This window comes from Trachurus trachurus (assembly GCF_905171665.1).
Source record: "Trachurus trachurus genome assembly, chromosome: 4".
Lineage (NCBI taxonomy): Eukaryota > Metazoa > Chordata > Actinopteri > Carangiformes > Carangidae > Trachurus > Trachurus trachurus.
The window spans coordinates 24,558,211-24,629,795 of NC_139898.1; the positions used below are offsets into that span (position 1 = coordinate 24,558,211).

At 41.7% G+C, this 71,585-nt stretch overlaps 2 protein-coding genes across 2 annotated transcripts; both read left to right on the forward strand.

Moving 5' to 3' along the window:
• Positions 1 to 2,260: 2,260 nt before the first annotated feature.
• Positions 2,261 to 44,109, forward strand: anos1b (anosmin 1b; the record flags this gene model as incomplete). Its single annotated transcript, XM_083969608.1, has 15 exons — positions 2,261 to 2,437; positions 12,673 to 12,720; positions 26,147 to 26,209; positions 26,916 to 27,123; positions 28,196 to 28,380; positions 30,448 to 30,577; positions 33,559 to 33,652; positions 34,155 to 34,395; positions 37,749 to 37,887; positions 39,877 to 40,086; positions 41,023 to 41,120; positions 42,150 to 42,312; positions 42,669 to 42,901; positions 43,719 to 43,860; positions 44,001 to 44,109. 14 exons carry the CDS (start codon positions 2,261 to 2,263, stop codon positions 43,857 to 43,859), a joined length of 2,130 nt encoding a protein of 709 aa, XP_083825734.1. The 3' UTR covers position 43,860; positions 44,001 to 44,109.
• A 1,789-nt stretch (positions 44,110 to 45,898) lies between these two features.
• Positions 45,899 to 56,393, forward strand: LOC310984409 (uncharacterized protein). The gene is made up of 10 exons (XM_083969604.1): positions 45,899 to 45,950; positions 47,051 to 48,747; positions 49,885 to 49,990; positions 51,072 to 51,219; positions 51,407 to 51,454; positions 51,597 to 51,674; positions 52,937 to 53,074; positions 54,138 to 54,221; positions 54,517 to 54,567; positions 54,900 to 56,393. The coding sequence occupies exons 2-10, from the start codon at positions 47,295 to 47,297 to the stop codon at positions 55,008 to 55,010; spliced, it is 2,217 nt and encodes a 738-aa protein (XP_083825730.1). The 5' UTR covers positions 45,899 to 45,950; positions 47,051 to 47,294; the 3' UTR covers positions 55,011 to 56,393.
• Positions 56,394 to 71,585: the final 15,192 nt, after the last annotated feature.

The following is a 71,585-nucleotide window of genomic DNA, read 5'->3' on the forward strand; positions in this document are numbered from 1 at the left end:
ATGATGATAATGATGATGACAATGATGAAGTTGCGGTCTCTACAGTAACAATGATGACATTTAGAATGATGACGAAGATGACGATGAAAAGGGGGGAGGATAGGGATGAAAATGATGGAGATGAACATAATGATGGTCATTATGTTGGAGGTGATGGTGTTGAATAAAAAAAGAGGGCAAAACTGACAGTGATGATAATGATGATGACGGAGGGATGATAAAAATAGAAATAATGATGTCAAAGAAGGTGAATGATGAATAACTGCACAAGTAAAATAAACACAGAGATGATGGGGCTGGAGGTGAGAGTGTGGGACTTGAAAAAAAAAACTATCATGATGGAGATATGAATTAGGATTGTCACTGAGGAAGTTAAAGTCAATGAAGGTGATTAAGTCATTTTGCGCAGCAGAAATTTGGACTTGTTGGAAAAGCACAGGTGTTGTTACTGGCATTAACAATGTCCCAGTAAGTCTCTGAAGTATGATGGTTCGCCAGCATCCACAACACCTGCATCCTGAAACTGAAACACATGTTTTTCCTTATAAGACATGACATACACACACAAAAAGCTCCATCTTGCAGGCAGGGCTGTTGCTAGTGATTCTGGGCCCCTTGAAAAAAGAAAATACTGAATACAATTCATTGTGATCACAGAAAATACTTCTCACATCTATTCATGGTAAGAAAACAAGCTCTTCGTCTACATCGATCAAACAGCATGGTGCCCTGAGTGGGATTTGGACCCCTGCCTCCCTCACATTACACCTCCTGTCAGTCAATTACCTGAAATGTTCTGCTATTACAGCAAACACTTTTCATATCTATTAATTATAAGAAAGTAAGCTCATTTTCTGCAAATCATGGTGACCCAGGCAAACATTAGCTGTGACTGGGATTCAAACCCCCCAGCCTCCCAATCCAAAGTCAATGCCATTACCCACTGAGCTATTTGGCTGAATGTGTTGATCAGGGACTCCTCTGACTATCCACACTCACTCACATAAACCCACACAGACAGGTTCACAGCCCCTTCATGTCAGTGGTCAGAGAGAGAGAGAGAGAGAGAGAGAGAGAGAGAGAGAGAGAGAGAGAGAGAGAGAGAGAATCATCTCTCTCTCTCTCTCTCTTGAAATCTTACTTTGTAATTCAGTCCTGCATTTGGAGGATGAAAGCAACAGTAGTATAAATTAACCTGCAGTCTTTGTTTTATTTTTTATTTAAAAAACAAAACAAAAACTTTGATAGAATCTATCAACATTTTTTTTTTTTTTTTTTTTACAACTACACATTAATAATGGCCAACATTTGCGAAGATGATGCTGAGAATGATGGTGAACACCTTGTGCACCTGTAGAGTGATGATGTGAATGTGCAAAATAATATGATGCTGATGAGGGCCAGTTGCATGCTGGGGTGTATGGAGAGTAACCTTCCTTTTAAAAGCCAGGAATAGGATTTAGAGAGGAAGGGAGGAGAAAAGGGATTAAGACCATGAAAGTAAATTAGGCTATTACTGCTGGCTGATACACCGTTTGATTATCAGATTTAAAACAACAATACATTTTCAGAGACGCCCTTCCCCTGTCTGAAAGCTGCACTCCTGTATTAGGGTTGACAAAAATGGATTTCCAGATCAGGCAACTGACAGTAGGGACTTCATATGATTGCCATTAAAAAAACAACAACAACATTAGGAGGATGTCAGACAGGGAGAATTCAAAATGTGTCCACTAAAAATCATTTTAAACAGTCATGTGCAGCATTTACACTTTTGCTTATATTATGACAATGAATGTAGCCTACTGAGCATTTGCATGGGCTCTGAACATTATTGTAGTTGGTTCAGGAGATAAGGATCATGAAAATGATTATAGAGTAAAGGTGAAAGAAGTCATGGTGATATGATGAGGATGACACAGTGAAGTGATGCTGCTGTTGCTTAGTGGGATGATGATGATGAGAGCTGCTCGTGCTCAGGTGCTGGGAGTGGCACGGATGATAATACTGGCGTTGACTCCACGTGGCCTCGCTTGTACCGGTGGTGGGAGTGTCCGCGAGGAGGGTAGAGCCGCTGCTGCTGCTGCTGCCTGCTCGCCTCGCGCTCAGCCAGTTAGATATTTTTAATTCAGAGCTGACACTGTGCGCGAGAGCGGGACGCTGACGAGCCGCCGGACACGAGGAGGACGAACAAGTCTTTACCTTGTTTTATATTCACGCTTGTGTTGTATTTTCGCTCCGTGTCGCTTCCCCCCCCGTCATGTCAGTTCGCCGGGCCGGTGTGTTGCTCCTGTGCGCGGTGCTGTCGGTGAGCCGCGGCCGCAGGAGTTCACCGGAGCAGGAGGATGTTCAGGAGAAAATCAACAGCGCCAGATGCACGTCCAGGTGCCTCACCCTGCACATGACGCAGCTAACCGCCGCCTTCAGACACCTCCAGGTACTGGCTACCGTTTTATTTAGCAACCTTAGGTCAAATTAAGTTGTGACCCCCCCTCTGACTGCGGCCAACCGGTGTAAACAAAATTAATTTACAGTCATAAACCGCTGTTTACACTTACTTTGACATTTACATGACTCTCAGAGGTGGAAAAAAGTCTAAATTCACCTGGAAACCTTTATTTAAAGTGATGTATTTTTGCCTGTGTTGACAACTAAGTGCAGTTTTATCATTCTTGACCAATACTATTTGGCCTGTGTAATAATTTAACCAATATAGCCTAAATTAGCTTTTACATCCACAACAGCCAGCCCCTTCACTGCTGAGTTTACAGGAGAATACTGGAGGGTGAAATTAAAAGTGAAAATGTGGGAGCATCTTGAATCAATCAAGTGCAGTCAGTTGTCAAATAGGTAAATAAAAGTTAAAAATGACTTTCTCACAATACACTGACATAATGAGCTCACAGCTGTGTTTGCAAGTTGAGCAGCATATGCACAACGGGCTGAATCTGCACCCAATTATGCATGTAAACACCGGCATTATCACTAAGATTAAAGCTAAATGGTGTCATTAAACTTAATTAAAAAACAGTTAATGCTCTTTATTTGGATTGGCTTAAAAAAGAAAGGGGAAAAAAAAGAAAAGCCACAGCTGATATATTTACACCTCCACCCCATCAAAAAATTTAGTTTTGTCACTCCTGTCAAGAAGTGTGTTGTTGCCTTTTGGAGAAATGTGGTATGTAGTAATTAAAATTTATAGTTTTCAGCCAAAACCTTTTAGAAAATCTCTCTGTGCTTTTCGTTTTAACTCAAAAGGGTGTTTTTGCATGCACAAAACAGCAAATAATGGTCACTCAGTATCATGTTAGGCATCAGCTTAGAGGTTTGTATACTGTTTGTACAGTGGAGCTATTTATTGCTTAAATTATCAATCAGATGAAACTGTGATCTGGATTTAAACAGTGTGTTGTTTCCAATGTGGTTTTTGGACACGTTTTATTTTGATGTTGCTCAGACTGAGGTAGCCCTGGGTTCGTACTCAGATGGGCAAAAGGTAGGCTGGAAAAAAAGAAGAAGAAAAGTTGGGTTTTCTGGTTTGTAAGAGTTGCCAAAATTGCTCATCTCAGTGAAATCGCTGGCCCACGTACTGTGGCCTTTGTAGTGAGGAATGTGAGATTAACGGGGACATTAGGACGTTACCAAGTTCGAAAAGCCACTTACTTTAACGGCTTCAACATGTGCATGCTGTGTAGTGGGTGGGAAAGTCATTAACCACAGAGTTCAGCCCCAATGGCTCTGAGGTGTGTAGAAGAAAGTGTGTGTGTGCATGCTGTCTGTGGGTGTGTGTGGGGGTTTGCATATGTTCATGTATAAAATAAAGGTTTGGTCTGGTCCTCGTCCATCCAGAGTAGACCCCTGTCACCTGTGCATTGGGTAATGAGCGTGGCCCCTGGATGACTTCCTAGCAGTGTGTGTGTGTGTGTGTGTGTGTGTGTGTGTGTGTGTGTGTGTGTGTGTGTGTGTGTGTGTGTGTGTGTGTGTGTGTGTGTGTGTGTGTGTGTGTGTGTGTGTGTGGTTTCTGGAGTGGAGGTGTGAGAAAGGGAACATTTGGTTTAAACTTTATGAAGTGGAGTGCAGTAGTCAGATGTTGAGCATCAAACAGCAGCGATCTAAATGAAACCAACTGAGTGGGAGGTAGCAAACAGGCCAGAGATTAAAAAAAATTTCACTTGGGTTTAATTTTGAAAAGTTGAAATGTTTCATTACAATCAGTTATCACATGTTAATTTCAGTCTTCTGTTAGACTATTGGTATTTCACCACCTTCGTGCAAAACACAGTTATCCATCTCATGTTTAATGCTACATTCCCTCCCGAGCTCAAACTTAGAGTTGCCCTTTGCTTTTTGTTTTGATAATTCCACTTAGTTTCCAACATGTAAATGTGACTGGTTTAAGAACGTTTTTGAGATCGTCAACTTTTTAAAACAAGGCCAAATAAAAATGAATCTTCAGCAGAGGAGTTGTTGACTTATGAGAACTCTTGAAATTTGTAATTTTCTCTTGGTCAATCCACAAGAATCATGAGGGTTGATCATCTGTTTTGCTGCTGAAATGATTAATCAACTACTCAGTTAGTCAGTTATTTAATCCCTCTGTCAAGCATCACTTGTTCATTCCAGTGTCTCTGATTTCATTTCAACATTTTCTCAGTTTTATGCCACTGTGAAGTGAAACCATTTGGATTTTTGGTCTTTGGGATCTGGAAAACTGTGAAGATCATTTTAAGTGATTTTCATATTCTTTTTGAGGTGAGAAAATTAATTAATTTAGAATTTATAATCATCAGATTGATCAATAATTAAGATAACTGCTAATTACAAAAAAACGTTCCACATTGGCTAGTTGTATCCTCTCAAATATGAGAATGTCCTTCTGGACAAAACAAACAATTTAAAGACATGTTCTTACATTTGGAAACTTTAATGGGCATGTTGTACTGTTTTGTGAAGCTTTATTTAGTAAATGATTAATTGTGTGACCAAAAAGTATTATTATATTAATCAATGATAAATATAATAGTAAACAATCTTCGCTTTAAGACGTGGGAGAAAGAGAAGCTAGCATTGACTTAATTACTGAGTGGCAGGATGGTGACGAACAGGAAAAGATGGTGTTGATGTGTGACTCATAAACTCATTTAAGGATATAAAGTAGGTACTGAAAATGTTGTGTGTTGTGCCAAAGTGAAAGGAGCCTCTAAACTCTGAGCAAACAAGGAAACAAGTTTCCTCTCGGCCACATCCTGGGGAACAGCATCGTCCTCTGAACTTATAATAGGACAGTGTCGAGAGTCACAGGATGATTGATGGCTGGTAGAGAGTGTGTGTGTGTGTCAGAGCGCTCATTCATTTAGAGAACGTAATGTTTAAAAGAAGAAGGAAAAAACATTTGATAACAGCTCCAGTAAACGTAACATCAGTAAAGACAGAAAGAGCTTTACTCATCCTGCTCTGTCACCACACTCAGAGACAAACACACACACACACACACACACACACACACACACACACATTACTTCCTCTGGCTTCATGTGGGTGAACCCTGTGTTTTTGGCTCTTTCTCTCCCAGTGTGTGTGCGGCTAGTGTGTAGCCACTAGAATGTGAGTCACCAGTTTTCTATTTACACCTCTCTCTTTCTGCTGCGTCTCTGGGTTTTCCACTACTTTCCCTTGTATGGTGTAATAGCGTAATTATAGATCTTTGTGTGTGTGTGTGTGTGTGTGTGTGTGTGTGTGTGTGTGTGTGCACTTGAGCATATATATGTTGGTATGTTGTCATATTCCTAAATTCCTCTTTGATGTAAACTCCCAAAAATAAGGAGGAAATTCCAGCCTCCGCCTGCTGCAAGAGCTGGATCTTTTTGCACATACGTAGTAGATCAGATTAGACGGCGCGTCTTAAACACTCACAGGTCTGTGGTGCTGATGAGCGGTTGGTTAGCGGTACGAGCCAAGGCTGAGGGCCAGCGCGAGGCTGAATAAGCCGCCTGTGCATTCATGTTTATGTGTGTGTGTGTGTGTGTGTGTTTCCCAGTTGCTCTGCGGTAGGTAACTCTAATCAGCCCAGAGGTCGGTCAGCCAACTAGTCACGCTCTGAAAAAGACCAGAGACAATGGTCAGGTCAGGTTGCACGGAGACAGACGGGGAGGTAAAGGCAGGTAGACAGACGTGGCCAAGCACAAAGGCGATGGAGAGACGGGTCAGCGGGCAGGTAGACGCGCAGACAAATTGATACACTGGTGAAAAAGTGGACTGCTATATGAAGCCAGACAGGTGACAGCAGGAGACAGAGGCTTGTTTTGATTCGCCACCGGAGATAAAAAACCTGGAGCTTTTGTGCCCGCTCTGTCATTTGATCAGTAGAACCGGGGGACAGACGGACGGCGATCAAGTTGTGGATTCTCTCCTGAAACCAGGACAAGAAATTCCAAGACAGTAAATCACAGCTGGGATGTCACGGCATTGAGAGGCCTTTTGTTCTTTCAGCAACAGAAAGAGAGACAGGACAGAGAGAAAGAGAGAGAGGCAGTTTTTTTTTTACCACATCAAAACTGTGACGGCCACATTATATCTGATACTTCAGCAATTAAACCCATCCCTCCTCTCGCTGCTGACAGTTTCCCCTCAGCTGAATCGTATTTGCTTTCTTGCCGAGAGGGTAGTTGAGAAGATTGATACCACTCTCATGTCTGTAAATATGAAGCCGTGCAACAAGGAGGCAGTTAGCTTAGCATCAAGCCTGGAAACATGAGGGAAGTAGTCAGTCAACCTCTGCTAGAAGAGGACAGTCTCACCAAAATCTGTGTGTTTTGTATGGAGTCAAAGGATAAGACACAACATGTTAATAAATTCACTTTACAGGTGTTTTTAAAGGGATAGTTCAACATTTTGGCAAATTGGCCCATTGCCATAATCCCTATAGTCATAGCAGTAGGTTTGTTACCTTTAATTGTCGGTGCAAGCTATTTTTACAACGGCGGAGTAGAGCCGTGAGCTGCTCAGAGCTACGCTACGGAGGCTAATGGGATTTCTTGGTTTCCCTCATCAAACTCATCAAATACACAATCCAACAACTCCAAAACGCTCTTGCGGACAAGTTGTGACCTGCACATTCACCACGCTATGAGATAATAACAGAACGTTATGAGATGGAGTTGTTTTAGAGGTAAATTCATGCAAAACAGCTGATGCGCATTCCTGTCAGGGGCAGTTTTTCGGCAAGCAGTCTCTGCATTTGCCACAACAATTAAAGGTAACGAACCCACTGCTATGACTATAGGGATTATGGCAATGGGCCAATTTGCCAAAAATGTTGAACTATCTTTCAGTTCGTCCCCGTTTCCAGTCTGTGCTGTGCTATGTTTGCTGTCTGCTAGCCAGGGTCGGTGGTTAGATAAATCATCTCATCTACCTGGATGAGTAAAAATGTTGAAAGTGAAGAAGAGTGCTTCCAGAAACGGTGAATTTTTTCCATTAATTATGAATGTTTGAAGTATTTCAGTCACTGATGGAGTTTCATTGTTGTTTCATTGCTAATGGAAGTGAAGGTAAACAGACGGACAGAGGCCGATGTTGCAGTTGGATGAGGCAAAGTTCAGCACCGTGTAACAACCACTTTGTTGGGACGCTTGTTGTTTACAGGATGTGGAGCACCACAAACACTAAGGTTGACACACGTGCACAGAAACACACACACATAGGGACACACACACACACACAGGGACACACAAAGACTAATTAGGAGCTTCTGTCGGGAAAGTTTAGACCTCAACACTGGCTTTTTGGGAAGAGAGTTATATTGTGTTGAGTCGGAGTTAGTCATGATACACATGATCACACAGACGACACATAGGCTACACACACACACACACATGCACGCATACACACACACAAGCACACACCGTAGCTGTTTGCTTCTGGTCATCTGGGGATGATTAGCAGAGTTAATGCCTCGTGTTAAATAGACTTTCTACTGTGCCTCACCGCAAACACTGACCACAACACACACACACACAGACACACACACTCTTAACATGCACTCTCTCCTACTCTCCCTCTCACATACATTCACTTTTTATCGCCGCATCTGGCAGAAGTGTGATTTATATCTCTCTCTCTCTTTCAAACACTGAAGGGTGTGTGCAGCTGTGCGCTTGCACGTTTGACCATTTCTGTGTGTACGTGTGTTTCTGTGTGTGTACGTGTGTGTGTGTGTGTGTTTGTGACTCAGGCTCTTTCCTGCTGTTGCATCCACTGATACCAGAATGTTATTCTTTAACAGTGATTACTGTGGACTCAGCAGCCATCGGAGCCATGTGGAAGTCCTTTAGTGCAAGTGTTTCTTACTCCGTTGGTCGGCTCAGTTGCTGATGGGTCTCTGGTGTCTCAGGCTCAGACAAATTTCTCTCTTGGATCCAGGATAGAAAAAAGAAGAAAAAAAAACAACTTTAAGACCCTGTGTTTTTAGTGTTGGTACGAAATCCAGCCATGTGGAAATCCATCATTAAAAATGAAAGGAGAGTTTTGCATGATTTTATTCTGAGTTGTATATCATGAAGTGGATTGAAGTGAAGTTCTTGATATTTTTTCATGCACGCTGTCCTCGGAGCATTGCTGTGAGGATTCCTGTTCATTCTTAAGTACACAAAAGCCTTTGGGCTACATGGGTTTAGGACCGAGTTTTGTAAGTAAATGCATCATATATAACGATCTCAGTTCAGAGCCACAATAAACACAGCTGTGGATTTCAGTGAGTGAAAATACACTATTTAAAGTTCCCATCAGTGAAATAGCCCTGAAAGCTAGGATGACAGGCAGCAGTCACCAGAGCTTATTCCATCCTGTTTCACAACTGGTATCCACCGTCTCCTCCCTGCACGAAGTAACAAATATTTATTTCCATCTTTCACCTTCTTTCGTCCGTGTCCCTCTGCTCTTTTCAACTTCCTCTCTCCCTCTCGTTTTTCCTCTCAGTCTCCCACATCCAACTTCTTCTCTCCCTCTGTCTTCAGCTCCTCTCTTCCCCCCCCCCCCCCCCCCCCCCACCCGACTTTTTCAACATGTGCAGCTGTTTTGCCGCAGACAGACTCGCACACATACTCCAAGACCCTACGAAACCCCACTTTGACCACCGTTTAATAGCCATACGGCACACAGGCCCGTCTAAACTGCCTTGATTGGCTCTGACAGCAAATATGTCCCATGAAATCGACTTGGGATAAGCGTGCGTGTGTGTCTGCGTGTGTGTGTGTACATCCAGTTACTGAAGAGGAGTGACAGGGCAGGGGATGTTATGGTGAGGATGACAGAAAAAAGAAAGAGAGCATAAAAAAGATAAAGAGAGGATGAAGATGTGAGGCCAGCGGGGGGGGAAAGACGTTTTATATGTCCTCTGTGAAAAATCTGGAGACGTTTAACCGGCCTCCACATGATTCCCAGTGCTTCGACTGGACCGTCTACAGTTTATCATCATCTCATCCTGTCATTTTCACAGGAGCTGGCATCAGAGTGGAGAGAACTGAGAGACAGAGCGAGAGAGAGAGACAGAGAGCGTGAGTGTGCTAATGACAGACAGAGAGGGTGACAGGGTGACCAAAGGAAGCTAATCTGGATGAGCAGGAGCACGAGGAGGAAGAGGGAATGTAAACTCTGTGTGTGTTTGGATCGTCTTCCTGCTTTTCTTTATCCCTGTGTGTCCTCCAGCAGAGAGGCAGATGACGACCGGTTGAATAAATCATCCCGCTGCTGTTGCGCAAACTTAAAATTCACTAATTTAACTAATTCTGATCGAGCATCCAGGAGCAGGACTGAGCGGACCGATGCTGCCAATAATGTCGAACATCACGACACTGGAAGCCTTGGATGCATTTTATATTATTTAACAAACATAATTAGGGTTGCGATTTAGATTTGATTAGGATTAATGTGGAAACAATTAAGAGCCAAACAGATTTTGGGGTCAGTACAATGACCTCACCTCATTGTAATACATCATTACAATCAGGTCAATCAGAAGGGCAATCAATGATGACCTAACTAAACATTTGTTTATTCAGGTTTTATTCTTCCTCCACAGGTTTACTTCTTGATGTATCATTGTGTTCTACTGTTCAGCAGTCAAACATGGAGAAAGTTATATATTCAGAGGCAGTTGTTTACTTGTTGTTAACAGCAATGTTAGTCAACCAAATCACAATGTATCTGTAAGATTTTTATCTTTACTCTTTATAATTTGTCTTAAATCCGTTAGTCCCTGGGTTTTATGAGGAAGAGAAAACCCTACACACAGTCAGTTAAAGTTAAGTTTAGATTTTATACTATCCAGAAAAGCATTTCACCTATAAAAGTTTTTACTCCATGTGAAAGTACGGGAGAATAGAAGTGTATCTGGTGAGACCGGGTATTTGCGTTTGGTGGATATTCAACTATTTACCACTGTTCAAAAAGAATCAGCAGAAGGAGAGAGTGACTACTACTAAAAAAGTTTATATGTATGAGAGAGTTAAGAACCTCCATTTGTCTGTCGACTATAAAACCAATTACTGTGGCAAATGGGATCTCTACGCACATGGGTGGCGTTTAAAGACGAGAGGAAAAGAGAGAAAAGGCAGCAGACGGTGTTTCTGTCTCTGCTGTGATACCATGGCACCCGTTCTTCCACCTCTCTGCACACCTCGTCCTCGTTCCCTGCATCCCTCCCCACAGACTTGTTACTCATCTATTCATCGGGGCTTTAACCATTACTTTAATCCTGCACTGTCTGCTTTCTTCCTCTTCTCTCTCTCATCTTTCTGTCGCCTTAGCATTATCCCTTTTAACAGCTAGCACAGATTACTGTTAAGCCAAGGGCGTCCACCCCATCAATACTCATTTAGTCTTAAAGGCACACTGGCACCGCCAAGAAATACCCTTTTTTATTTCTCTCAAAATCATGCCCAACAATCTTTTCCCTGACGGAGTCGACTCTGAGCAAAAAAATGTTATGGCCTCCGGATTTTGGTTCCACTTCTCTGAATATGAGCCACTTCTTGCTGCTTCCAACAGCTGGACGACCAAAGCGGTATTAGAGTAGCTAGCTGCAGCAGTGGACATGGACGGATGAGGGGTGAGAGTATGAGAGGAATGAGGCAAACAAGATTTTTTTGGAGAACTTGGAGCTCTGACCATTTTCACACATACCATATACTCAGTGGGCAATCTGCGCAGAAAGCAGGCATGACTGATAGTATGTGGGTTAATTTTTTGTCTTCTCTTTGCAAAAACTGGTATGGCAGCTCTAGTAACAGTGGAAGCTTCACTAAGAGACACCATCCTACATCAAAGTCCAGTTTAGCTGCAGCTCATTCACCAGAAAACAGTCCATTTGCATCTGTTTTGAATGTGAAGACTCAAAGAATCAATTCAGCATCTTCTGTACCGTGAAAGCCCTTAACCCCTAATCTCTAACCTTTAACCGCTGCACTGTTACCCCGACTCTAACCCCTTCACCTCCTTCATACCAGAAGCACAAAGACTGCTTAAAAGAGGAGATGCCCTCAAAAAGTGTGTCTGTGGAAAGAGATGAGGCTGGTTCAGGCTAAATACAGCTCACTCAGGAGAGGGTTTAGGAGTCGTTAAGAAGGCTTATCTCACGCACACGCACATGCACATGCACACACACACGCACATGCACTCCCATAAGGGCGCACACACACATGACAACAGACAGATGCACAAATGCACACCCACAAGTGTCCTAATAGCTGTTTTGATGTTGGGTGATGATGGCGTCATGATTGTGCTGATGATGACAAAATATTTCAAAGGGAAAAGCAGCTCTGTTGTCACCAGCAACAGACAACCAATGCAAGTTGTAAAACACTCTCATGGTATTCATCTTATTGTTTTTAAACTATTAAAATGATTCAAAATCCCATAAAAACTATTAAATCACAATGATCAGGGGCATTTTAACTTGAATATTTACCATACAAACTACAGATGTTACCTCAAACCCTTGGCAGTTCAGTTGTGATGGGCATTTTTCACTATTTTGCCATTTTATGTATGAAATTACTGATAAAAAAATGGTTAACATATTTTTTATTTTTGCTGACCAGGTTGACAACTTAGGATCTAAAACATTTTAAAATATGTTATAGGTCTGTGTTGTCATAACAAGTATTTACAATTAGTATAAATTTGAGAAGAGACTTGGGGGATTGATGTTGGGTCAGTTCATCTGTATTTCTGTCTCTGTGGTCGTGATGACGTCTCACTCTGTCACGGTGGTTATAACACCCATGTTTACCGGTGGTCCTGACTCACTTAGCACTAGCTGTACACACAGATACACACACACACACATATGTGCACGTCGCCTACACACATGAGCACACACATAAAAATATATCTCTCCAAGTGACGTGGTCTCTGTCTGGCTCAGCAACCCCAAAAACACACTGCGTTAAGTCATCGGAGGGTAAATGAGTAAACAAGAGAAAAGTTGAGCGTGCGTCTGACTGCATGACGGCTCGCGTCTGGTTATGTCATTTGGTCAGTGACCTTTTTATTAACAATATTTTGCTTCCTGTCTCCCTGGAAGTTACTGTGAATTTGTCTGTGAAAGATTTGTTTCTGTGTTTGTGTGTGAATCCTCATCCTCTCTCTCTCTTTCCCTCTCTCTTCCAGAGTGACCAAGTTCTGGTTTGGTGTGAGAACCACAGGCGCTGCGCTCAGGTAAACACACACACACACACACACACACACACACACACACACACACACACACACACACACACACACACACACACACACACACACACACACACACACACACACACACACACTTTATTAGGACTGGATTTCTGTCCTCAGATGTTAATTGGGAACTATGCAAACTTTCTTTACCCTAATTAAACAGCTCGTAACAGCAGTGTTTCCCATACATTCAAATAAATTATATCCGCTACGAATAGACTTTTCGGCCTTGAGCTCGACTAACATCTCCGCATAACGCTCTTTTTCCGTTATTGGCGTTCACACACACACACAGAAGCGTGCATGGTTGACAGCAGTGCGCAGTAAAAGTAAAAGCGAAACTTATACGACCCCCCCTTGCCCCGTCGGACGATCCGACCAGTTTGGTTTACGGCCAAGAGACTGTAGCGTCTCTTGGCCGTAAACCAACCTTGCAAGATCAGCGCCTCCGACTCGGTGTCCCAGATCTCGTCTTGTGAACAACATGGACTGCTTTTACGACACAAACACAGCCGGTAATCTGTAATATCTTGTTAACGTTACCCACCTCAGTAGACATCGCTCCATGGATTGCCCTCTCGCCGGCTTCCTTTAAAACACATGCACATGGCCGGCGGGGAGAGAGGAGGGTTAGCAGTATGCACTCGAAACTTAAGGGGCAGCTCCGTAGATTAAAAAAAAAAAAAAAGCAATCAAAACAGCGAAAAAGCGACTGGACTTGCATATAATAGTTCCCCTGTAACATTGATACAAAGACCCCTCCCCTCTCCAGTAATGCTATTGCAGCAGGTGATTTAATCAAATACCTAATCTAAATACCAAATCTACCACAAATTAATTCCAGCCAAAAAACAGCAATAAAAAATCCAAAACATCTGCATGCGTGATGTGTGTTGCACTTAAAGCTTAACTGAAAGCTTAGATTAAAAATAATTGCTTCCAAGGACATAAGTGTGCAGGTGTTTTGATCCTTTCTAATGGATTCAGTCATTTAAATTTTGCGTCATACCCCCAGGTGTGGTTGTATTTTGGGCATCATCTAACGCGCTAGTATCATGTCTCTGCCTGGTCAGCATTATACCAAGGCATTAGGGAATGTGTTTCTGATTGGGTGACACATAACAATTGTGTGACAGGACACCCCAAATATTTCTATTTAACAGTTTAAGTCTTTGCACAAGGTGTATTAAATGCAGCCAACCGTGGAAACAACAGTCTTCTGCTTTGTTCTACGTTACCAGATGACTGTCGCTGGTGTAATGGACCAAATGTGACTCAGAACAAACAGTTTGAGACAAAGAGAGAGAGTCAAAGAGACAAACTGAGACTCTCTCTCTCTCCCTTCACGTCTCTATAGATTCTTTAAACCCACCGCATGAGTCCTATAATAGCAAAGGTTGTGTTTTTAGTTAAAATAACGTCCTCCCCTATATCCCCATTATCCATCCACGTGGAGCAAAAATTAGCCCCTGTTTATTCACTTAACACTGCGTGCCAGAAGGCTGCAGTGTGTGTGTGTATATATGCATGTGTGTGTGTGTGCGTGCGCTAATTCATTGTTTGATTCAAGAGGAGTTTCCATGCTGAGTGAGTATTTTTAGCTGCCACTAGTCTGTCCACCCTGCAGCCGTCCCAGCTTGTCACAGCTCTCTGGACTTCGCTGTGGGTGTTTCACAGCGGTCGTCCCATCGCAGAGACACAGGCACAGACAGTGGGTGGATGAGACAGAGGCTGCAGCTGCATCTCCACATTTTAATGCAAATGATCATGTCCATTGTGCGCTGCTTTCAGGGAACATTAATTGAGTGTGGAAAAATCTAATTTTCGATCACAAAACAAAGCGAGATCGGAAATGCTCTCATGGACCAAATAACAAAAGAAATATGTGTCCACCGTGACCTTTTACTCGCCGACTTTAACTCACTCTGTATTAATGAGGTCTTGAAAGATCCTGTCTGGTGTCTTATTGATGTGTTTTCTGAACTCTGTGTTCAGGTTCAGACCAATTTTAAAAGCCTGAACCCAGCTGGAAGCACACCTGAGCCATATTTTACTTTTCGCAACATTTCCAAGCCTCGCTACAAATTCACTTGACAGTCGGATAAAGGAAAAGGTAGAGACAGGGCAGAGCAAGAGCTTTTTTTTTCTTTCTTTTTCCTATATCGTGCGTATTTCAGTAGTGTGTAGTGTCTGTGTACATGTGTGTGTATGTGTATGTAATGGGGTTAGCAGGGGTTAATGTCAACAACAGCCAAGAGCATGCCCTCTCTCCCAAAAAGAAAAAAACAACCTCCCACCCACAGACCGTTGCAGGGGATACCACACTGAGCGAAACATCAGACATCAGCCATACTTAACCACCACCACCCCCCAAGTACCTCAAACAAAAAAACACAAACACACAGCTCCCTTGACCTTTTACCAAAATTATCTCGACCCTTTCTTTCCTTGTTTTCCTTCCTTTGTTTCTTCTCTAGATATTCAGAGCTCAACACAGAGTATGAGAATGGAAAATATTTTCTTGTTTAATACCATGTCTAAACTTTATTACCTTGGCTTTGTGTCTTGTTGCTGTATGTGTGAATAGCAGTGTGGCACTATTCTGTAACCCAGGTCCAACAAACAGTCTCTGAAGCGGGCCGGTGGGGGCTGACGCTGTGTAAACCACCATTTTCCTCTCAGACAGCCCGATATTGCACAGACGTGCACAGTGTCTCTTCTTGCCTGTTTGAATTGCGAAGTTATTAATTCTTACTTTTTCTTTTTTTTTTTTTTTTTTACAGTCTGTTGAAAGTGGATACAGCCCAATTTGTAAAAGTCACCGCGGCAGGCCAACATAAATAAATTAGAACAGAAAAGCACATATCCCAGTCTTCAGCCATAATTGCCAAGATTAATCAAAATAATAAATTATACAGCAGAGGAAGTCCAGCGCTGTTTAATGCTCCCAAGGTGTGTATATTTGTTAACAGGATGTGTGGGAGATGTTTAGGGTTCACAATTTTTTTTATTGATTATGCACCTCGGGAACATTATACAGTCTGCACACACTCCCCTTTTTATTATTTTTTCATAGCGTAACAAAAATGTCCAGGTGTCTCCTCTGGTTTTGCTCTGCTCTGCACTTGGCCCAGTAGCATATTTGACATAAGACGGCGCAAGACAGATGAAAGACAGAGACAGACTGGGATACTTCAAGAAACATAAACACGAGCCAACGCTCTCTAATATTAAATGTTGTCTAATGAGGAGCCAGACCAGAACTATGCCTGAAACTGTCAAACTTTTGGTTTAAAACACACAAACAACCAAAAACCTGACCACACGTTCATAGCCAGCTTTTATTAGTTGACAGTTTTTTAAATAATTGTTGCTTTATGAGCACTTTTTTTTTAGCATGTAACACCACTTTATCTTATCTGAAGTATGAGATGGAGAGTCAGTGGGAAGGAAGTAGCAGAGAGTCCACTGGTCATTAGTTGCTGATCTGTTGGAGGAAAAACACTCCTCTGCACAGTGTGAATTTCAGACTTTTACTCATGGGAGCTACATTTTTCTTATGTTTATAAACCCAATTTTAGGGCTATTAGTTAGGCAAATCTAACTAAATGTGACTTGGTCTCAGCCTGCATTCTTCTGCAGGATCTCATAAAGCTCTTTGGCAGTGTAACATACTCAATAACGTCTGACAGAGATTTTTACTGAATAATTTGGGGACTCGTATTAGTTTTCCCTCAACTCCTTTTTAGGTCCTCATCCAACCTTGGAGCTGTACCGATGTAGGTTGTTCTCACTGAGCTTTTTTAATGTGTGTTACACAGTCAATCTGTCCTCTCACAGTTACACACCCACTCCCACAAAGTGGTACAATGTGAAACTAAGAGGGTGAATTAAATTTTCCCATGTCATTCGTTTCACTCGGGGAGCTTGAAACTCGCAGTGATTCATGATTTCATGAAGAAACGAAGCAGGAAACTCAAACGTGTGGAAAAAATAGAGAAAACATAGAACAGGATGAGAGAGGGAAGGCAAGCATGAAATGAGACAAAGACGAGCAGTGTCCCGTCGACCGTGGTGCAGTATCTGTTCCTTTTGTTGCATCTGGACCCGTGGGTCTCTCTCTCTATTGAAGACGCACACATGTTGCCCCGTCACATGTGGTTTGTGTCACATCATCAGCAGCGGACTCTTCGTTCATGGAAACACACATGGGAGTTCAGTGAAACTACACTACAAGTCCTCGCTCAGTTCCTCCATCTGTCCATCTCCTCCTTTTATCTCCTCCTCTCCCTCACACGATCGCAGATCACACAAAACGCGCGGAGTGTACGCAGTAATGTGGACCAGGTGTGCGAGGCGGTGGGATGTCCACTAACAAACAGGTCTGATGCAGAACAAAGGAGCAGATCTACGAAGACGCTGTTACTCTTTTCTCTTCCTTGTTCTCTTTTTCATGGAGGTTGGATTAGAAGTTGGGATAGATCTGTGTCCTTGGCTTTTAATTGGTTCATATCTCACCATACTACGAGTAAGAAGGCTACTGAACATGTACCCTTCCTCTCAATCGATACTCATCTCACTGTTCAATCTGCTGTTCATTAAGCAGTGCAACAGTCAAATGAACAACTTATTATAGGTTGTTGCATGGAGAGCACAGGAATAATCCTTGCTATATTGATTTGATCCGTTTCCCATCACTGATATAGCAAAGCAAATATCCTTACAGTACGTACCCAGCCACGTACTCCAGCTCCTACTGGGGCTTTGCTATATTCAGTATATATTCAGATGTCAGATGTCCAGGTGGTTTCCCATACAAGCTATAAAGAAATTTTATTGCATTTATCTCATTCTTTCGATCTTTACTGAGAGTTTCAGGGTTGGGACACTGTGCAATAGTTTTTTGGCACTTTGGCCGTTTAGATTCTTCTCCATCATGCAATATCATCAGGGAGACGTTTCATAGGCCCCAAATTCATCCTGCAGCACGACATCGATCCCTCACATCCAGTACAGAGCCTCAGTCTCCTTGCAAGAATCCTCACTGTGGGACTAAAAGAAAAAGCAGTATCTTATCTGACTGTCATCTAGGTAGTGTACGATTACATGAGGAGACGGTGAAACGGCCTGAATCGATAGGTGAAGACACGAAACAACCTATAATTCACTGTGTGAAAAGTGTCCTGAGGAACTGGTGCTGTGATTGATCAATTTACTTTGCAGAAAATGCAGAAAGAAGACAGAATCAATCAAAAATATTCATGGCATCATTTTTTTTATCCTCATTTTACTTTTAAAGACTGAAGCTTTTGCTCAGAGCAGAGTAAAGATCTGTTTCTGGGCTTCGTTCAACCTTCACCACAACAGTCAGCTGCAACGCCTACACAACTGCAGCATGAACCAGTCCAACCTTGAACACATTCAACATCACACTTGCACTTATTATATAAGATATTTGAACTCGTTTAGTAGAAGCGGCAGCAACAACTCATTCCCATCCAAGAGTAGCATGACCTCAGACTGGAAGGTGCTGTCTCTCGTTTTGCTGCCTCTCACTTATGCAGAGGTGTTGGTTTCAACTGAAATGAACAATCATACTGTTGTGATTGAAATGCAGGAGGGACTATTAAAAGAGAGGAATCCGTTGGAAAGAGTCTCCGTCATCAGGCACTCATCCCCACATGCCAGTCTGACGCCCTCTTCTCAATTTCCTCCATCTCAGTATCTCAGTTTTTATTGCTTAATTTGCTCGACCCAGCAGAACAGCTGCAAACAACAGCTTGCATATCTTCTACTGGCACCAATTTAAATTCTGCTTACTTTTCCCACAGTCATCTCCAGTCATTCTGCTGCTCAGGCTTGTCCAGTACTTTTAATATGACGTCCGCTCCTGCCAGCGTGATCGTAATATTGTCAGAAATGCCAGCTCACCCTCCTCTGGCCGTTTAAAGGAATTAACTTTGGTTTGAGAAATCTGGTGTTTTTGAATAGTGATCCTATAAGTGAAGCATTTTTATCACCACCTGCTGCCAGCACGTCCATCTTTTCTTACTTCTTTCCTTTCTCTGTCCAAATGGAGTAGTATAACTCCAGCGTCCTTTCGTAGCTGCAGTCTATGTTTTAAACATTTGGGAAGAGAAAGTTTTGGCAGGTTTTCACATGCGGTCCAAGAGGTGATGAAATTAACCACTCAACTATATGGAGGCATTTGTCTTTTTGACTCTCCTGACCGTCTCTCTCTCTTTCCTCTCCTCTTCTCTCCGTCCTCCAGCCTTTTCCTCTCCTCCCGCAAGCTGCCGACTTTAGTTAGCACCGGTTGTTTTACATGTTTTTCCAAAGGTCTGGCAAAAGTCTAACATGCTTTTCAAAGGGATTTTAGGAATTTGTTCCGCTACTTTTCACTCAAGTACCACAAAGCCTGAAGTGTGTGTGGGTGTGTGTGTGTGTGTTTGTGCACATATGCATGTGTGTGCATATTCAAAATATAGAGCATGAACACTTGTGCCCTCTGAAATACTCCGGAAAATCTCATTGGGCATATAAAAACGCAGCTGCATATTATCTCACTATATTATTGATAGATATAACGGTAATAGAGATATATCATTTCATACTAGTTTAAATATTGATGGGGAAGGTCAAGTCATTTCAGCCCATTATACACTTCTTCCTTCCATTGTACATAAAGTTAATGCAGGTATTAGATAAAATGTGATTGTGGCAATGTGATTTGCCATGTGACAGTATTATTGTTTCTGTAGTTACCCCACGGTCAGTTTGCTGTTAAGTTTTTGTTGTTTGGGTGGCTTTCTACTTTTCTCACCACACCTTCGACCTCCAAACTGCTCATTACAATGTGGGTCACCAGGTCAGATTTAGCAGGAAATCTGCTGCATTGCTTTGCAGGGGGAAAAAAAACCTGGAGAGGATGCTCCTCCTCAGTTCAAACAACCTTCAGGCTTTCAAAGAAACTGAAGGTGGAGGATGAGAAAAGCCCAGAGGGACAAGTTTTTGAGTTCAAGACAGTGCAAAAGAGGAGAATAAATCCTCCTTTGTTGCAACAGGAAGCAACAATATTTCTATTATCTAAAAAAAAATGTCTCCAGTGACCTTGAAGTACATCTGGTCAAACTCATAGTCTGCTGCTTACTGGGGTTGTGCGGAAGTGCTGTTGTCTGTGTCTGTGTCTGGAGCGTTCCTTTATTTTCCAAATAATGGCGAGAATATTTGGTCTTGAAAAATATTTGGATCCATCTTATTATCTGTGTCTTTCCGATTACATTACAGTTACTCATGTACTAAAAAGTTTCTTATTGTTAAATATATATTTTTAAAAATGTATTATTGTCGGTTGTAAGGTTTTACAGCAGTTCACATTTAGGAAACATGTAATAGTCATTGCATTTGATTGGGATTAACACTGGTTAGCTGGCCGCCAATCAATGTATCATATTTCTGAAATAATAAACCGAAGAAAAATTACACGTGAACATGAAAAGCTTTTTACTGCAGTGTTGCAGAGAGTTGAGGAGGGAAAGGGCAAAGAGCCACTAGATGCATCAAAACTACAATTACAGCATTACTCACTCATTCAGATGAAAATCACCTCAAATCTGTCTCTGTAAATTTAATATACTTGGTCCAGATCGGATTTTTTTTCTCTCTTTTTGGACCTTGAGGGAATGTGACAGCCTCTCCATAATAATAATACGCTCTTTTGTTTTCCCTATCTATTTATCATCAATGGGCGGCTCTGGTTTGAGCCTTTCCTCATGACAGCTTTTTTTACTCACTGCCAGGATAATTTGTATCCGTTTCTTATCATTATTATTATTATTTGACCTTCCCAGTGGGATCTCTAGCATCACGTGTAAAAAAAAAAAAAAAAGAGTGTTTTCACCAATGAATGTAGGTTTGGATGTCAGGTCATCAAAAGTCAAAGTCCGGACAACATTTATTGCATGAAAAACATAAACTTGACGTAGAATCGTTTTAGTTTTGTTGATCAATTATTAAAATCTTTCAAATGTTTGAACTGAATATTGAGCAGAACCCAACAGTCACTGACGCACACTGACGTCGCCCGGTTCCTGCTGGGACAGTGTGAACGAAATATAAAATAAACTCTGAACAACCGATGACAAGCCGAACACTTGAATTAACATAAATCGTTTTTCACGTTGCTCACGCTGAACCGGTGACCGTGTGTGCGGAGAGGGAGCACATCTGGTGCGTAGCTGCCTCTCTTTGTCTCTCTCTCTTTCTCTTTCCTTTTTTCCTCTGGACCTGTTTCACTGTTTGTCTTTCATCTCCTCGCTCCTTTTCAACTGACACTTCTTTTCCCTCCCCACCATCCACTCCGAAAACCACATCTCCCCACCCCTCCCTCACCCTCTCCCATTTCCTCTCTCCTCCCTCTCGCTGAGTGTGGCTGTCATCCCTCCATCGTGGCAGGTGAGGCCATAAAACAGCAGGAGAGTCCAGAGGAGGGCTGAGAGACTTTGTATGTGTGTATGTGTGTGTGTGATTAATTATTATACAGATATCCGAGGACCCCCCTATGCAAACTGTGCACGCATACAGACACACAGTCATTAATCTCATCTCTTGTTGTTACAGTGCGTTGGTGTGTTAAACAGTAACATCTCTGACCTCTGACCCGTGCTGTGTCTCCTGCGCTCTCTCCCTCACACATAACTCATCATGTCACCTTCAAGGCCAAAAGTGTCTGTTCGTCTCTCAGCTCCTCTTACACAAATACGCCGCATGTACTCTTTAAGTGATTTACAACATCCAAGCGATATTTGAGAGTGTAAGGTGTATACCACACATAACATACCAGGAGTGTTTTCAGCTCAAAGCCATTAGCAGCAGAGAAGCTGAGCGATGTGCTGCTGTGGACGGGGCGGCCGCAAAAACACGGGTTTTTAGCCAAAAGCTCGTCAGAAAAAAGCCGATATCCCAATGTCAGCTGAAGTATCATTGTCATGTTCATGAGCGCAGTTTCAGAAAAAAAGTTAGTAAAGAAGCTACATTTCATTTTTTACATTTTTTCAGTACAGTTCATATTTAAACAGGGCTCGGTCTGAGGTTCCTGCGTTGTCACTGTCAACGGGAGACGGCTGTGGCTGTGAGGTTGGTGTGATGACTCTGGCCGAGCTGTCTGGACCGTCATGTCCTTATGTGGGTTTTTTTGTTTTTGTGGTTAATCGGCCAATTAATTCTTCCTCTTACCGGCTTTTTCCAGCTATATCGTTACTATATCAGCATTCAATCCACTGTCAGTCGTCCTCTAGACCAGACTATGTTTTCCAGTCTTTACCTGTTCAGTTTTGTTGCCTCTGTCTCAGGTTTCTGTTGTTTGCTGACAGGAGTCCAGGACTCCCGTTGGTGTGTAGTCCATCTCCACCTCGAGGTTTAGACGTGTTGTGGATTCTGAGATGCTTTTCTTTCTTTCTTTTTTTGTTTTTCTTGAGTTATTTTAGCCTTTCTTTTTAGCTCCAACCAGTCTGGCCATTCTCCTCTGATCTCTCTCACCAAAAAGCCGTTTCCGTCCACAGAGCTGCAGCCCACTGGGTGGTTTTTTAAATTTTTTTTTATTTTTGAACCATTTTGAATAAAAACTGTTTTGTGTGAAGATCCCAAGAGATCAGCAGTTTCAGAAACACTCAAACCAACGCATCTGGCACCAACAACGATGCCACAGTGAAGTCAAAGTAACTAAGATCACATTTTTCCCCTTTTTCTTATGTTTGATGTGAACATTAAGTGAAAGTCCTGACCTGCACCTGCGTGACTGCACAGCTGCCACATGATAGGCTGATTGGATAACGAGACTTGAATGAGCAGGTGTTCCTAATAAAGTGCATTTTACAGTACTTGAGGAAATGCACTTATTTACTTGATAGCACTGATGTACATTACAGTAAAATGCAGCTTTGTTGCCACCTGTGGAGGACATTTGTCTTCAACCACACCTTGCCTGTAAAAGAAACGGCATGGAAAACATTTACCTCATGGAAAACATCTGTGTGCACCTCCAGTCAGATAACAATCGGGGGCGCACAAGGTGGAAACTACACTTCCAGACTGGGTAAACAACCAGTAATCAACTTCAGTAGAGGTTTTTAGCTGGAGGGGGGGGGGGGGGCACTTTGGAGAGCAGAGGAGGTGAGAGGAGATCATGAGAGAAGGAGCTGGGGAGAGGCAGCACAGAGATGCAAGTAAAGGTCAAGGAGGAGAGGAGAGGAGGAGGAGGAGTGATAATGTGAAGACAGAAGACAAAAAGAACAAGAGGATTACAGAAAGGGAGAGAGGGAGGGGGGAGAGGACGGAGGGGAACGACAAGAGGATAGAAATGAAAAATTAAACATGTCTGTAACAGATCAAAGTGGGAGCACAGAGTGGGCTGGATTTGGATGCAAGATGGACTGAGTCTGGGGAGGGGAGAAAAAGGTAATGTGTTGGTTGGTTGGTGTGTGTTTTAGAGAGAGAGGTGTTTTGGGGGAGATTTTGACAACCTTAAGCCCGAGTGAAGAGACCCATGAGAGCTCCTTCAAGAAACATATCACACCTAAGGGTCTGGTTACAGTATAGCTTGTGTGTTTGTGTGTGTATTGGACTATCTCTGCGTCTCCTCGTACCCGGACGTCTTAAGAGGAATTTGTCATTAACAAAAGAAAGAGGGAAAATGGTTTAAAGTGACTCTTCTCTCAAAACTGGTGTCCAAGAGTGTAAAGTCATGATTCTGCTGTTTCACCGTACGCTCAGTGCCAACGCCACTGAGGCTGATAACTACACCAATGGGCTATAGATCCTTGTCAAAACACCCACACCCACTGTTTCATATGTAACACCAGAGGCTAATAAACTACGTTCACAGTTCAACCCTTAGTGCCCAAGATTCAGATTCCTTTCATGTAGCTGTTCACATCATTTTTCAAATTTGTAAAACCGGTCATGGCCCTGCCGTGTCCCACATGTGTAGAAGAAGAACAACAACAAGACACCACACAGACAGAAGTAAATAAGGAGAAAAGATGAGAATAACAAACATGGAGGCCACATTATTTTTAAATTACCATTTGTGGAAGCAGACAAAGATGAAAGCTGAGGATAAAAAGGTACATAAGGACGCCTTAAATGCTGATTAGATCTCAAACTTCACTTTTCCTCTACTGACTTCCTCCGTCACTGCTGTCTGCCATGTTTGTTTTTCTGTGAGTCTTGTCACAGTTATGTCAAAATCAATTTAGAGTGACGAAAAAGTCATATGGCTGTTCAGATCAGATCTCTATCTGGTTTTAGAGCCACACATGAAAAGTGTCTCACATTAGATAAGATTGGATTACATTACATTACACTATTCCTTTCTTTTACATAATTGTTTTGTCTCTTAAATCAACTTATGTGAGGAAAGGAAAACTAAAACTCTGATGGAAAAATGCTTAAAATGATCAACTACATAACTTTGAAATTAGTTGTAGTTTATTTTTCTGGTGAATAATCCACTGCAGCTTTAATGAGAGTTTAATAATTAATGCCAGAGGACGACGACATAAGCGGTTTGCAGAATACAAATAGAGATATGTACGTGTGCAGAATCAAACTGCATAACTAGCCACATTTCAAGCCTGCAGGACACAAGTGTTTAATTCTCACAAGATAGATTTAGGGTGGAGTATCACTTTAAGCTAACCCAAACGTTTTCTTCCATGACTTGAATGAAATGAGGCGACTGCACAACATTAAACAGCTATCACGCTTCACGCTGAGACTCCATCTCATGTCCCACAGGTTAAGAAACCAGCACATGTGGCTTCTCCGGCTTCGGTTTTGTTGATGCTTTATATGAATCCCAGCGACAAGTTACTGCGCAGCGTTCCCTCTGTATTCTGCACATGAAAAGGAGGTTTACACAGTCTTAAATGCAGTGCTGAAGTGTGATGATAACCCTCACAAGCCCACACAGTTGTCATTTTGAAAAATACATAGTCATCATCACCAGTCTGCAAACGAACCCATTTAAAACAATCCTGAGGTCTCGGAGAAGCCGTTCTCCTCCAACAGTAGCTATTTATTTGTGTAGAGATGAAGTTTTTATGGCTTTTTGTTGATTCTGTTTGTTCCCCTGGAATCGGAGAGATGGAATAAATTGGAGGAATGATTGAAGCCAGGCACGCTGGGGAGCAGAGGGAGACAGACGGACAGACGGAGGGGAGGGGGGGAGAGAGTGAGGGGAGGGGAGGAGGAGGAGGAGGAGGAGGAGGGGGTTGGGGGTGAAACCGCAGTTTTTATATGTTGTCTGGTTTTAATTTGGTAAGAGCCATCACTCACCAGTTCACTGAGGTGGCAAACCAGATGAGTATGTGCAGTGTGAGCTTTGGGAGTGTGTGCTTTTCTTGTGTATGTGTGTGTGTGTGTTCTCTACCTGCTTAAACAATGAGAGCGCTCTCTGCAACTGCTAAAACCCTCTGACATATTGTCATTTATCTGAGTTCTTACACTTTCTCTTCCTCGTATTTCTTCAAACTTCATCCATTTTAAGGAATACAAAAACATTATGGGAAATACACTTACATAATATTTCACTTTCTGGCACACAGTGAGATGACAGGTGAGGGTAAGTTAAATATAAGTGAAGGTTAAATATCAGGCTCCAGTCTGTAACAGGTTAGTTTAGCAAATAGACTGGGAACACGGGGAAACAGCCTGACTCTGTCCATGGGTAACAAAACCTGCACCGGCACATTGAGAGTTCACAAATTGACATTTTTGTTTAATCTCTACAATAACCAAATGTGCGATGACAGATTACTGTTTTAGTTTAGTCAATATAAACTGCTTTTGATGAACAAATATTGATATTTATGAATTAAAAGCAAACATCTGAAGCGTTTTCGTCTCAAATATGAGGATTTAACTGAATATCTTTAGATTCTGGATTGATGTTTTCACTATTTTTATTTTCTGTACTTTTTGTTGACAAAACAATTAATCGAAAAAGAAATTAGCCTATTAATCTAACATAGTAATAATCGTTAGTTGCAACTGTGTTGTGCAAGACAGAGGGGCTGCAAGTTTCAGCTCCCTGCCAAGTAATAGTCCAGCACACGTTGCCCTATAAAATGGCAAATTACTCTGGTTTTTGAACAAACTAAACAAACATGATTTAAAGCGTTCATTAGCGAGCTTTTAAGGGAGGATTTTGTTGCCTATGGATGGAGCCAGAGTGGCTGTTTTTTTCCTCTTTCCATTCAATGGTATGATAAACAACTGCTGGCTGTAGTTCTTCACTCTGTAGTTTTATCACGTGTGATGGAACAGGTCAATTTTAATTGTGTAACTCTGACTTCATTGACTTCATTGTTCCTAAAGCTTCATCTGCCTGTGTGCTTATGTTTAGTGTCTTCAGCCGTGCAGAGAACTGTGGGAAACCAGGAAGGTGCTGTCTCCAAAGTCCTGCGAGGTAAGATAAGACAGTGAATAGTGTGTTTAGTGTGTGTGTGTGTGTGTGTGTGTGTGTGTGTGTGTGCGTGCGTGCGTCACAACAGCGTTGGTGGTGGTGTCACTTATGCACTGAAAACATACTTGTGTTGGCACCAGACTCAGTTTGTAGACTGTGTTTGTGTATTTGTGTGTCATGAAGGTGCATTCCTGTGTGTGTTTATGCAAAATTATGAATGACATGTTTATGGGCTCTTGAATGTACACATATGAGAGTGTGTGCATTAGTTTTGTGTACATTATGCAGTATATGTGTATGTGTGTGGCCTCATGTGATTGTTTGCAGAGCCGTGTGCTGTGGTTTTCTTACCGATTAGTTTTTCATCACAATAGCTGAAGCATGTTACTGGTTGGACGGCTGACCGGCTGACCGGTTAGGGACACTGGCTAATTCAGTTCCATCAGCTAAAGCTTGTGTTTACATTTTTGCTAATCTGCAACCATGTGCACAGACACGCAGAAATACACACATGCAAGCCCTTTTCATACCTAATCTCAAAGGGCTGCCTTCAAAGAGTCAGCAGGGGTTTACCAAAGGAAACACTTTCACCTCCGCTGTGTGTTTTTTCTGGAGCGCATGTGTGTGTTTATGTATGTTACGTATTATTTCCGTTGTGTGTCAGCCATGATAATAATAATTCCCTCTGCTCCCGTCTCTGTCTTTTCAGAAGCAGACGGAGTGCGTGACAAGCAGGGAGTTCCTGGCTTCTCTGAGGTTGTCTCGTCAGGGCGACTGCCCTCCGCCTCAGAGAGCCACCGGATTCGCCGCAGCCTGCGTGGAGAGCTGCTCGTCAGACCAGCATTGTCCCTCCCCCAGAAAGTGCTGCTCCAATGGCTGCGGACACACTTGTCAAGCGCCAGCGAATCTATACAAAGGTACATACGCTTCGAGCCAGTTGGAGCTTGTTGGTAACATTGTTAAAGTTTTAACTGAGCTTATCATCAAAGGATGAATTGTTCTTGATGGTCTCAGCAGGCATAACACTTGGATAATTCCCAATGATGATTGTGACGAACCAGTGGCGTAGCGATGTCTGGAGAAGTGGGCATACTCTTAATTCATGCCCCAATAATTATTTCCCTTCTGGACGGCCTGTCCAGCAGAGGGTAAACGCCCTGTTTTATAAAAAAAAAAAAGTGAGTTGAGGCACTTAAAGTAGGTCAGTAGTGCTTGCAGAACTTCTCCTAACTAACTCCTGAACTTCAGGGAGTGTGGATCAATATGAAATTAACATCTGCCACAGAACAATACGCAGATTTAGCAATAAATACTGACCCAGAGACTGTAGGTCCAAAAGATTGGGCAGCCTGCAGTTTTTATTCGTTCTGCAGGCTGTAAGCATGAATAATAAGATATACTTGAGGTGACGCAAACATGGTTTTTCAGGCAGCTAAGTTAATTTTTGACAAACATTTCCAGATTTTCAAAATGAAACATTTTATAAAATTGAATTTCACATTTCTCAAAACATGTTCTGCCCTGTTCAGCCTCTGATTGGCTCACCCTGACCCCGACCAATCATCACTCCTCCTGCTAAAAACCTAATCAGCCCAAACCAGATGAAATACAAGTTAGTATAGAGACCATATATCTGGGTAGGCACACCCGTTATGCATTAAACCTAATGTTTAATGCATAATATGTAGCCAATAATCGTATTGTGTGTGTGTGTGTCTGTAGTTGATTGACAGCTCCTGTTGGTTGCACCTGTTGCAGCAGGGATGAGGACACCATTATCATTCTTATTAGTACAAAGGTTTTGGAGAGCTCATGTAATTAGCTGCATACCAGCCAACCGCAGCACGCTACACCATATGTTCATGTTTAGCTCTGATGTACATGATCCTGTCAGCTCCAGCTCTTGTTCATGTAGCCTCTTGTACAACATATTTCTCGTGTCATCGTGACCTTACTCTTGTCGTCTCCCTGTGTGTTTGGTCCGTGCAGGTGTTCCCCTGAAGCCTCGCAGGGAGATGAGCTTTGTGGAGGATTCAGACGGCCAGGTGAAGGTGCTGTGGGTGTCCAAGTTCAATGTCAGCATGGAGCCCGTCATTTACATGGTTCAGTCCCGCTGGAACGTAGGCATCCACCCCAGCGAAGACCACGCCACGGCATGGACTACTGTTGCCATGGTAACTCAATCAGCAGACTCTCACCTTTCATCCCTGGTCATTATTTTGAGGGGTAGAAAGTTTGAGATATCATATTTATAAGGATTTATGAAGACAGAGCTGTTGTGAAATGTGTTCTGTTTAATTCAGCTTTTGTAAATCAACTTCTCACATTTACACCATCATCCTGTTCCTGCCATCCTCTCTGCATTATTGTGGCATATTAGCTGAAGATGTCATGATGTAGGCAGGCTGATAGCTAGAAAAACAAACCCTTGTAACAACACACACACACACACACACACACACACACACACACACACACACACACACACACACACACACACACACACACACACACACACACACACACATACACACACTAACCAGGAAACTCAGACAGTTGTAGAACCACTGAGGCTATAAAAATGGCTCCCGGTGCCTTTAACAGTGGAGCAACACCACAGAGTTTGTAACATATCTTTACCTCATAACTCTCAATTTTCCTCGAATGATGAAACTTCTCAGCTATGGAGATGGATGTTAGACTCTGTTTCCACCTCATCAGTCTGCTGCCTTGCTGTCTAAACCTCTCCACCCCAGCCAGTCTCCCATTCTGCCAGGGTAAACCGTATGCATGCGAGTGTGTGTGTGCACTGTACGCCCATGTGTGTGTGCCTGTGTGAGGTTAGGTAAATAAGCAGAGCTTAAAAAGGAACCACAGGCAGCCACAGTCGTTCCACCGGCTGACTCTGAATGACTGAACGCTCATTATGGACTTAAATAGATGGCAGCTCGTGTCTGTCTGTGTGTGTGTGTGTGTACGTGTGTTTGTGTGTGTGTGTATATGTGTGTGTGTGTACGTGTGATTGTGGATGAGTAGATTTTAAGCAGTGATTACATTTGCTCTGTCAGGGAGACAAAACATGCAAATCTTTAGCAGTTTCAACCATAATTTTGGGCCAATCGTTTAATTTGACTATTATCAGATGGAATTCCAATCCAGCGACGTTCATCTGACTTTTCCAGCTCATTAACTTGTGACATTCATATGTTCAACTCTGCACAGGGCTCTGTCATGTTTTGAAAGAGGATATGTTATGGTTTTTTGTGAGGGATGACAGAGTATGGTTGATATGTACACTCAGTGGGCACTTTATTAGGAACACCAACTGAAACCAATGCAGTCTGATGTAACTATCCAAGACCAACATGGTGCAGAGCACACACACCGAAGACATGGTCCCACTGCGGGATTAAAGAAACACGTTTAGGCCAAAAGTCAGACAACTGTCCAAACGCTGCACTGATGTTGTAGCTCTCAGCTGAATAAAATATACAGGGAGTCTTCAGTGCAGCGAGCAGATCTTTCAGATTTTTAATGCATTTAATATACGTAAACAGTCCTGGAGTAAATCCTCCCTTCATGAAGGTTTATTTGTTTTGTGTTATACGGTGAAGGGTTTCGCTCACTGACATTAACTCATAGAGATACCAATAAGCAAAGAGTCAAAACATTGCGTGCAAAATTGTGATGTTACAGGTGGGTGACTGTTTTCGGCCAAGATGCATTCAGGAACATTACCATCGATACTGTATGTGTGTCCTTTTACTCTTACAGTTACAGTATAAACAAACAAGATATCAAATGGTCCAATATCATATGAGTAAATATTAGGTTTGTTTTTGGTGAAAATACCTGTTTGTCAAGATGTACTTGTTTTAAAAGTTTTTGAAACTTAAATATTTTAATTGGGACGTGTATTTTATTTGTGTCTTATTATCCTCAATGATGTTTTATGTATATTTACCTTTACAAGTCATGTACTTTTTTGTGTAAAGCATCATACTTGGTATGATTTCATCTGTTAAATGAAGATAATGAGAGTAAAATTGCAGAGGATACAGTGCATAGGCCCCGGTTTAATTCCACCGGTGGCCCTTTACTGCATGTCATTCCCTCTTCCTGTCTCTCTACAGCTGTCCTGTCAATTAAAATCCCCAAAATATACTATAATAAACAAACTCAAATTTGTGTCATGCACCTGTTAGTTGTTTCATGTGATGTGTTTGTGTTTGTGTTTATAGACCCTGTCTGAAGATGTGGTTCTGTCCGATCTGAGACCCCAGCGCTGGTACCAGTTCAGAGTCGCGGCCATCAACAGCCACGGCAGCAGAGGTTTCACCACACCGAGCAAACACTACATCTCTAGCAAAGGTAACACAAGCGCGCTCGCTCAGAACACATACTCTTCAGAGAGCTGTTAAGAGCGTCCCACAGAAGGCGATGATGACTGCGGCTGCATGTTTCCACGGCCCGTCTGTGAATTTTGATATCCTGTCATGAGACACTGAGCAAAACGCAGATTTCTGGGATCCGTTTGTGTCATTTAACAAGAGATATTGCACCTCTCTGGAGGAAAAGTCCAAAAACTCAGGAACATTTCCCTTCCTCTCCTTCACTGTTCTTTCTCTCTCTTACACTCAGCGTTGATGGATAAGGTACACACAGCAGGAAAATTATCAGGCAGTCCATAAAACATAGGCAGGAAACAGAATATACACGAACTGCACATTGCACATATTCACACATATACTGTACAGACTCACACATACACATACTCATACATACTCATCCAGCTTTAGTGCCAGAGTGAAATCCCCAGTGTTGGTCAGTGAGACAGGGTGAAAGTAACGTAAGACAGTCACGCGCACACGCACACACATGCACAGGTCCTAGCTATAATACTTAGCAGACTCAGGTCAACTGGTGTTTGACTAGCCAGGATTGGCTAGTGATATGGCTCCTCTGCCAGGATTGGCTAGAGCATGTATGTGAATAATGGCTTCAGGTTGGACTCTGCTTTGGAAAAAGGCTCTTTATCAGTTGAACACTTATAGAAGACGATGAAGAGGTGTCTGAGATAGCATTTTCCACCGCCATCAACAAAACACCAAACGCTGGAATGCTCTGCTCCTCCGATCCAGGTTTTTTATAAACATTACAACCTGTGCCTTGGCACACTTCACCTTCTCTGGCAGCTCCTGGTGCCCCATCAGCATATTAAAGGAAAAGCTGGAAATTTGGAAAATATGCCTGTGCACTTTCTTGCACAGAGTGAGATGAGAAGATCAATACCACTCTTACTTCTGTCTGTTATATATAAAGCTCAAGTTTTGCTCCTCAGGGTTGCACTTTTTTTTTTTTTTTTTAGTGTTTCTTTTATACTTGTACCGATAAAGGTTATAACAGATGTGTCCACTAGGAGGCAGTGTCACATTTAAACCACATTGAAAGCAATATCTGAAAGAATTTGGATTTATCAATGTAATGGACATGAGCTGTATATCCAATGTCAGAGAAAAAAATAGGGAAGACTTCATGTTTTATGAACAAGCCAGGTTGCTTGAGCCTCAGGTTGATGAAACAGGTTATTGAAGCTTTGGATCCATGTGTGTTGGCTCCTCTGCATCCCCTCTCTATGCAGATCTATAGCCAGCCGCCGTCCGATAAGCTTAGCTTTCCATAAAAAAGAAAGTGTGAGAACTGCTTTGTGGTTTTTATTGGTGGGGGTTATATGTGGGACTTTTGGCCGGGAGACGTAACTTCCCGAATTCTTGCCTGGATGCATGCTTCTGTATACGGACTGGACTTGGGGAAGACGGAGGCTGGCTAGCTCTTTTCTCCCTGTTTCCATGGATGTTGCTGCAAAGCAGGCAACGAGTGAAGACTTCAAGACGTCACAGCTGCTAGCCAAGAATCTGTCCTGCACATATTCTGCTTTGTATAGTGGTAGATCATACACAACCGACCTGGGAGTCCTCTCAGTGTGTATGTGTGTGTGTAATGTGTGTGAGAAAGTGAGTGAGAGAGTATGCGCAGCCCTTGTATGTATTTCAAGTGCTTGGGTCAGAGGTTAAAGACACACACTTAGACATTCCAAATACCATCTGATCGCAGTCAGCGTCTTGTGTTTCCAGTTCATTATTCTGATTAGTCAGGGGCTGGAGGTCAGGGGTCACAAATCAGGAAGCTGGCAGATGTCAGAAATGGTTGAGGTTCCTCCACTGTGACCTGATGCTAACCAGAGAGAGAATACGAACGTGAAACCCCCCCCCCCCCGTCTCCCCGTTAGTTCAGATATTAGGGTTGCACACGACCTGCCAGCGGTAATTACCAGGGAATGTCTGGATCTGCAAACTCATCTTGATGTCTTCATCTCTTGAAACAATAGACTGAAATCTAGCTGACCGAGGAAGAAACAGAGTGAAAAATGGCCTCGGAGAAGAGTGTGTGTCTCGTTTCTGATCTGGTTTTTCTGCTGGCAGCGAAACGCACCGTGCTTATTCCAAAAAGGACGCCGCCACACACATGCACACACATAAACTGGCCAGATCCTGCAGCCCCTAATATGTTGTCCTAACTTTGATCTCTACATCTGGGTCGGGCAAGCGCTGCAGCCCGGGGGCCGGTGGGAGGCCTGCCATGGGGGATGTAGTTCTAATCGGATACATTTTGTAGTTTTAATCAAATTCAGGATTGGGATTTGAGTCTCTAATGAGATACAGAGCCGGCGTTGAAAGAGCAGCGACCTCAGGGTTTCGTTCTGGAGGCGAACAGTGACTAGTGGTGGTCGCCTTTGGTCTGTGTTGTGGGAGCTACTGAAAAGGGAGGCTTCAGGCTTCTCCAGTGTCACTCACCTTTTGATGCTTTAAATCTAATTGACTTTGTAGACCCGAATGAGACCAAAAGGAAATTAGCCTTTCCCCTCCCCAACATTACCTTCTTTACTTTGCTCTGCTGTAGCATGTTAAACACTGAATTATTTGACAATTCAGACAAGCTGGTGAATCACTATTACTCAGCAAATAATAGGGTTGAATGATTCAGTGTTTTTACATCAAAATCAGGATTGGTCAGAAGGATTGAGCCTGTAGCTGTTGATTTCACCAGACTGTGCAAGGCAGATTTGATCATCTGTACCTACCAATCCTGGCAAAAGAACAAACTAATAACAGGCTGCCGTCTGGTTGAAATGCTCTAAATGCCAGTGTTTGTGCTATTTGTTGAAGAACATGTAGCTCTGTAATTTTGATGTTGATGGAAGACCAACAACAGACGTGATATTTTTACAGTTCAAATAAGAAAACATCCTCCTCTTCATGTTTTTCCATCTCTCATCTTCTCTCTCTCTGCAGATCCTGCACCTCCAGAACCGCCAATGAACGTCAGAGTGAGCAACCAGACTCTGGAGTGGATGAGTTCACACCAAGGGTCCCAGATCACAGAAAGGTATCTAAATAGATGATAGGTGATTACATTGGTGAACCTGTTTTGTTCAGTTTTGCATCCTTTTAACACTGCAGTGCTGCTGTGGGTAATCAATCATGATCAGTCAGAAATTGTGGTCACGTGGCTAGACAGTCCTTGTCCTAATTGTGTCACTGGATGCAAATTACAGTTCATCCTTCTTCAATCATATGTTACATTTTTTTTCTGCCCATGTGCAAAATTGCAAAACGAGGTCACATAAAGTTCAGACCATGTCTTGGATCATCAACGACATTCCAGTAAAAGATTTGATAGCAGAGGTGGGGATGTAAATTGTAGCTTATGTTCAACATAATGGTATAACATCTCTTCTCTAAAGAGTAAATGGAAGATTGTAAACAGCACTGAACAGGACAAACAAGTATTACATCTCAGTGGAGGTGCTTTTCTTCCTGCTCTATTACCGTGAATTTGTTTACATCCACGTTTTGATGTTGTTTGACTTCCTGTTCTCTGTCTTTAGGACAAGAGGAAGTGGGGTCACAGTGGCGGTCTTATTACGCTGGGAGCCCCCCAGGGAGGGAGACCTGCCAGTCCACAGCTACAGAGTCACCTGGATGTCTCGACATACACACACAGCACATAAACACACGCATGCACTGCATGGACGCACACATATAGCTCACAACAACATGCACACACGCCCTACACACCCACGCACAGCAGAGGGTAAAAAGGACAGCAACAGCAGAGTGACTCAGGGGGTAAGAAAACTTTATGTTTACCTGCTTACAATAAACATGAAAGGGTATAAATTGTTTAACTATGCATCAATCGACACTCAATAACCCATAATGACAAAAGTATTCAGACTCTTTGTTGTGGCACTCCAAATTATCGTCAGGTGCATCCTGTCTGCTTTAATGGTCCTTAAGTTGTGTCCTTAACATTTTGCAAATTCCAGTTTCATTATTGTTGTACACATGAATCTACACATACAAACACACTGACTATAAGATGTACATAATATATTTTAATTTATATTTTAGTTTACCTCTGTACTCTAAACTTCTGAGGATGCACAAACCTGCTTATGCCACATAAAAAGGAACAGTTCAACATTTTGGGAAATAGACTGCACACTCATGTTTGTATAATAAGTTTTAAGTTTTAAAGTTAACTTGGCTCAGCCCAAAGGTTAAAAAAAAGTAACTCTATAATTTGTTTTGACCCTTAATCAGTGCCTTTTGAAGTGAATATCAGTGTCTTTTGAGATAAGCACCACACTTTGAAGGTTAAAATTCAAATTGTCCCTTAAAAAGACTTACTCAAACAGGCACACACACACACTCACAGATGCACCACACATACAGGATCTATAGCTGCACCTGAGAAATTTTACTAGGCCTGTAAACACATGCACGTCACACAAACACGTGCGTGCATCCCTTGTATTCTGCTTGTGATTACTGCAGTGATTTTACAGGCCACTGCAGTGCAGGGAAAAACAGAGCAGGCTCTGTAAACAGCTACCGTGAACACCGGTTTAATATGATCATAGCATCTTTTGTATGTTTGAGCAACAGCCTTACACAAGTCAACAAGAAGCAGCACACATCACAGCAGTGGCCGGCACTCCCTTTTAACTCTCATTTCCATTCTTAATATTAGACATTAAATAATTGCTTCAAATTAGAGAGCGTCCTGCTGAACCACCTGTGTCTAATAAAAATTCCTGCAAATGTGAATTAGATGGAGACATAGAAGAACTAACCAGATGTTTCAATTAAGGATGTGGATTTATATAATGAGCAAAAATGAGGTGATAAAAAGAAAACATGGTCTTGCTGTTTTGTGTTATTGTTAAACTTGCATGCTTATGTAAAACGTACAGTACCTGCCTTCTCTTAAACTTTTCTTTTCTTTTTTTTATAACTTGAGTTTTGTGGAAGTGGTTTTATAATGTTACCTGCTGATAGATTTCCTCCAAATCATTTTTGACATGTGCAGTATTTTAGAGCTGCTTTTGACATATTCACCTTTGAAACTGCTGCTTGGCACGCTCTCCCATTAGTGAAGTCTTTTGCAGACCTTTTTCTCTTTTTTTGTGCATATGTTCCTTGTGGATCTGAAAATGCAATATGCTCCTCAGGCAGACGCAGCATTATCTTCATGGGATGTAACTTTGTTAGAGTGCTATGGTAACATGTAGGCCTGCAGGAATAACATAACAACTTAGCCATTTAGATTGACTGACAACGGAGAGAAGTGGCTTTCACTGCATTTAGATTATGTGCACAACTCATGTCAAAGCATCTGGGAGTGTCCTGACATTAGGACGGTCACCACAGCACAAGGGTGGTCATCATGGTTGCAAATACCTATGGAAATGAAGAGTACACTGTTTGTTTAGAGCTGTAACCGCCAGTACAACATGTTACGTGTGGTAAGACGCACGAGGCCAAGAGAACGACGAGATCTGAGGCTCGTTTACAGAGTAATGGAGTGAATCATTGCTGGCTCCTCGCTGCTAAGCTCAAAGGGCAGCTTCCCAATTCTTTAGAAATACAACAGATTTCTGGATGTTCTTGTAAATTACATTTAAGGCACCGATAACAGCCAAGAGGGAGGATTTTTGCTATCCTGATTATAGGTGTGTCGATGATGTTCACAGTGCAGCTAAGTCCAGTCAGCAGCTCTGAAATACCCATAATCACAGTAAACAACACAAACAGATATTACAGCTTTGACATAACAGTTATGGCTGCCTGCGTTGGGAGTTACTCCACATTCTTCCTTCAAATGTAGTAAATAGTAAACAGGCCAAACAGTGAATGAGGAAAGTGCTCTCTTTGCACAGGATCCTTAAGCTTTAGATCCACTTCACTTTAAAGTAGGAAACTTCAGGGACAAAAAGACAAAAATAAATGAATTTGAACGTAAACACCAGAGTTTCAAAGGTTTTAATACAAGCACACTCATATGGGCCTAGCTATCCTATGTAGTAATGGCGATCCCAGACTGAGCCTGGTGGAGCCATTTATCTGTAGTCTGGTCCTCTGTTCTGCTTGGCTGGGAGGCCTGGAATTTAAATGAGGCCCCCTAACTAGTGTTTCCTACTTGCAGCTGCATCTAGACACACACACACACACACACACAGACGGCAGCATCACAACAGGTAGGTAGGAACCAGAGTAACACTGCCACGTTGTGCAAAAATAGCTTTCATACCATGCAAAGCATTGATATTTTATGACCCTCCATTAGCACATGATGATATATTCCCTAGATGTATATAAAACATATATCCTGTCAATCAGGAATTTATGCAGGACTGGGGGGGATTTAGCATTAAACCTGAAGCAACAGGGGAAATTGGAGGAAATATTCGAACATGGAAAAACCTCTGCTGAATCAGTGCTTTTAAATATACATCAACCTCTTACATATAATGTCCACTGACATTATGCACCGAAATAGAAATCCAGGCTGCTCTCACACACATATACACACACACACACACACACACATACACACACACACACACACACACACACACATACACACACACACACACATGTGTACAGCTGTACAGGCCATATGTTTTGTCTATCTTCAGGGTAATGGAAACACTTCAACCCCATTTTGTCTGCAGGTCACCAAGAAAACTGCTTTTAACTTGCTTTTGTCTCATTCTGTCTTAAGTGTACGCACATACAGAACCACACACACACACACACACACACACAGAATTGCTATCATCCAAGCATCTCTTTGTTGTGACTAGCTCGATTCTATGCAGCCAGACGGGCCTGACTGACTAAGAGCCTGTTAATGAGCTGTCAGTCAAACAACAGGCTAATGCAAAACAGGTCTGCACTGTCAGTCACAAAGTGGGGCACACACAACACTTAGGAGGAGGAGGATGATGATGATGATGATGATGATGATGATGGTGGTGACTGGTGGCTATGCTGCTCCATCAGTAGTATTCGGTTGCTTTATGGTAGATTTTCTATATAGGATGCATCAAATCTGGAAGGTAAAACTGCATCAGTACAGACCGTAGAGGACGACGTGTCCAATAATCCATTTTCTTGTTTATGATGTGTTACAGGCGCAGTGTGAGTTGTGGCTACAGGGTCTGCTCCCCGCCACCTCCTACCTCGTGTCTGTGCAGACGGTGGCCTTCTGGGGTCAGAAGAGGCTGAAGAGTCCCAGAGTTCAAACTGTTTTCACCACAATAACTCATACAGGTAAACAAACAAAATGTATTCCTAGTCAGGCTCAGTGCTACCTGGCTACGGTTGGTGTCATTTTGTATTTTGGTCATTGGTCACAATACCAGTGTATATAGTGCATTTGGAAAGTGTTCAGAAGATTCAGGGGTTTCACATTTTGTTTTGTCACAGCGGCACAGCCTAAAATGAACATGAAAAACACAAAAAACCAAATTGCATTTTGTCCCTTGTTGATCTACACATGAAAACAGAAGTGATTGCAAATGAACTAAAATGTCAAAACCCTTTGTTATAACATTTGATATTTAGCTCAGATTTCTCCCATTTCTCCTGTTCTTCCTTGAAATGTTTCTGCACTTCGACTTGAGTCCACCAGTCAGTCACTCAGTCAGTCAGTTGATTGAATGTGATTTGGAAAGGCACATACCTGTCTGTCAACAATCAGGACTCTTCCCGGAGTCCCAGAGGTGACCTGGACCAGGGCCTCTCTGGCTGAGCTCCAGAGATCCTGTCAGCGTCATGTCATGGTTTCCTCCAGACTTGATGCTTCCAATCGAGTACAGACAGTTCAATTTTAGTTTTATCATGACCAGAAAATCCAGTTTCTCACAGTCTGAGAGTCCATCAGATGCTTTATTTTGCTAATTTTCACAGGGGAGAAGCTTCTGTCTGGCCACAGCCGACCCCAATCTGATATATTACCTCATTTAAACCTGTTTAATACCAAAATATTACGAAATGTGAAAGATTGAATGACTCTGAACACTTTCCAAATGTACTGTGTTGATGCATGTAATACACTGATGAGTCTTTTGTGTTATATTCTCTATAGTTTCATAGAAGGTACAACTTACTGTAAGAGTCAATGTTTCTCTCAACAGCTGCACCTCATTTTAAGGAGTAATTCTTTTGGGTGTAAAACTTTTGGTTTAGTATTACATATCATAAAAACAATGTTTTCAGTGCTGTCTGAAAGTCTTTCTCAACACTTGGATGAGCTGAGCATCATGTTTATTGATAAATGAGAGGACGGTGTAATGTTACCTAGAAATATTTAACCTGCAGTGAGAAGAACTGAATTTTCCAGTAGGTTCTGGACAGGTTTTGTCTTGTAGGAGTAAAACATGAACGACGAATGAGAGCTGGGAGGTAAATTAAAACCTCCTCACTTGGTCCTGCAGATTTTAGCTGGACAGTGTATGTTCAGCCACTTCAGGACTCCCGTAGCAACTCTGCCCCCAAACAGAGACTCACTCGCTCGTACATGTTTTCGAACATTTCATTAACTTGTCATGCAATTAGTAAAAAAAGCTTTATGTACAGTCTGCAGCCACCTTTTTTTTTTAACAGAGCCGTATGTTATTGACTTAATGATTTTCCTGTTAGTTCAGAGCTGCTGCATTTGCTGACTCGCAGCATATTCTGTCTACCATACCTACAGCTGCACACACACATCCTACAGTGGAAACTGGTGATGTTAATGGTCGCCCAGGCAACAGAGGTATTTATAGGTGACCCGTCGGTCAGCTCAGCGGAGGATTATAGCCAGCTGCGGCGCAATTATCAAACCACATACCAACAATTTTATATGGAACGTATTGCCATTCATAATTTAGCAGTATTAATATTTGAGGCGGTCTGTGTATTGGCCTGGTTTCTCTCAGTGCTAATGAGGGTCGTTTAGGCCACATAAAGCCAATTAGTATTTCTGAGTGAATGAATTAGCGGGGAGGCTTTAGCTGCCAGCTGCTCTTTCATCGCCACTTTATGACATTCCCAGAACAATATATTTATAAATCCCATGTTTCATACGTCCAGTCAGTCATGTGACTAACTGGTTTTGTGACGGTGCCAGCTATTGGTTTTCAGAGCAGCTACTGTGTAAATGCTGCTTAAGGGAGTGCACACACACACACACACACACACACAAAAACACACACACACACACACACAACTGGTGAAGTTTTTAACATTTAATATTTTCTCTCCTCTCTTCCACCAAAGGCGAAGACTTCTCCAATGAGCTCCCATCTTCCTCCTTCCTCCCCTCATCTCCCCCCCTCTCCTCCTCTCACCCTCATCCTCATCCTCATCCTCATCCTGAAGCCCCCCCGAACCCTGTCACCCCTGACAACCTTCGCCTGGAGGTCGCTGCCCCTCATTACCATGACAACCAGCTGCAGGTCAAGGTGTTCTGGAAGTGGGCTTACCACAGTGAGTTCATTTGGTAACATGAAACAAGTCAATAGAGCACTCTCAGCAGCAGCCAGGTACCAAAAGAGTAGATGAGACAAGAAAGGAATAAAAGAAAAAGAAAAGAAAAGAGCTGGAGATGTGATTTTTATATTAGTTCCATTGCTGCTTATTATTGCATTATTCTATATCAGCTAGAGATGCAGATTTTACTTAAGGTCAAGCAATAATAACGCAAACGCTGTTTTTTTACAGTTCTGTTTTTGCAGTGACTATAAACAATATTATATGCAAATAATCCATCAAATGACAATAGAAAACCACTGTTAATATGTGAAATTGCTCAATAGGATGAACCCGCAGAGCATTATTGCCCGACTCTGCAGCTCCCCTCAGATTTATGGAGCTTTACCAACTCCTCGTTTAGCTGCCTGGACTGTAAATGTACTGTTATGGTTGACTCTCGCTCTCATAGTGTCATTTTCAGTCACAACACACAGTGATTCTCTGCAAAAAAAACAAAAAAACAAGCTCCAGTACAGCAGTCAGACACAGTCAGAGACCAGCACAGTGATTCATTAAGCAGCTAGATTTCTGTGAGCATTCAATGTATAAAAACGCAACTGGTTTGTTAACAAGCTCCTGTTACCAGTTGTTTCTGCTGCACCGCAAAGAAATTCAGTGATTCTGGTTCCTTCATTCCTCAGCTCTGGCTGGTGTTTGGACCTCAGGTCTTAAATCAGCAAGGCCAACTGACTGTCAGTTTCTTTTAGTGAGAGAAGACGCTGTAGGGGCTTCGACATCCACTATCAAGAAATATTATTAAAATGAAAAAGGGAGGAAATAAAAAACAGAAATGCAATCTGTCATGCCTTTTGATCAAAGCACTCGTCCACTTACAGAATGTGGTGTGTAATTGTCTCTGTTGTATTGTGTTTTCTTTTCTTTTCTTTGCAGGCAGACAGAGACACCCTGGCCCATATGTTCTGCAGTGGCATCCACATTCCTGCAACGCTAATGTTACAAGCACAGAGAAAACAACAACAACTGTGCAGGTATCTATTTAGTAACTGATCTGGTTGGATTTTCTGGGTCTCTGTGTTTGTGAAATTGTGTACAGGCATCTTGATTCTGTGTGGACGTTGTTGCTGTGTCTCTATGTGCGTATTAGATGTCAGCTTAATCACCATAACTCCCATCTGTCTTGAATGCTCTCGTCCACCGACTGTGTGAAACTCAGCTGAAGTATCCTATAATTCTGTTTCTATGTGTGTCTATAACATCGTGATTTTTCAAGTAATTTTCAAATTCTTACGAATGTGTGCGTCTAAATCAGCAATTTCTGTTACACAAACCATCCAAATTCATGTATTTTCTAAGGTAATGTGATCTAAAAATGAACCAAACTGAAAAACAGTAAAAATCACAGCCCTCACAATGAGGAAATTTATTGCAGGGCTGTAATATTGGATTGCATTATATTGTACAGTTGTGCCTCATAAACAGGTAAATCAGGGTTTGGCAAAGTTTGACTGAAATGAATCTGTGGAAAAAATGCCTCGGCAACAACAACTAACCGTTAAAAGCCTTTCTAAAAAATAAATAAATAAATAAAAGCAGATATTTTTAAAAACCAGATCATGAGGAGATTTTGCCACAGAGAGGTGCAATTCAAAACGATGAACTGGTACCGGGTGTAAAGTGTGTGTGTGAGGAGAAAACGGTTTCTGAAATGATCACAGGCTCAGTGGGTTGATAAATATCAAAGTGCTGTGAGCAATTTGCTGAGGTCACAGAATACGAGTTCTGCTCACTGATGTTCGGCCTGTTTTAAACAGTTACGCCATTTCTCACCATTTGAAGCTGCCAACCTGCGCAGCTGCTGCCAAGCACTGCTTCAAACTGCGGTGTTTATTTTAACATGGAGCTAACAAGCTGCTCCCAAACAAAAATAGAGGTAATATGTATATTTTATGGATCCTTGTAATAGGTCAGTTTTAACAACCAGCTGTGTACAGTTTCCACTACAGTTTCTCTTTAAACACCCTGTTTATCCCCAACTTGACTTGATTTTCTCTCTCCAGGGCACCCATCACACCATCACAGGTCTGCAATTTGGCTGCAAGTACCGGGTCTCCGTGGCAATGAAGGCTGACCCGGGGTCAGAGGCTGTTGCCTGGGTTACGACCCCGGCCTGCTCCTCCATCAGGGTCAGAGGAGGCAAAGCTTTGCCCTGCAACACTGACGGTAGGAGTAACTGAACACAGATGTAAAGGCAGCGTTTCATTGACCTTCATTAATCCTGCATCCTCTTAATGTCTGTGTGAAGAAAAATGTTCCCTGGGAAGTGTTTCCTACATCTTGTGTTGTCTCCCTTTAGGAATATGAAGACTGAATACACACTTGCACTTGTACTCTGTCTTATATTCACACAATTAACGAGTTTAATCCACATGAAATGATTGTTATAATGATCTATCTCTGATCAATTATTAAGGAAATGTCAGCATAGAACATGTTGTCACATTAAATCTGAATAAATTATGAAGAAAAGTGTCTATTCTGAGTAAAAGTAAAAGTTTTGTGCGTTTTGTTTGTGTCAGAGCGCCTCCTGGTGGGCAGAAAGGTGGTACTGCGTCCAGAACGGCTCACTGCAGATTTTCAACAAGTCAACGGCACCTTGCTCGCAACGTTTCGCTGGAGGATGTCCCAGCATGCACTGGACCCGGCGGCTGTCGAGGGGTTCCAGTTCACCTGGACGCTGCAGTCAGGGGTTACCACGGCAACAGAGGGGCAGGAAGACACGCTTATCTCCCAGACGCAGACGATTGCTCCGGTGAGACAGGAGGAGGTTGACAGTGACAGTGTGTTTGGTAGCACGAGGAAAAGACCGTAGAAAAATTAGATGCCGTGTGTCTGCGTGCACGCTTGCACACTAGAAAGAATTAAATATCATAGGTATTTGAATTCATTCAGAAGTCCAATAAAAGAGTCAAAATTAAGGAGCACCATGACTCCACATTATCTATATTAGATTAAATGATGAATCTGATGACATCATTCTCCTTTCTTATATCCACAAACCCCATCAAAGGCAAAAAAACAGCAATGACTTGATCCTAATTACTCCTCTTTACTTTGTTTACTTTGTATCTATGGGGTTAAAGGATTATTACGGTAATTTTGAAACTGAAAAGTCCATACTGGTGACACACATTTTATTTATGATTTACATTTATACATTTGTACACGCTGACAAAGACCTCTTTGTTGGTCGAAACGTTGGTTTTTTAACCTTGAATAAATATATTTTTGCATCTGAGGCTACGGAGTGTGCCACATTCTCCTCTTTTTCCTTTGTTCATTTTTTCTTTGTGAGCACCTCATCAACGCAGGTGTGCGCTCTCCTCTTCAAAAGACTCATGATTTACATTTGTAAACAGGCTTGAAAAGTCAAAGTAGTAAGAGGAGGATCAACACATACTGTAGTTGTTTTGGCCTTTTAATGGGATTTGTGTACAAAAAGGAAAATGTAGAATAACTACAGCCTCACACTTTAACATGTTATGTCTAGATCACCTAAAACATGAGTGAAGAAAAGATGGTGTGTCTTTGTGTGCAAGTACTAACCCTGTTTGTTTCTCCATCCACAGTCTCAGCGGTCGGTGTCGGTTGATGGTCTTCAGCCGGACAGTGTCTATCAGCTGCAGCTCCAGGTGCTAACAGCAGGGGGCAGCAACGGCGCTGCTGTCTCCAAAACTGTACACACTCCAGCTATCAACGCCACACATTGAGGTAGCAGTGCTCTTCACTCACTAACACATGGGTGTTTTTGGCAGAACGCCTTTAAAAACTTGCACATTTTATACCTTCTGTTGCAAAAAGACATATCTCTTCTCTTCTGTCCACTAAACCCTCCCAACTATCTTGTCTAGGCCCTGAACCCGACAGCTGCCACCGACTGCTTCACCACCATCATCTTCACCAACATCCACTTATCTCCTGTTTGAGTGCAGACACTTTGATCACAGCTATAAAATAAAAAGATCTTCCCATGTGAAGTAGATTGTTTTTATGATTTATATATGATATACAGATACGTGGGGCCAGTTTTAAAAGCGCTTACAGTTGGTTTTAAATTCATACTGCAACATTTTCCAGTGATTCCTCTGCAGCATCACAAGACATACATGTGAAAAGGAAGGCTCCTCACACGGCGGCATCTGTACATGTTTGGTGGGACTAATGGAATCCAATCACCTGACATCACTGGAGCCAAGTGACCCCTGTAAAGAGACTTTATTATGTCTATTGTTTTTGATCATGCTAGTAGAGAATAATGTAGCACTGACCTTATGTACAAATAGTAATGTATAGCAACAGACTGTGCTTATTTCAGGGCATTATCTGCTGCATTATCTCTGAGGCAGGTGGGTCTGTGCAGAAGTCTCGAAGTAAGCTCAAATATTTTGATATGTTGTTCATATGTTTAAAAAAAAATCTGCAGAATTTGCTTGTTTGATACATTCTGGGCCTTGTGCAGCATTAATTTACACTATGTTACACTCATTTCACTACACAATGATGTGTGACATTTTAGCACAGTTAATATTGTTAATAATGCTATACCTGTGGTAGGTTTCTTTGTTTTTACAGAAGTCGTGTCGTTGCTTTGAAAACGTTGGAAACTACTGGTGTTAAGAAGCCAGTAATCATGTTAATATTTTATCTCTATGTAATCTTTTATTGTTGATAATTTTGTACTTAATTCCTTTACATTCTGACTGTTTTTAGTTTTATTTATTGTTTTCCAGTCGTAGCAGTCATAGATTTTTTTGTAATTAAAAATTATCAGGACATGGTGTGTGTTTTGTCAGTGACCTTTTGGTTAGAAATGATGTTAATAAGAGGGATGAAATCATAATATTGAGATGATACCAAGTGGCATTAATATACTACATCTTGCATTATATTTGAGTTGACATAATTTTTCCTGTCTGTATCGCGGGACATCAGCAACACGTTTTGGGGCCCCTAATAACGTGGGAGTGTCATTGTCTCCCCACACTCCCAGATGCACTTACTGTAGTGCTGAAATTATAAATTGATTTATTAATTTGTCAATTGGCACAAAAAAGAGAGTCATATTTAAGCAACAATGACTCTGGTAGGCTACCTGCATACATTTTTATAACTGTTGGTCAGACAACAAAAGTGATTTTATTATGGGAGTAATTTATTTTATTTAAACCTTTATTTTAACTCGTTGGTTACTGAGGTTTCCCTCATTTACAGGGACGACGAGTTTACAAGCAGCAGCAGAACATAACAATAACAGTTAATAACAACAGTTAACAGTTAATAACAGTTGCAGGATGATTTACAAAGGTCAGACACCATATGTTTAAATATGCTTTTGCTTTTGTAATGCTTTTGCTATATTTTATACAAATCCTATAGCCCAGACAATCAGTTTTTAAAAAAAGGATCGGACCTTTTCATAGTGAAAATTATTTTAGCTTTGGTGGCAGTCAGATAAAATAGAGGCAACGGCAACTGATGAATTACAACTATTGCAAATTTTTAATGCCATAATCACCTGTACTATTCAGATTTAATGATACAGAGAGATAAACATGTCGTGTCCTTAAAAGCAGATTTTAAAGGATCATCAAAGAGGAGATCGATGCAGATTTTTTATCCTGTTGTTGTGCTGAAACGGAAAGATGAGGGAGTGATTTTTTGACGCTGACTTCGGGAGCGTCGTCGGAAACAGCCGAAGTTGCGCTCGACGTCGTGACGTAATCAACGAGCGACTACGGATTGGATTGTTGTTTCTTCAAATCGTGGTCAGATGAAACTCGGTTTGTTATTTCGCAGACAAGGTACTGTATTGTGATGTTTCTTTTAACTTACCCCGTGTTTTCTTCTTCTTTTTTTTCTTTTTCTCATAAACGTGCTGCAGACCCCGAGTCGCAGCAGCTTCTTTGTCTTTAGACGCGTCCAGCTTCCTACTGAAAATGGAGGAAATGTGTGTAACCGCTGCTTTGTTTTTGTTTTTTTATATATATTTCGCGTGTGTTTGCAAGCAGCTAGCTCCATTGGACTGAATAAGTCATGTAAAACTTATATAGTAGACTTTAGTTAACTCACCAGCCGACGCCTTATGTTCTTATAGTTTACCTGGACGTGCTGCAGTTGCCTCACGCCTGATGTTAGATGAGCTAAGCTAACGCAACTTTCAGGTCACTCGAGAACTTCATTGACTGTTGCAGCAGGTAGTAGTCTTTGGCAAACTGATTTATGCTCAGATATTTAAACATTTGTGCAGCTCAAACATGCAAAGACATAAACAAAGTAGAGCTGCACAAATCTCAGCTACCTGGCTATTTGTCATATGTCTGAGCAACATGAGCGGTGAGAGCTACAGCAACTGAAGCACATGTCAACAGTGAAGCTCCTGCTCATTGAAGGTGACACCACTATAAATAATGAGAATCAAAATGCAAGTTAACTGTAACATAATGGTAAAACTTCAAATCAAAACAAAATCTGCCTTGGCACAGATTTTGCACCATCCTGTGGTCTCCAGAAGTAAAGTCTGGACCTGACTCCCTGATTGTCCATGTTGACAGAGATCAGAATAATGGTATCTATAAAAGCAGATGTTGTATTTATTTTCTTAATTTCTCACAGTCGAACTGTCACCTGCATGTTTGATACTGTAATTTCATATTTTGATCTAATCATCTTAACATGATGTGTCATGATTTGAACAACCGTCCCGTTGCTGTGCAGTTTTTCTTCTTTCTCTCAACATTGACTTGGTGAAATTGAATTGGTTTGGTGAAACCCTGGGGGAAATCTGAGTCACGCCGTGTACATTTAAATAGCAAAGATTTAATTACTGATCAACTTAGAGTGAACTTACTTTTCCCTCACTCTACTTCTTTTTTCTTTTACTTTTTCCATTTGCTCTACTTAGGACATCTCGGTGATGGTGTTCTTCCACGCAGAGTCAAGACACCACTGAGGAAGACCCCGTGACCTGTCGTGATACAATCAAGGAGAGGCTTGGTAACAACTTCTTTCTACACGGGAAGTGCCAGGATAAAAACTACAGGAAGAGCCAAACCACAACATCCTAAACTCCAGAGGACCAAAGAGCAGCAGAGTGACAGGAGTGTGTGAGTGTTGGGGATGGGGTTGTGGAGCCAAAGGAGGGCGTCATGGTTTACAGCAGCTCTGCGGCCTCCCCAATGAAAACAACACCATCAGCATCGCCTCATTTAACCCTTCCTCCTACAGCACCTCCTCTGCAGGCAGCACCTCCTCTGGTGCCTCCTTCTGGAGATACTACTGGTCAGGACCCGACGCACACCCCCAACGCCAAACTCCACAACTCAGACTTGACACAGACCTCTACTCCATCTCCTCCTCATGCAGACGCCCCTGTTGTGACCCCAGCAAATGCACTTAAAACCAATCCAACCCCTGTGTCACCCTGGTCCTCACCACAGACTCCCACGGCCATTCAGCTCGCTATCAATGGCCGGACATCAGGCAGGAAGAGGACTCCTAAGGCCTGCGACTGCTGTGGACCTAACAGTAGTGGACACAATGCCAAAACCGCAGCCAGAGGGAAGGCGAGAGGGAGGGGGAGAGCGAGGGGGATGGTTAGGGATCTCGGGGACACCCCAAAGAGAAAAGTCGGGGGCCAGCTGACGGGTATCAAGAACTTTGATCTGAGCAAGGAGACGTTAAAGGAAGCGGAGGATGAAAACGACAGATATGAGAAGGTACAAGCGGTCCCGGTAGCGACCGATACTCAGTCTCAAACCCCTGTCCGTCCACCCGTCACGCTCCTGCAGGATGGACCGATAAGGAACTGCGTGCCTCCGGATAAAGGGGATGCACAGAAAGATGAGGACACGTTGTCAGAGGGGACAGGAGTTAATGCTGAAGGAAGAAAAGGAGCGGGCGACAGCAGGGATGAGGACACGAGGTTGCTGGGAACGGCGGGCAGGGGAGTGTCGGTAGCTAGAGGAGGAGGCAGAGGTTTTCGAATGCTGGCACCCACAGCGTTGGCATCAAGAATTAAAATAGATATTGGAATAAAGAAGGGAGGAGGCGGCTCCGTTGTCATCGGTTCTACAACGGAGAATAAAGATGCAGTGGTTGAGCATGGAAAGCAAACGGACACCAACGTGGTTAAATCCCTGTTTGGAAATGGAGATACGGTGAACTTATCTGACTCTGAACCTGACGGGGAGGGCAAGGAGGACGGCTCGATCACGTCTGAACTGGGAAATGGACTAATATCTCCGTCACGGCTGTCAGACCCCGCCCCCGGGTCGCAAACCGCCCAGGAGCTCGACTCTGAGATGCAGGTCGACCACCAGACTTCTGACGGTACGGAAGTTTCTTCACCGGTAACTCTGTCCAACGGAAACGTCCCCGCGCCGACGGATCACGACCACAGACCCACACCTATGGAGGTGGAAACGGCTCATCCAAATCAGGGCGTCATAACGGTGTGCAGCGAGCAGCACCACGGGGCGTTAAGAGACCACAAGCTGTACTGTCAGCCGGGGACGTGGGAGAAGGAGGCGGCGGACGCTCAGTTAAAAGCAGCAGAGACGACTGAAGAAAGCCTGGAGCGGCTCACCGACATGGTCCATGGTAGGATGTGTTTTGGAGCACGTGATGACAGAAGTCCTCACTCTACATAAATATGTTCATGATCCTGTCAGTGTGTTAAAATGAAGCTTGGTAAATCATTGGTGTCTTTACACAGTGATTACCTAAAGCAAGAACCTGCTGAGGTGATATAAGCACTTTATGTAACATCCATAAAAAACATGTGGCCGCCTCATCCATGAAACATTAACATGAACTTGATCATAAGTTGTGTTTACACATAATTATCATCATTTATGGAATAACTTTTATTTATAATTGATCACAAAACATAGCTAATGTAGGAAAACTGCACAATAGGACAGACTCTATTAGAATTCATGTTCATGTTTTATATATGTTTGTCAGGGTTACAGACTTACATTATTCAACTCCCCACAGCTCCAAATATTTGGAATATCTGTCGTGGTCATCTGGCCTTAATAATGCACCTCAGTGCCAACAGATACATTGGCTCTCAGGATACAGGTCTAATTTTAGATCCACACACTAATGTTTGTTTATTTTATTTTTTTCCAACTGAATAGACTTGATTAGTAAGTGAGGCCCAGTCACATAAACACACAGGGGCTGCAGGCAGTTTCATTTGTGTTGCAAATTCGATTTTGAGTGGATAAAATTACAGTGTTAGCTCATCAATCTACTCCCTAATGAATAAGTGAAAATATGTATTGAGAAATTTGCGCCAAGTCCTTAAAAATAACAAACTGACATGTTTCCTTTGGAGTATTCAAATCCCGCTTTGCCCCTTTGGCAGCAGTGAGAGTTTTGAATCTTCTTGGCTGAATCTCTACAAGCTTTACACACCTGGATGTTTGTGTGCCGTGAGTAAGCATCTAGTGAGTGCCACTAATGCTCACAGATAAATTGTTTCAACAAGATTAAAGCAACAAAGCATGTGCAAATATCAGAAGATTTTGTGTTATTGGACTTAATCCTATACAAATGTTTTGTATCTACACAGCAGCACAGGCCTGAATCTGATGGAACTACAGTAAAAAAAAAAAGTGTAGTTTAGATCTGGATCTGAGCATAGATAGTAAAACTGTTCATCCTTTGAGCATCACTGCTGATGTTGTCGCTCGTATAATCATGTTACTATGATTTTCTCTGTTGTAGAGTTTTTGGAGAGCTTCTACATAAAGTACGGCAGTTTCATTCCACTCAGTGAAACGGATGTGCTGGAGCACCTGAAGAAGAATGGCAACACTGACCTCAGCAAAAGGTTAGTGCACACTGCACACACACCCACACATACACAATCTGCGTTGGTGCAATCTCATTATACCAAGGACATAACAACAAAGACACATCTCGTAAAAATGGTTTCAGAGGTCATAAAAACAGCAGATTATAAAGTTTTAAACTCTCCAAGATGTGTAAAGAGCTTTATTTTGAAGGAAGTTTGCAGTTTGTGTTAATGAAACAATGTATCGTGTATAGATGTGTCGGTCAAACCTAAATCCCTGCCAAAGTTTGTGTCTACATGAGGAACAACCTCTAAGGGGACGTTGAGGTAGATTTGACGCTTTGACAGCCTTGATTTATACCATATCATTAGACAATTAGATAATTTTTCTGGTCAGTATGGATATAGCTGCTGAAGTCACGTAAAATCGCTCAACAGTTTGAAAATGATGGGCCACCTTTTGTTTTAAACAGGAAACTGAGTTTGGTTTGTAATTTATGACTCAAGCGTTGTTCACACACTATGACTTATTACGTGTATATTACATTCCCAGTGCTGGTCTCTATATGTTTCAGTCCTGTGCCTCTCACATTAATCCAGCAGTAGAGTAGAGCGGATGCAGTGTGAGCGAACAGCAGCAACATCCCCGTTCAGTTTGCCAGAATAAAGGTCACATAGTCAAAATAAACATAGACTGTATATAAAGACATTTTCCCCAAAGAGAGTTGAGGCCCCTCGTCAAAACCGGACTCATCACTCACTCTAACCAATTACCATGGTGTTACATCATTCATGAGCGGAGAGTAGAAGCATGGATTATTACTTGATGACATGTTATATAATATTAACTCTTTAAATCCACCCAGTTGTCAGATTATTCTAATATGTTGCCACAGTCGTCAGAAGGATTTCTTTGAAAGCTGAAGTGCGCTAATTAAAAGGCTTGCATCTTTCCATTTTTGGGAATGTTATTTTTAATCACTAACCTTGCGGCTCTTCTTTCCTTTTTATGTCGTAATTCTTAAAATATCCCAGAAGACACAGTGTAACAGACACATTTGAGGTTTGTGTTTAAAAAGCGGCACTGAATTTCTCCTCTGGGATGTGTTTGTTTTAGGAGACTGGACATCAAAGGGGAGATGACTCGGTACAGGTCGGGACTGGCCTCTGCTCCTGTTGCGGGCTTCATGGTGACGTATAACAAACACACCCTAGGCCTGGAGGACCTCGGCACACTGGAGGAGCAGAACTGGCTTAATGACCAGGTGAGGACAGAGGAAAAGTCTGCCGCTTGCCACATTCCTGCTTAACTCCTGTCCAGCCTTAACTCATTACACACTGTAGTTGTATACAACTGAAAATTACATTTGTTAATTTAAATTAAGTGACACTGAGCCACCTTTTTTAAATCTCTTTTTTTTTCTCTCTTTCTCTCTTCTTATGTCCTGTCAGATTATCAACATGTACGGAGAACTCATTATGGAAGCAACACAACACAAGGTGAGCCAGGGTGTGTTGGGTGTGTTGGCTGCACAAAAGCACCCAGAAGATGATATAAATATTGTTTTTAAACTTAATAAATGGCTATTATAAAGGTCCTGATTGTAGTGTATAAGTACATTCTATTATTTTCTTCTTTCAGGTTCATTTTTTCAACAGCTTCTTCCACAAGCAGCTAGTTGCCAAGGGTTATGACGGTGTGAAGAGATGGACTAAAAAAGTAAGACGATGAAAGAGTTTGGAGATGTGCTATTTTTCACTTGTTTTGACAGAAACTCTAAATGCTGAACCTTGTTATCACATTATAGTTACATTTCCAGCTTTTAATCTGACACTCACACCAGCAGCTTCCCAGCTGATGCAAAAAAAACAAACAAACTCTTAGATCCAGAAAACTATCAGAGGTTTTTATATGGTCTGGTTTCCCCTGTTGGCCGCCACATTCAGGGCTCCAGACTAACTTTATTTACTAGGAGCACAGTTGCTCCTAAGTTTTTAGGGGTGCAAGCAGAAAATTTAGGGGCGCACACTGTAAATCGACTTGCAAAGCAAATATTCACATTTCCTTTTTATTCATAATCCTCACACTTATTGGTCTGCCACCTGTAATAATGGATAACAGCTCCCATGTGTTACCCAAAAAAAAAACCCAAAACAGCAAATTTACTTGTTGCACATGTGCATCAGTGTCAATTAGTGTCAAACCAGTAGATATGAACTAAGAGGAACTTATGTGTATACAAAAGCAAAGGTACGAACAACTGTGAAACAAATATGTATATCAATTAAAGGAGTCAATCAATGGAATAATCTAGAATTAGAAATTAAACTGTGTAACACACTTGTCAGATTCAAAAACGTATTTAAAAATAATATTATTAATAAATATAAAACTGAATTATAAATACCAGTGTGCTCATAAACTGCTGTATGTAGAATATGCAGGTTTTTTGATCAGTCAAAATCTTTAAAATGAGTGAACGGAAAAGGTAGGCAAAATAAGCTAATGCTTCAGCCTACACCTTTTCGGTCAAAGTGCATTGTATTGCTGTGCTGTGTTGTGTTTTGTTTTGTATCTCTACTTTTATTAAGTTTATTGTACTTGTTTTTACAAGACTGATATAAACCCACTAAACTAAAAGTAAATGAAAAATGTACTTGCACTGACTGTCTCAAATTTTAGGGGCAAAATGCCTCCATCTAGGGGCAGCGTGGAGCTCTGACAGTGCAAAATCAGTCTGTTTACTATGAAAAAAAATAAAAATAAAGTCTGACATATGTCCAGCAGTTGGAAGAAGTCAAAAATGTAAAATACTAATGAACCTGTTTGTGGGTTCTTGACACATTTACCACCTGACAATCTGACGGGTGTGTCGTTGTGCGTCGTTGTGCGTCGCTAACGAGCGTCTGCACATCTGCATTGTTTCGTATGTCATGTATAAGTCATGTGTGTCTTCCTCATCGTGGGGGGGGTCATTTCAGGTCGACCTGTTCTCCAAGTGGCTGCTGCTATTTCCCATCCATTTGGAAATCCACTGGTCTCTCGTCACGGTCACCATGGCAACCAAAACCATCAGTTACTACGACAGCCAAGGCATCGTCTTCAGACACACCACAGATGTGAGTGCCTCCGTGCGTGTCAATGTCTTCGGGGTTGAATGTTGTAGAGTAGACCATCGGTTCAGAGTAGGAGGGGAAAGACCGGTGAGTCCAGATCATCAGTGATCCAGCGTCTCTGTTCTCTGACCTGACAAATCATTATCAGACCATCAACACCTGGCAAAAAAAACCCTAAAACATGATAATTATGATCATTCTCTGTCTGGGTTACGTACGTAGGTGTGTGAGTAATGGTTCATAATCATCATGTGTTGGAGGTTTCTCTAGAAATCCAGGAATTTCATCATGAGGCTGTGATGAACCAGAGCCAAATGGAAGGATTATGTTGCACGTAAATCAGTAGATTCATGTTCAGAAACCTCATTTCTATTCTGTTTGTTGTGTTTTAATGAGAGAAAAAAAAGAAACACAACTACTGTCATATTATGGTATGTCAGTATACAAGTCATAAATTCCAACATGGTAATTATCTTGCATTTTGAAAAGCTGTATAAAATGTATGTGCATTTTTAGGGAAGGAGTCGGGACAGCATGAAACTGTCAATCAGCCAGTGTTTTAAACAACCAGCTGGTGGTGATGATGATGATACCTGATGGATACTGAGCCCTAACAAGCACACACCATCAGGCAGCATGTTGCAACAGTGGACCAGAACCAGATTTTGTGGGAAATGCTGCACAGTTGCTGCTGTAAAGATCCCGTTTGTTATCTCTGCAAAACCAAATGCTTTGATATGAGCCCATGTGAGTGGGAGGGGGCGGGGGGGCTCAGTTCGGGACACCAAGCCCCGTTTCAGACTGACAAGTGTGAATTGACCTCATCAAGACTTCTTTCTGTTGTTCACACAAACTGTTTCAGTGATTGTGTGGCACGCACAATTTTCTGGAATCTGAAAAAGTGGTTGAAAATGTTTGATTCAAGTATCATAGATTTACTGTCTCACAGTGGAAATGTGAAAACTAATGACGTTTTTTTGCAGCAGAGGTAATACTAGTCGTTATCATCATTTTCATTGTAGCTTAACTCGGTCCTCCATGTGTGTGTGTGTGTCTCCCCTCTTAGAACATAATGAAGTACCTCCAGTCTGAAGCCAGAGAGAAGGAACAGACAGCTTTCCAGAAAGGCTGGAAAATTACTATCATCAAGGTAAACTCAAATCCTGGTTGTACAGTAATTCCCATGTTGGATGTTGGTCAGATGGAAAAAGTAGAAGCCTCCTTCTGTTAAACGTAAGACTCGTAGTATTTGCAATAGACCGAAAATTGTGTTTGAGCCTGCACAATGTTACTGACACATTCTCTTTCTTTTAAGAAACAATTTCTTACATCATTTAAATACTAAATCAGTGCATACATGTGAATCTACACATACACAGCTCGGTCCAGGAACTAAGTGTCTTTAGTCTTGCTCTGTGCCTCACTCTGACTCGTTGTCTCCTCAGGGTATTCCTCAGCAGAAAAACGACAGCGACTGTGGAGTCTTTGTCCTTGAGGTGAGATATTATTCTTTCCCACCTTAACAGCCGCCCTCACATCCTTCGTTCATCATCCAGTGCTTTTATTTCTTTTCCTGTCCCTGTTCACCACCACCACCACCACCAACCCTACACTTTGTCTTGTTTGTTGGCAGCAAAAGAAACAAAGTAGATCTGTGTCTTTCCTGCCTCGGGTTCCTCCACAAATTTGATCATTGCTAAGTGCCCAAGATGGTTAAAGACGTTGTTAAAGGAGGCTTCTGTCTCTGTCCACGTGTAATATGTCAATCTGGCTGTCGTTTGTTGTTGTGGATTATTAAAGCTCACTCCTCTGCGTCTCTGTCCGACAGTACTGCCGGCGTCTCTCGGTGAGGCAGCCTCTGCTCTTCAGTCAGGAGGACATGCCTCGCATCCGCAAGAGGATCTACAAGGAACTGTGTGACTGTCGCCTCAACGACTGAACAGCAGCTGCCTTCGCTCACCGACCGTTTGCCTGGTTACACAAGACGAGTCTGTCCGAGTCTGTCAGACGGCCTGTTACACAACCTAACGCCACCTGGCCATCTGTTTTTGTTCCAGGGAGCCCTGACTGCCCGGTCTTGCCTCTGCGACTGACAGCAAAAGAGTGCATGTCACATATGGGACTTCTGGCGACCTTTTTGGAGTTCAATAACAAGCCTGTAGCTGAGCAGAGTTTTACTTGCAAATTTGCAAAGAACTACTGATGTGGCCCCCTACTGACCCCTCCAACATGCTGGACCCGCACATTTCAGGTTGCTTTTTTGCGTTCTACATGTTACCCCCCCTTCCCCTCCTCCTCCACCCCTCCCAGGAGGATTTCAACCAAATGGCCAAAAACAGCCGCCTTTAAGAACATGGAGGACTTCTGACTTTGACCGAGGATGCAGGCGTTGGACCAGCCTGGACCAATGGGACGGACTTTCCCTCCCAAAAAAAATGGAGTGGCCTTAGTCTCCCGGATGGCCGTTTTTAAACTAAACAGCATTATTATTATGTTTTATTTTTATGTGGACTAACATGTTAATAAATCAAGCTAGGCTGTTTGATTCAGTGGACCATCTGTTCACTTAAAACTTGAAGGTTTGAGTTGGTTTCGTTCTCTCGGACTACAGATATTTGCACGGTCACAGGCCTTTCTGTCGTGGAGTCTAGATGATCAACTGAATGTACTGTTCACGTTTTCCTTCCCGGCTGCTTCACAGCGGCTCATTTCACAGTTTGGCTGTGGCCTGACACAGGGATTATCCTGTGATATTCATGATAGTTTATGTTCATCAGGTTTTTGACACCTGCTCTCTAGGTCATGTCTTATTCAAATTCCAGTTTTTCCACCACATTATTTCTTCTTTTTTTGTTTGTTTGTTTTGCTGTGATCACATCCTGGTGGTATGTTTTGCACATGCATTTTTTTTTCTCCAGCTGTTTCAACTAAAAGCCATCGATCAGTGATACTTTAACACCAGTGTGAGTTGAAAACGGCTCCTCGTGCAGATTAGCAAATTTTATGTTAATCTGTACAGCTAGCTGCTGAAATGAAGACCACATTTCTTTTCTTTTTCTTTTTCTTTTTTTTAACTAAGACATTTTTATTTCTAGCTTTTTATTGTCACAGCTCAATGTTGATGCATTAACACAGGCACAAAAAGTCATGGTTACAGAGTGGCCTGTTGACAGAGAAACAAGTGGACCTCAGCTGTTTTGATTAAATATTCTGTCCAACCTGAGTTTTCTTCTTATATTCACTTATATGTACTTACAGATTGTATTGTACTTTTACTGGCCTACTACTGTTCATGCTTGCTTTGGCTGAAAACCGCAGCGGTTTCTGGACTGTTTTTATTGTTGTTATTAAAAGGCCAATATTGCTGAGAGACTGAGCAATAATTTGTTGCAGCTTCACTCCTGTCACCTTTTGTGCATTCACAAAAATGCCAAATCGAAAAGGTATATTCAAATCAAAAAGTCAAAACGCAGTTTATTTGAAGTTCTTCATACTATCATTTACAGAGACCCAAAAATAGTAATATGTCATTGTAATGGCAGCAACTGCAGTAATGATATTAAAGGTAACTGTTTTCTCACATTCATTTAGTTTTTTTTAGCTATAATGATTGAGGTTTATTTAAAAAAGAAAATCCTTTGTATAGTGTCCACCTTTATCTCACAGATATTCTTCCTCTCTTGGATACCTCTGGGATCCAGTAGTCATAAAAATAAATGGCCAAGTAAAGATAGGAATCTTCTGAATTAGATAGATATAAAGGATTATACAGCAAACTTTCATTCTCTATTTCCCTTTCAGTGATTGTGTTGGTGAGATCTATGCAGATATAACTGATTAAAAAATGTCTTCATGATGGGAAGACTCTTATAAAGGTCACTGCACTACAGTTTGGGCAGCATTACTGTGTGTTTGCCAGAAGAGGGGGCTCTGTATCAACTGTTCTCATCTTGCCACACTCCTTGTTTTTCCTTTCTTTGGTCTTCCGTCCACAGCACAAGGTCAGAAACATGTCAGTGGCACTGGCCCTGCAGCTGGATGATGGCTGAGTGTTTAGCTTGAGGGTGCTTCAGCGGGGTGGGCACCTCCTGACATGCGCTTGGCCCATGTCAACAGGGGAACAGGATGGCCCCTCTAATCATTAATGCAAGTCTGATTACTCAAGTGCTACTTTAATGTCACAATTAGCATCACATTGGCCTGTAGATCAGTTAACCTTTGGGAGCAGGTTGTTCTGATAATGTGCATTATATAAAGGCATGATTCAGTTGGAGGTATAACGGCTAGGTCTCAGCTTGTAGAGGTGTTTTCCTCAGATTAGCACTATAATATTTGAGGGCTGTGATGCCTGTGATTTGATCCGATTTGTCGAATATTGTGCTGTTGTCAAGGGAGTCACAGAAGGGCTCAGAAGACGTTCGCACAGTCAACCTTTTCCATTATTAGTACATTAAAGCTGCTTTTTTTGTCAGCAGGGAAAATGCAACCTTTGAGTTAGTCTGCAACCATCTGCTGTAGTGCAGCTTTGTAAACTTCGCTTTAGGACAACACAAGCAGGAATATATGGGACAATCTAGGCCATCTGAATTTTGCTATGGTGTTTCAGTTGTGATCTTAAAGCTGCATTTTTTCCCCTCTCTTGCTCCTGCCCTCTGTGTGTAGGTGCACAGCTATGCAGCACGCTAAACCCCACTTCCAATTAAAGTGAAGCCAGGAACTGGTCTTTGAAGTTTTCACTGGAAGCAACTGTGAAAACAGTCTTGGACAACAAATATGGCAGCGATAACAAATCAGAAAATAGGAGGAACTACAGTATATGCACAACTAAAGTTACAGCAAAATATCTTCATTGTCAATTTGAAAATAATGAATTGAAAAGTAAAGAATACTTTTAATTATTCTTATATTGTTCATATATATATGCCTTCAGTGTATGTTTCATGTCTTTGTAATAAACCAGCTGATACATTAGAGACCAAATAATAACTGCTGTGGCCTGTATCATGAATTCATACTGACCCATTAGTAATTTGATTTGAAACTTAAGTGGTAGTTTCAATTTTCTCAACTGAGTCAAAAAGGTGGAATCGTTTTTTTCATGTCAATATGGCAACTTTGAGCATTTATTTTGTTATTATTGGCTCTTTTGTGTGACGATGGGATCCTCAAGTGGTTAAAAGTTATGTAAACTGTATATCTTCTTATACTCAAGAGAACAAAAGGTGGTGTAGATTGGTCCACCTGTTTAACACCTATGATCACATAGAGATGTGAAAAGAGTGTAGACACACCGTAGCCTTCTTGAGTGAGGGTGTCTTTGTCTTCTTCACCCACCAAATGTAATTCAGACAGCGCTGCTAAGTACTGCTTTATCTCTCATGGGGGAACGATAATAGGATGAGCTGAAAGCCTAAGAGACGGGAGAAAACTGCGATCCCTTTGTGAGAGAATTGGGTAAATGATGGCTGGGATCAGTCTGATCTCATCTCCCAGTTGAGCCTGTCCTCGTCTTTTCTCTCAGTCCAAATGTCTCTCTCATCTTTCTGATGCCTATCTGTCTGGAGCCCCCAACTTCAACTTCAGCTTTATTGTCCCAAGAGAAATTCGTTTTTGCTGCCTTGGGCTTAAAATACACACAAAAGCACATAAAACAAAATGTATTAAAAACATATCCCACAGAAAGGACAATGAATGAAATCAATGAAATATGACTCAGATGAATAACAGATCAAGGTCAGAATAAATCCACCACTGCTGATAAATAAAGACTCTGACACCAACAGATAACTCAGAGCTGCTGTCACATTTAATCTTAAAACCGCAGCATTAGGAAGCAGTACCAGTGAAGTGCTATATGTCATTCATAATCTACATATAATATGTCCTCGCCATCCATATGCAAAGCTATGCCCTTCAAATGAAGAAATACAGTCACTGATGTAGCCGTACAATACCTTTTTGTCTGTTCATTAGATGAACCTTCAAAGACTGTGAGCAGTGGATGCAGCACAGCAGGACATAGACAGCATGTCCCTACATTTACTTTCTCTCTAAAACGGTCTGGTTATAACAGAAGCAGAGCAGATTGGTTTCAGGAGCTGGTACTACTTTCAATACTACCCTGGATTTTTGGGGGGTAATTTGGAAAACAATGATGATGAAGTCTCATTAGTTTCAGCCAAATTTTGCTCCAGAAAGAGTAGAAAAAGGAAGAGAGGAGGGGAATTGAGTGACAAGAGGGATTTATTTTGGAAGGATTGAGAGGGAGGTCAGAAAGGGAGGATAAAGCTCAGGGTGAAGGAGGAAAGAAGAGTTTGGATCTTAAAAAGGACACAGAAATGGATATGGAAAAGCACTGAAGGAGCTAGATTAAGGGATGAGAGACGCTGATGGGGGGTTTGGAAGATCTAAAGGGGTCAGTGCTGCAGGAAGTATGCAGTAATCACAGATATTAGTCAGAGAAGCTAAATGTGGCTGAGAGACTTTGCAAGGAGTTATGTAAAGCACGGATGAAAACGGAGGCTTTAATAAAAAAGATCGTTTGATATAAGAAGCTGAATATTCAAATATTTCATTTTCTGCTGTAACGTGTCACCCATCCCTTTGAAAACCACACTCCCTTCGATTTACACTCAGTGGCTCTGAAAGATGTAGAGCCTTTATGTAAACCATATCAGATCTCTTGTTGTATATTCTCAACTTCAGTAGCCTAACAATCATATCACAGAACAGGGTATGGGACACACATAAAGAAACATATCCATACAGGGAACAGGATACAGGCGACAGATCTCAGGTTCATTCATTCAGTCACAGCACAGTGATCCAGCAGTATTTACTTGTCTCTCTCCTGCTGATTGTGTTGGCTGATTCCCATCCATCAGTGGTGTGTGCTGTTGCTTCTCCTACAGAAGTTGATTTTGCTAATCATTTGTCCTTCTTCAGCAGCAGCTTAAGCATCATAACAATGAGCAGCTTCACATGGTGATCCGAGCTAACTGTTCTGCAACAGATGGGCATCTTAATCTTCATCATCATCCCCTCCTCCACCACCAACCCTTCTATCATAGTATGGTGGTGTTTGTGTTTTGTTTTTGTGTGTGTGTGTGTGTGCCAGAGACAGCAGACTGATGCACACATGCATTTTTAAGAACAACATAAACACTGCAATGAGCTGATATTTGCAGCATTAAAACAGGTTTGCATTTCTTTGTTCCATGACAATGGAATGTGAATGTGCTATATATAGAATAACATTTGATTTCACCGTAATGCATAAATGCCACAGATGTAGACTGATAATTACTGTGGCTTCCAACACAGAGGAATCATTTTCAGTATGACTTTTACAATGACACAGACGTCTAATGCTGCTCAGCACCACTGATGCCACAATATGTTGTTTTGCGCTTCTGTTCCTCTTGTCCTTCTACGTGGTTCACCTGTAATGTAAGCTAATTGCTGAAATAACCATGAGTCAATCAGTTAAGTGTCCTCATTGTATTTCAAAAACTACTATATGATTTCCAAACCGTTACTGTCTTTGAAGCACTCTATATATCACTGGTGTTATGGCTTTGAAGATCTCACTGTAAAACTTTTTTGTGTGCACATGCTTGGCATTTCTAGTTGAAAGCCATCCATTAAATTGTCTACACCACTTATCTGTAGCCTACAGGGTTGCAATGGTGCTGAAGCCAGTCTCAGCTGACAAAGGGTGAGGGTGGGGTATTATAAATTCATTTTTATTTAAATGCACACAAAACCATACTATAGCAGCAAGCAACCCAAAAACAAACACTGTAAAGAAATTACCTCTTTGGCAGATTAAATAATAAATGACTGCATAAACACTACAAAATAAAACATGAGTTAAGTGGAGCAAATTATATTTTTATTAGTGACATAATAGCCTATGCTTTTAGGCCTATTACATAATGTGGTCCTGATTGCTTGATTTTATGCTTTATGGAATAAAGGAAGAGAGGCTCTGAGCAGGTTAAATGGCGTGTTATTAACTCCACTGGCAGCTATGTTGGATAGAGTTGTCTCTGAATGAACATTGTGTGTGTATGTAGGCTACACACACACTTAGCCTATATAGTTTTCTGTAACCCCCTTTCCTTCCTGTCCCTTGAGAGCTTGATATAACCTTCTACTTCCTTCCTCGTCGCCACGATGGTGCCCTTTAGGAAAATCAAAACAAACCTAAATGTCTCTGTCATTTAGGGTTCACTCCACAGGTAGCTCTTCCTCTTGACTAAAGCAGGCAGAAATGACAAGCTGAAAATGAGTCATAAGCACTGTGGTAGATCTGATCCCCCCAAAACAAATGTAGGACAAAGACAATTTTAAGAGTGACAATGTGGGAAAATGAAATTTGTATTTTTGGCTACAGCCCCCACACCCATGCCCTGAAAAATGCAAACTACGCATGTGGTGGAAATATTTGTGGTAGGCTACGATTTCAGACACCCCTAAATTGGAACAAACCATTTCCTGTTTGCGTCACTTCCGGCTGTCGGCGTTGTCTCTTTTGCGTCGAACACACCTGTTAAAACAATTAGCAGCTAATTAGTCGCTATGTGTAATAATAGCCTATGCATTCACTTACTTTCCTTCTGAGTTACTGAGTTTTAGTCTTTGTCAAAGACTCTTTGATGTTAGCCTGGAGTTTCTAACTTTGGCTAAGTGACCTAAAGAGGAACTATTCAAGTCCGGTCGCTTTTAGCTGTTTTGCTAATCCTATGCCTGCCTGGGCCTAGCCATATGCATTTGTTTACAAGGAAGCCAGCAACACAGCAATAGCCTACATGGAGTGGTGGATAACGCTATGCGCTGTTACGACGTGTATGTTTGTGCAGTCTTAACTGTCATAAACCAAAGATTTAAGGGTTACAGAGCGCGTTTGTGCAGCAAGAGCTGGGGCACCAGGGCAGCGGCCAGGTGAGCCAGGTAAGCCATGAGAGCCTCCATTCTCACTCATAACAAGTCATGTAGTTAACTCACAATTACTCTGTAGCTTTTTAATTTGGGTAAAAATGTAGCATAGCCAGGGGAAAATCCTGCATATTTTATTTTAAGCTATCTGACAGAGTGCATTTGCATTTTCAGTTCATTAACATGTAAACACTTAAGTAGCTAAGTCACCATGCCTGAGACAATGAGACAATGCTGTTTCAGTAACTGTAAGCCGTGGACAGTAGTTGAGTACATTAATTGTTAATTTACTGTTTGTGCTTTAACATTTCATGCTAGGCTACTTGATACTTTCAACCCAGTGCATTGCAGAGGGAAATGCACTTTCTATGCCACTACTAATATGTAGGCTATCAGACAACTTTGGCTAAACAAGCAAGGCTCTTACATTTCAGTTCATTGAAGCTTGTGCCTGCACTGTACTGTTCCCTCTTGCCTTTTGCGGCTCTTGGAGGGAAACAAATCCTAAACCAGCTCCTTATAGACCTGAAGACTTGACAAAATTCATTCATAGGTCTAAACTTCGATCACTCCTCATGGAGACAGAAGTCCAATTTTATTAGCAAGTGTTTTAGATTGCAGTGATTGATCTCCAAAACACTCATTGCAAAGACATTTTTGGAGCATTTGCATTTGAAAATGCAATGTTATAATCTGAAAACTCAGTGCTTTATCTCTGCCTGAGAATACTGTCTTTGAGTTTCCACAGTGTGATGTTTCTGTCTGTTGTTAGGACATGGGAAAAGTGTCAGAAACAGCAAAAAAAAAAAAAGATCAGGCAGTGTTTCAGGGGAAACGGCTGCTGTGTCGGTGTTACAGAACTGGCTGTGGTTGATTATGAAATTTTCCGCCAAGTGGGTGGGGTGGGAGGGTTGGGGATTGCTTTTACCCTTCAGATTAAAAGGGAAATCATGAGCCTCTATTTCATGGCTCAGTGGAAGACAAAGACACTGATACAATAGAGCCAATTTTCCTCTTGTGCTTTTGGTGCATTTAAAGTGTTAAGAGTGTAAGGCTGGTGTTATTTTCTCCCTTTTATTATTGCCAACAGATCTCATTTAGCGAATAAAACTATCAATGTATTTATAATATTAATAAGTGTTGCTTGGGGAGCCACTGCTTTATATATTACAGTTTGTGCCATGAAACTCCACTTTCATGCCATATTGTACCAAGTCGGTGAGTGACATATTCATTCTGTTGTTACAATAAACATGACCAGTACAGTTCATTGCACTTCGCTTGTCAAACCAGTAATGTAAAGAAGAAGGAACCTCTGCATACTGTATTAACTTGCACTCTCCCATGTTGGTGTTGGTCTTTTCAGGTGACTTATCCGAAAAAAAAAAACATAAAATAACACCAACAAAATTTCCAAACCATGACTTTGAAATCATTGGTTGGTTGCAATAAACTCATGACAAAGTGTGCATGATAGCATGACAGCAACACACTTTCTTATCTTCAGTTAAAAACAAAAACAGCAGAGATCTCCATGAACACACATTAGGTTTTTCCCTTAGTCTCTGTGTCCCAGTGGTGTCTGCCATTAAAGTTATATCCCATAGAGATTACTCTGTGGGACACACATTTATGGTGATAAACATATATGGACATAAATACAGAGACACTCTGCTGTAAATATTTTATCATTTTCCTGGGTTTGTCCACTAATGGATCCCTCACACAGTCTGAAACTTTGGTCTTGTACAGAGCCCAGATGTGTGTGCGTAATTGATTTCTGTAAAAGCATGTTGGCCTGTGAGCATACATACTGTAGGCTAATGCACGAGTGAGTTCAGCAAGGGAAAGTGTAGACAGAGTTGTATAAAGAAACATAGAAGAGGTGTGGTTGTAAGTGTGTGTTATTGGTTCACCACCACACACCGTTTGGTGTGTTTATTTCCAACTGGTCTTGGGAGGAATTGGAAAAAAAGGGAAAGAATTGCTCTTTTTGATCAAGGAGAAATATTCTTAAAGGCATCATTTCATGTGAGTCATGAGTCTAGTTGTTTGCCATGTGCCACTGAACAGTCTGTGTGTCATGGTGTACACCTGGACGTGTCAACCAGTTCCCCACCACTGATTGAAATAATGTAGCTCCCTCCGAGATGCTGTGTCTCTGTGATTGCAGGTCTGTGGAAAGAGAACAACGGGAAAATGCTGCAGGTCAAATCTGGGTTGTTTTGTCTGTGCACAATGCATGTGTTTTTGTATCTTCAAATGAGGCTTTGTGATTGTCGGTAGGCGTATGCACATTTGCGCCCTTTTTACATTTGTGTATGTGCAATATAGATGGTTGGTTTTGTGTTTGTTCAGGCAGAACTCGTGTAAATGCAAAGGTTCGGTTACTATATTTAGACTAAGCCGCCAGGAGACAAAGAGATATGGAGGAAAAACACTTTGAGCAAAGGCTGACCCTGGAACATATGTTTCTGCTATAGTTGATGCATACTTTTTTCAAACCTTGAAATCCTTGGTAAAGAGACCGTTTGGAGCAACATGCATCCATGTTGAATCAGTGAATAGCTTAGTGTAAAGCTTTTCTTTACTTGTGCGCCTTCTGGCAAACACATTGTTTTTTTCCCAGTATGTATGTCTCTATTATCTGGACTGCATGTGTGTGTGTCTGTTTATAGTGTGTGGGTGAACGTTCTGTGTTATGTATTTGCACAGTATGATTCTCTGTGTGTATGACATCTGACCCTGAATATCATGCATGCGTTAATGAAAATTAATGATCTGCGTACAAAAATGGGGCCTCCACATTTTCTTGTATAACCTGTATAGATGCTGATGGTTCTGACTCCTGTTGCTTGCTTGTGTGTATGTGTGTACAGATGCAGTGTTGTACCGGTGAGTCATGTCTGGAGATCATGCTGTGAGGACTGACAGGTTAAACTTGCAAAGAGGAGAGTGAGATACCACAGTGTGTGGGCAAAACCTCTCAGCACGCCTCGCTCTCTGTACTGTGCAAGATGAGCAAGGTGAGTAGCAGAAGCTTTCTAAATAACTGATCTGTGTGTGTGTGTGTGTGTGTGTGTATATATGAAGGAAGTGAGTGAAAGTCAACTAGAGGAGAATACATTGATCTTACTTTCATGTGTACAAGAAAATGAAAAGTCCAATTTGTTACACCAAAAGCTCATAAACTCCCAGTGCACCAAATGTGCTAAATGCTATAACTGTTGTTTAATTTATGTAAAGTTGTTTAGTCAAATGTTAAACAGCTTCTACAAAGAGCAAGGCCAAATAAAAATTGTATTGATTTATTTGTTTTTGATAAGTTTTAGACATTGAAGTCACACTGAAGCTAGACAGGTAGGGACCAGAGGGAAATGTGTGCTGAGGAAAACGAGGAAAAGGACACACTGTATTATTCTTTAGGAAAGAATTACATTAACATTAGATTGAATACGGATCTACAATTGCAATTTGTCCACAGTTGTTGCATAAAAAAATCATTTCGAATAACAATTAACTGATAATGAATAAAGACAAGCTCCCCTAAAGGTCAGCTTAGAGCAAAACTCAAGTGTTTCAGTGAATGGGTTTGTTGTAGAATGTATTTGGGAGGAGAAATACTGAACAAGATAAATGCAGGGCATTTGCCAGATAAGGTCGTGATTGTTACCTCAGGTTGCTGCATAGAGAGAAGCTACCTTCTCTTGATATTCTTGACCTTTATCACAGTCAATCTGTGGCCCATTTTGACACCGCACAGAGGGAATCGTGATGATAGTCTTGGACAAACACAGCTCTTACCTACAGTACTACAGCACCTCACAAGTCTGTTGTGATGCATCGACTTGGTACAGCGGCTTTCAAGGTCAGTCTAACCTTAACTGTGATGCGCATGAACGATGGGAAGAAGTTGTTTTTGTGCATTTTTGTGAGAGAAAGCAAATTGATTTGCCTGAGGTGTAAAATAGAAGAATGACGGGGGTAAATGTGTTGTTGTCTAGAAACATTCGGTTTCCATCACCAATGTTGACAGATGGTGTTTTTTTCTCCAACTAGAGAAAAAAATTAAGTTGCGTCTAATGAAAATGAGAGGAACTTTGAAAGGAAGTAAATCTGTAATTGGTTTGGTAGAATAAGAGACAGAGCAGTGTGTGTGTGTGTGTGTGATCGTCTGATACAGATGGGACGACAGTGAAGGACATTTCTGTCTTTTTTCTGTGTCTTTGAATAATTTATTACATGCTGATATTTGTGTGCATGTCTGCGTACCTGTTTGCATGTGTGTGTCCTCAAAAGTGTGTGTGTGTGTGTGTGTACATGCTCGCGTGGGTGTGTCTCGGCACCCCTCTCCAACTACCAGATGGCAATGTTTCCTAATCATGGTTGTGTTACTTAAGTAGTAAATCCCGCTGTCAAAAAAACCAACACACACGCATTGATACACACACACGCACATAAATACCCTTGGCTGTCTTCCACACCTTCCACACAAGTGCACGTGGAAAAAGAAAAAAAAAATCACCAAGAGACACACACTCACTCACCTCGTTAATGCTTTAACCTCACTGTGTCATGAACACGTTGCACACTTCATTAATTAAACACAAAACAAATGGACATCCTGGGATCTGTGGGTTGGAGGAAGCAGCAGTGGGAATCTCTGCAAAAAAAAACTCTAAGTGTCGGCGTCCAATTAGAAGTACAATATGCACCGTGTCATAGCTTTAACAAATGCGATTGGTCTTGCACAGTAGCATCAACTCTCATCAATATGGAGGAGTCCACTTCTCCTGTGTCTTGGTGCCCAGTGACTGAATCTCTCACAGTGAGGGGAGGACTTATGGCAGTGAAGCATCATGAAAAAAATACTAGTTGTTTTATCACAGTGGTAGTATTTTAATCTTTGTAGCGTACAGTACATTGCCCTGAGATCTGCCTTCACATAATTTTGATTTATTTCAACTGAATACAGGGATGTCTAAATGTGAGAGTGAGTGAATCCACTGAGATTCAGGGGATGGGATTGAATTGATTTGCATTCACTTCTGTTTTGTTCCCCTTTCAATTCAGCATAATCCCTTTCTTCCTCCTTTGGCTGCGAATGAAATGCAGCTCAGCTACAGAATATAAATAGATCCAGATAGAGTCATCTCATCTCAATCTGTTGTCATAGAGTATGGCGGTGATGTTTACATCCCGGCAGATAAATGGTTATCTCCTGTAAACATATCTATTCAGACTATGACTTTATTCATGGCAGTATGACAAATGGGTATCTTCAGAGTGGAGGTGCATGTCTCAGCACACTGTGTGTTTGTGTGCGTTAACAATCCTTGCCTCCACAAAGTAAAGGGTAGTCACATGTCCACACTCAGATAGTGGGGCTTGTCCCAGCTCCTCTCTCTCTCACACTCTCGCTCTCTCTTCTATTACCGTGAACTAGATGGGACAGACTCAGACTTTTGCTATACAGTGTCTGCAGAACCTGAGCCAGCAGGAAGCAAGTGGTTTAAATAGCTTTGTGTGTGCAGCTGTGTGTGAAGATGCAGGGAATGAATGTGTGTATATGTGATGTACAGTATTTTCTCACTAGAGCGCCCAGAGGCTCAGATAGGGAAGACAGATTCCTAAGAGTTTTTGCTAGAAATATAGTCCAAGCATACATCTGGCTCACCAGAAGATATTTCACATCAGTTTGCTTCTATTTCGGAAATACCTCTGTACTGTATAAGTTGTTCTGAATACTGCAGTCAGCACAAGCCACCGCTGTACAGCATGAATCAATTCAAACATCCACAAAATATGGAAACCAATTTACAATTTGTTTTAGGGGCAGCTAGTATCATACATGTGTACGTGTACATCATATGTGATACATAGAGAGACATAGAGAGAAAAAGGCAAGGCAAGATGATTTGTACAGGCCTTTTGTTTTTGTTTTTTTACAAACAGTTTTCTCAAAGGGCTTTAGCATCATAACAACATCCTCTGCCCTTAGACCTACACATCAACTGAGGAAAAACTCCCAAGGAAGCCCTCAACAGGGGAAAAAATCAGAGAAGCAACAGTGAGCAACAGAGGAGGGATCCCTCACCCAGGACAGGCAGACGTGCAGAAGAAGAAGTTGTGTACAGACAAGAAAACAGTTTACAACATGGGATATGTAATAATGATATGGGAAGTGTGAATAGTGCAGTCAAGAGGAGCTGATGAAGGCAGCAGCTTCTGGTGGGCAGGCTGGGTTGTACTGTATGTAGGGAGAGCAGGCCAGCTTAATGGGAATACTGGTGAGTGGGTGCATACTGGTACATTAGCAGGGAGGGCAGGGGAAAGGAGGTGATGGCAGGTGGTACAGTAACAGAGGGAAGGATCTTCTGGAGTCAGAGAAATTTGTGGAAAATACAGAGAGAGTGTGAGAGACCAAGGCCAAACTACAAGGTACAACAGATAAAGACGAGACAAAAAATGTGCGAGAGGAGAGGGCTCCATGTAACCTGCTGTGTCCATAGGCCAATGGCAGCATAGCTATAAAGTTTTTCAGGGTTTTCAGCCCTAAAAGCTTTAATGTACAGTATATGAAGGACAAAACACTTAGCATTGAAAATATAATTTATGGCATTTACTAGCAGCCTTTTTGGAAGATACAAACAAGACTTCCTTAAATGCCAAGTTGGATGCATGGTAGCCTTTATAATGATTGAGCTATCCCAGTCCTAATTAAATCTTGAATGTTTATTATGAACTCTTATTTACACGTCAGTTTTTTTATTTTATTTTATTTTATTTTGCCCTTACTGATGTGTGCAGTCAACATGGAAGCTGTACGAGCCATTTAATGGACTGGGAACAGAAAAGAACGAGTTAAACACATTAATGACTCTCATTTAATGACAAATTTGTTGCCATTTTTGTCCCTATTCCTAATCATATGATTTTTGCTAGGAGTTAGGATAATGATACCCTAAATGTTAAAGAAGGAAAATATTCTACCAGTATGAAATATTATTTCAAGCCAGAAACAGACATGGAATCAATTTTAATGAATTGTAGCAAAATGAATTAAAAAGAATAATTCTTCTTTCTTTCTTACACTGTAAATGAGTCTGGGGAAAGTTGGTCTCATTAGTTTCTGAATTGTTCCACTGTGAGTTTATGAAATATTGTGACCTGAGGACTTTATAGCTCTTTCAGTCTAATAAACGGAGAACAGTGAGAGACCAAGGTAGTGTGTTTGTAGCTAAGTGGGCCCTCCTGTAAATATTACTGCTGACAGATCAGACCTTGGCCTGCTGAACAGTACATTAAAGACGTGATGGCTGACTCCCTCTACCTTCGTATTGCCATATGTTTATGAGCCCTTGAATGAAGCAGCAGCAATAATGACGGGCAACAGCGCACCAGATGCACTATTATGCGCACAGAAAATGTTCCTGTAATTGGCAGCACAATAGAGGCAGGATTTAAAAATGGCTCTCTCCTCCTCGTAACGTCTTACCACCTCGTTTCTCACAATGGTAAGTCTTAAAGACTTTATGTGCATAGCTCGGCTTCAGTGCTAAGCAGCCCCCACGCGTGTGATCCTTTTCTGTCCCACATAAAAAAACCATGCCTGATACTTGACACAAGAAGTTGAAAGGGTCAACGATGTGGTTACCGGAAATGAGTAAATAACATTTATAGTCAGCTTCTGCTTTGTTTCCAAATCCTCACTTCAACAGAGACCTGTTCTTGCAGTCGCTTGAGGAGATTAGACATGCTTTGTGGTGGCAGAGAGACAAGGGATTTACAACAAAAAGGAAAAACCCAAATCACTCTGTGAGGGAGGAAAAAGCGACTACCATAATGAGCACTAATACATTAGTAAAAATGTCATTTCACAGTCTGTCACTGTCTCTAAATTCAACCCAAGACTGACTAATGTAGTGAGGATGGAGGAATTAAACACTAACGTTTTTCATATCTTGGTGTACACAACTCACTACATGACTCAAGCTTTATTCATGCAAAATGCATGGGAGGTTCGATGGCTCACATATATAGCATAAGAACGGTTAAATGGTTTTTATTATAGTGGCTGTATACTGTATTCATGGCCTGTTTTAAGAGTAAATTTAGAATTATTTGTAATTTTATTGTATTTTAGTAGAACAGATGTGCAAAAATGATTCAGTTTTTCTTTTATTCATTGGGTTAGGGTTAGAGGAGAAAAAACTTAGAGACACATGTGATTTAACTGTACCAATCCCTTCCTCACTGTTTTGTAGAGATTTTTGTATTTTGACCATATGCAGAGAGACTATGATCAGTTTAAAGGTGTACAGAAAAGAAAATTGAATTTGAGCCCACTTTGGGTGATAAAATTAATGTGATAACTCATCTTTCAGACGTTGTAGGCCAAACATTGTGCAAAATTCTATTTTTGAGTAAATCCGGGATGAAAGTGTGTATTTTTTTTTTCGCATTGGATAATGCAGGCGCACGGATTATACGTCAGCCTGTACACGATTCACCAGCCACTGATATTGGATCCGTCATCCGTCATTCAACGTCTGAGACACGCACACACACACGGAGCTCGGGCTCGCCCCAAGCTTTGAATATCCCGCCCGCTCGATAACGACCAATCAAATTCGTTTTCCTCACTCGGGTAAACTCGTGTTGCAGCTCGTGACAACTCGGCGCGACAAACAGGACAAACGGCCATTTCTGTACACCTTTAACTGGTTTGCACGGCTGCAGGAAAAGCTTCCCTGTGACCTCCTAGGGTAATGTAGGTCAGTAGATGGGAGCGCCTGTGGATTATATCACATGAATGTCACAAATTATATGCATTTGGTTGTAAATAATCATCTTTTCTTTTCTTTTTTTTAAGCCGTGGAAAAATTAAAGCTTGTGCTTCACAAATTCGGCCTCCTTAGAAACCAGCGCAGAGTCTCACAGGGCTTAATGAACAGGGACAGACCGGCGACAGCATATGTGGAGTAATCACATTCAACATGACCTGGTGACACACACATACACACACAGTCACACACACACATGCGGGCACACAGTTCAGTCTTAAATTTATGAGACTTCAGAACATGAGAACAAAGCATAATTTACGAAATCACAAGAGAGTAATTTTGCCTGTTTTTCCACATTATTCCTCCTAATGTTGACGGGTAGAGTACAGACCCGGAGCTCCCGTTATTAACTGCTGCATGGGAATCTCTTCAGAAGTCATCCGTAGTTGTAGATGTAAAATGTAGGTTGTGGGAATTCACTCAGGTCATGTTGCTGAGAAGTTAATTATAGCTCCGTGGATCTAATCACACTGTGACTCAACAGGGTGAAAGAGAGAAAATGATCTGTACTGTGCTACTCACAATCAGATGATGAAGCCCCCCCACTCACAGGTGTGTGTACAGAGGTGTGTGAGGAACATTATTCCTGTTTGATGCCACAATGTTGACAAAGTCGTCCAATGCACAACCTAACAGAGATGATCAAATGCACAGGAGACACTGTATTTCACTTCAACTCAAGGCTTCAGTAAAGTCGTCTTGGAAAACAATAATTTACTGTGTTG

Excerpts from the sequence above, each read along its gene's own strand:
- LOC310984409 (XM_083969604.1), top strand. The coding sequence starts at position 47,295 with ATGGTTTACAGCAGCTCTGCGGCCTCCCCAATGAAAACAACACCATCA. Across the intron at positions 53,075-54,137 it reads TCTTCAGACACACCACAGAT|AACATAATGAAGTACCTCCA; the intron begins GTGAGTGCCTCC and ends CTCCCCTCTTAG. Across the intron at positions 54,222-54,516 it reads GGAAAATTACTATCATCAAG|GGTATTCCTCAGCAGAAAAA; the intron begins GTAAACTCAAAT and ends TTGTCTCCTCAG.